This window comes from Triticum aestivum, chromosome 2D, assembly GCF_018294505.1.
Source record: "Triticum aestivum cultivar Chinese Spring chromosome 2D, IWGSC CS RefSeq v2.1, whole genome shotgun sequence".
Classification (NCBI taxonomy): domain Eukaryota; kingdom Viridiplantae; phylum Streptophyta; class Magnoliopsida; order Poales; family Poaceae; genus Triticum; species Triticum aestivum.
The window spans coordinates 247,363,012-247,435,100 of NC_057799.1; the positions used below are offsets into that span (position 1 = coordinate 247,363,012).

General features: G+C 45.1%; 1 protein-coding gene and 1 long non-coding RNA gene across 30 annotated transcripts; both read left to right on the forward strand.

The window, feature by feature from the left end:
• Positions 1–26,637: 26,637 nt before the first annotated feature.
• On the forward strand, positions 26,638–30,400 carry LOC123052681 (uncharacterized). Of its 29 annotated transcripts, none has more exons than XR_006424957.1 (7): positions 26,638–27,169; positions 27,647–27,938; positions 28,022–28,169; positions 28,428–28,512; positions 29,061–29,242; positions 29,734–29,910; positions 30,063–30,400. XR_006424957.1 is itself a non-coding variant. In XM_044475980.1 (6 exons), exons 2-6 carry the CDS (start codon positions 27,655–27,657, stop codon positions 30,262–30,264), a joined length of 732 nt encoding a protein of 243 aa, XP_044331915.1. In that variant the 5' UTR covers positions 26,638–27,169; positions 27,647–27,654; the 3' UTR covers positions 30,265–30,400. The 29 variants fall into 29 exon arrangements, 2 of the variants coding, with proteins under 2 accessions (XP_044331915.1, XP_044331918.1); XR_006424964.1 differs by having other exon boundaries at positions 29,071–29,242; XR_006424959.1 differs by having other exon boundaries at positions 28,022–28,116.
• A 5,305-nt stretch (positions 30,401–35,705) lies between these two features.
• Positions 35,706–36,442, forward strand: LOC123052683 (uncharacterized). Its single transcript, XR_006424972.1, has 3 exons — positions 35,706–35,870; positions 35,961–36,074; positions 36,152–36,442. It is a non-coding gene; the product is annotated as an uncharacterized lncRNA (long non-coding RNA).
• Positions 36,443–72,089: the final 35,647 nt, after the last annotated feature.

A 72,089-nucleotide genomic window follows, 5' to 3' on the forward strand; every position in this document is an offset into this window, starting at 1 on the left:
CATAGACTCGTTTCTTTTTTTGTTTTGTAGACATTGCTTGATCCAAATTGGAATAAAAGATCAATTGCCAAGGTTGTACTAAACCACATATTTGTTACTAGGAAGTAGTAGTATAGTCTCTTAATTATCCTTTTAAAATTAATTTTAATGTGTACCTATTATTAGAGAATTAGAAAAGCATAGGCTCTTCAAAAGCTTTCTTACCAAAAAAGAAGGCCCTTCAAAAACTAATACATGTATATATATATGATCACATTATATGCATGCTTTTCTTCTTTAATTTTCAAATGCTTATAAATCATCCGCAAAAGTAGTGTAGCTTGTAACTCTATAGGTGTTGAACTAAATACCAATCCAAGTCAGAGTGTAAAGAAAATAATATAGGTTTTGATCTGCCGAGAGGTCATGCGATGCTTCTCTATTTCCATTTCAGGTCGGATTTACCTCCAATAGATTGCATGGATTCTTGCACATATTATCTACTTTATTTTTGTAACTTTTAATTACTTGCAAGTTTTGTTCTCTATTAAATAAGTTATTTGTCTTCTAGATTGTACGAATGATTTCCGCTAATATGCTGCACACATCTTCACCATTGACTGTTATATACGTTTGATTTCCTGAAGCATAAGATGAATCATTTATTATATATACCTTTGATTTCCTGAAGCAAAAGAATAATCATGTATGGTTTTTTTCCATGTGGAAATTTTTATGATATCATTTGTCAGAGATGCACACATGCATGATTTTCTTCAACAGAAATTTAGATTTAGAACTTAGATTCAACAATTATTTGACATGCCATGTAGTGTGTACTACGCCACTCACAAAAAGTGTAGGATCCATCAAGCGGCTTTAGCAGAGTTAATCCGTACGTGGATGTTTAGTTGAATCCTGAAGTATAACTTTTACGGTTTCGTGCATATTATTGTTCAAGTTACTGCAATTAGTCCACTGATTGAAGGCTAGATGTTGCTTCTTGATCAACCCTATTAGCTTTTAGATGTTTTTTAAGTTATAGGGCGAGCTATTATGTCAATTTATTTTTTGACATTTTCATTTGAAAGTGGCCAAAGCTACAATTGGACATATAAATTGTATACATAACTTCTATGAAACAACTTTTGTTAGACTATTGTATCCTTTTTAATATTTTGTGATCCAATTATGTTTACCTTTTGTCTCCTTGCATTTATAGAAATTCCTATCATTTTATTGCCAAAATAGACGAGCACAGCAACGCCCGCCAATCATGATCTAGTTTATTGCTATTACTCCACACATCGACCGCTATCCAGCATGCATCTAGTGTATTAAGATCATGGAAAAACAGAGTAATGCAATAAGAACGATGACATGATGTAGACAAGATAAACTCATATATGAATAAACCCCATCTTGTTACCCTTAATAGCAATGATACATCTGTGTCATGTCTCTTTCTGTCACTGAGATTGAGCACCGCAAGATCAAACCCATCACAAAGCACCTCTTCCCATGGCAAGAAAAATCAATCTAGTTGACCAAACCAAACTAAAAATTCAGAGAAGAAATACGAGGCTACAACAATCATGCATAAAAGATTTCGCAAAGACTCAAATAATATTCATGGATAGAACTGATCATAAACTCACAATTCATCGGATCCCAACAAACATACCGCAAAAAAGAGTTACGTCAAATAGATCTCCAAGAACATCGAGGAGAACATTGTATTGAAGATCAAAAAGAGAGAAGAAGCCATCTAGCTACTAACTGCGGACCCATAGGTCTATGGTAAACTACTCACGCATCATCGGACGGGCAACAAGGATGATGAAGAACCCCTCCGTGATCATTGCCCCCTCTGGCAGAGTGCTAGAAAAGGTCTCTAGATTGGATCTCGTGGTTCTGGAACTTGCGGCGGCGGAAAAAGTATTTCCTCGACTCCCCTAGGGTTTTGGGTATTTTAGAGTATTTATAAAGGCGGAAGTAGGTCAAGAAGGCTCCCATGGGATCCACTACCCACCAGGGCGCGCTAGAGGCCCCTGGCACGCCCTGGTGTCTAGTGGCCCCACGGGCCTCCTCCCATGTGCTCCTTTAGCTCACAGAGTCTCTTATGGCCAGAAAAAAATCTCCAAAAAGTTTTATGGCATTTGAACTTCGTTTGGTATTGATATTCTGCAAAGTAAAAAACAAGCAAAAAATAGCAACTGGCACTGGGCACTATGTCAATAGGTTAGTCCCAAAAAATGATAGAAAGTTGCTAGTAAATGGATATAAAACATCCAAGATTGATAATATAACAGCATGGAACAATAAAAAATTATAGATACGTTGGAGACGTATCAGACACCTCTGCAAATCTTTGCTTCCCTTTGGGAATGGCCTATCTATTTACTTTTATTGTTGAGTCATCACCTTCTCAATTTAAGCACCAGTCTTGAGAGCACTATTGTCATTCTTTTGCATTGAGTATAGTTAATATTGTGTGCATCATGACTGGATCTCTTCTACCATGAATTACAATGTTTAGTCATTGCTTGAACTTTAGGGGTGCTTTACATTTATGTTCTACGGTCTCAGAAAGGGCTAGCGAGATACCATGTTATCATATTATATCATGATTGTTTTGACAAATTGTTGGCATTTGAGATATGTTATTATTGCTCGCTAGTTGACTATGCCATTGATATGAGTGAATGTGATTTCTAAGTGTTATCATTTGCATGGTTAGTTCATGATCTTTGTTGAAAACTTGGGTGCTATTTAACCTTATATACGGATACAAGAACAAAAGAGTTCGTAAAAGTTTTTTTATCACTTTCAGTTTGTCAACTGAATTGCTTGACGACAAGCAATGAGTTAAGCTTGGGGGAGTTGATACGTCTCCGTCGTATCTACTTTTCCAAACACTTTTGCTCTTGTTTTGGACTCTAATTTGCATGATTTGAATGAAACTAACCCGAATTGACGTTGTTTTCAGCAGAACTACCATGGTGTTGTTTTTTGTATAGAAATAAAATTTCTCAGAATTGGAAGAAACTTTCTGGAGATTTTTTATGGAATATATAAAAAATACTGGAGTGAAGATCCACCAGAGGGGGGCCACCAGTTGCCCACAAGGCAACAGAGTGCAGCCACCCCCCCCTCCAGGCGCACCCTAATGCCTTGTGGGGCCACGAGGCTCTACCGACCCTAATCTCAAGTCTATAAATTCCTTTCCCCTGAGAAAAAGTAGGAGAATAAGTTTCATCATGTTTTACGATACGGAGCCGCCGCCACCTCCTGTTCTTCATCGAGAGGGCTGACCTGGAGTTCGTTCGGGGCCCCAGAGAGGGGATTCGTTACCATCATCATCACCAACCCTTGTTCATCGCCAATTTCATGATGCTCACCACCGGGAGTTAGTAATTCCTTCATAGGCTTGCTGGACGGTGATGGGGTTGGATGAGATTTATCATGTAATCGAGTCAATTTGTTAGGGCTTGATCCCTAGTATCCACTATGTTCTGAGATTGATGTTGTTATGACTTTGCTATGCTTATTGCTTGTCAGTAGGGGCCGGGTGCCATGATTTCAGATCTGAACCCTCTATGTTTTCATGAATATAATTGATTTCTTGATCCTATCTGCTAGTCATATGCACTTGTTATTGTTCTTATCCATAGACCCCATAGTGGCAATTGTTTGGGATACTCTCCGGGGATGACTGTAATTCGAGGAGTTCATGTATTCACCATGTGTTAATTCTTTGTTCCGGTTCTCTATTAAAAGTAGGCCTTAATATCCCTTTGTTTCCTTATGGACCCCGTTATCACGGGCATGCAAGTTCTTCTTATAAGCATGTATGACTATATACGGAATACATGCCCACATTACACTGATGAATTGGAGCTATTGTGTATCGCTCTAGGTTGTGATTGTTATATGATGAATGTCATCCAACAAAAATGTCCATCACTGATCCAATGCCTACGTTTTTCATATATTGATCTTTCCTAAGTTACTTTTGTTGCTGCTACTATTACAATCACTACCAAAACTGCTAGTCTTACTATTACCATTGTTATTGCTACTGTTACTACTACTATCAAACTATCATACTACTGTGCTATTGATCACCTTGCTGCAGATATTTAGTTCTCCAGGTGTGTCTAATTGAAAACTCAATTGCTAATTCTTACAAATATTCTTTGGCTCCCCTTGTGTCGAATCAATAAATTTGGGTGAAATACTACCCTCGAAAACTATTGCGATCCCTATACTTGTGGGTTATCAAGACCTTTTTCTAGCGCTGTTGCCGAGGAGCATAGCTTTATTTGCTGAGTCACTTGGGAATTATATCTATTGATCACTATGAAGAGTCTGAAAGACACTAGAACCAAGATCGTACCCTCTAAGACGAGGGGAGGTAAGGAACTGCCATCACACTTTGCTCACCACCTTCTATTAATTCTGATATGTCGCAAGTAATTGATGATGCTACTTCTGCTGTGGATGATGCTAGTGATGATTCTAGTACTCTGCTTAATGAAACTGTGCCACTAGGTGAATTTCTTGATGAACAACTTGATAAAGCTAAAGAACTTGAAACTAGTGAATATTTGTGTTGGATGATATTCATCATGTAACAGTCAGAATCTAGAGCGATACAAAATAGCTCCAATTCATCAATTAAATGTAGGCATGTATTTCGTATATAGTCATACATGATTATAATAAGAACTTGCATGACATCTTTTATCCTACTCTCCCATGGCAGTGGGGTCCTAATGGAAATCTAAGGTTAATTAAGGCCTCCTTTTAATAGAGAACCAGAACAAAGCATTAGCACACAACATACATGAACTCCTCAAATTACAGTCATCCCCGGAGAGTATCCCAATTATAGTCACCTTGGGGTTTGCTGTTCAGAACAATAACAGTTGCATATAACTTGTATATAGGATCAAGAACTCAAATATATTCAAGAAAACATGAAGGGTTCAGATCTGAAATCATGGCACTCGGGCCCTAATGACAGGCATTAAGCATAGCAAAGTCATAGCAACATCAATCTCAGAACATAGTGGATATTAGGGATCAAGCCCTAACAAATTGACTCGATTAGATGATCAATCTCATCCACTTTCATCTACCTCCAATATGCCTACGATGGAATTACTCACTCCAAGTGGTGAGCACCATGAGGTTGTCGATGAAGACGGGTCGATGATGATGACGGCAATGAATTGCCCCCTCCGGAGCCCCGAACAAACTCCAAATCAGGCCTCCCAATGAAGAACGGGAGGTGGCGGCGCTCCTTATCGTAAAACACAATGAAACTTCTTCTCCTATTTTTCTCGGGAAGACGGTACTTATGGAGGTGGAATTAGGTCATACGGTGGTCGCTTGGCCCCACAAGGCAGTAGGGCGCGCCTTGGGGGATAGGCGCCCCTGCCTTCTGGGCAGCTGGTGGCCCCCCTCTGGCACGTGGTTGCTCCAGTATTCTTTATATATTCAATAAAAAATATCCGCTAAGTTTCATGCAATTTTGAGAACTTTTATTTTTGCACAAAAACACGAAGGTAGTTCTCCTGAAAACCGTGTTAGTCTGGGTTAGTTTCATTCAAATCATGCAAATTAGAGTCCAAAACAAGATCAAAAGTGTTTGGAAAAGTAGATACATTGGAGGCGTATCATTAGCATAGAGTGCATGGTCAACACTTATTTTATGTTTCCTTCCTCGGTACTTTTTTCATTTCAAAATAATCTTGTTCACTAACTCTGGGCAATATATGAAAAACAAATATTCAAGAGAAACTAATGAACCCGATGTTGAACCATGCAGATCCTTCAAGCCGACATATCTTACTGGAAAGTAATGTTGGCTTAAACTCATTTAATGCTTCCTTGGTAAGGCCAGTTATCAAATAGATAATCTAGAATTTGATTAGAATAGAGTTTCCTTTTTATAACTTTTTTCCTTTCTACATAATTGTAGGTAAAAATGGTTGCCTTCAAGGAAAAACAATGGATCTTAATTGGTGCTAACTTCACAACCAAATGCTTTGATCTTATGAACCTTATTATAGCGGTGATACATTTTTACCAACGATTGGTGCAGTAATTTACAACTTCAAGGATTTGTTTGTTGCTACATACCAAACATGTACTTCACGGAATATAAGAAACTTTGAAAAGATTTCTATAGTACCCAAGGTTAATTTTAGGTGCAATTTCATGCAACTCTTTCTTGTCCTCATATGCCTCACAACAGTTAAACACTCTGTAATTCACCCAGTCTGTTACCATTGTAAATTTCAGCTATGACCCAGGATTTTTGATTCTTCAATATATTAGCAGCTACAAAGGTCTTGGAATGGACGGTTCCTCCAATGTAAGTACCTAAAATTTGAAAGGAGGCACCTACTTCTTATGCATTGTCTCAAACATAACCAAGGAAGCAACAGCGAAAAAATCGCAATTATTAATTCTGAAGGACGATCTACAAGCTCTCCGCAAGAAATTTTTGTTTGGGATTGTCACTTGCAAGGACAATGAAATACATCCGTCATTGGTAACTTCAGTCCCCCAGAAACATGTGAGTAATTCTAGTTCTTACACTTGTTTTTATACTATTCATTCCTCCACATACATGTGGGAAATATTAGTTCTTTCACTTTGTTCTATGAATTAAAAGGTGCAAATAATTTCCTATAATTGCATTTCCACATCAGGGTTTTTGAATATTCATGTTGATGAGGACATGGCTACCACAGTTACACCCACAACCCGTTCCGTTATACCTACTGTACCAATTACTAGAGCACGCACACACCAATAAAATTATCAGATACTTTCGTTTCTTGGTAATGTTTCTAATGTTCATGAGAATGTGACGCTGCCTAAATTAGATACATTTGTGTTGCTTAAAGTTGAAGGGACTAGAATGACAAGAAGGATGAACATTGGAGCATGATCAAGCATGTAGATGATGGTGCGTGCTAAGGGAATAAGAACAGAGTTTTTAGTGGTGATTTCCGCACTTTGAAGTCACCCTGATGACATACAAGAAGATGAACAAAATATACAAGATGGCCTTTGATAAATTTCGTCCATAGTTTATTATTGGTTCTGCGCCACCTTATTTTTGTGTCAGACCCATGTAATTTTGAAATACTACTTTGTAGGCCATTTTTAGAGTCTATATTGTAGGGGAAACGACTTAGGAGGTGTTTTAATCCCACCTTGCCAAGGGTGGACGAAATCCCATCTCCTTTCCCCTATAAAAATAGCCCTCAATTCATCATTTAGACTTGGATTTTAATTAGTTAAAAGTTAGCCATTGCAACAACTTTGTGTACTTCGTTTGTGTCCAACGACCAGGCCAAGACCACTTTTCGATCCCCACTTTTATCAATAGTTCATCTATATTCACAATATTCACATTGTTTTATCAAATTCTTGCTTCTTGCTTGTTCTTTTATTGCATGCAAGGATAGACCTTCGTGGTTATGCTGATCGTGCTTCGGCATCGTAACCTCAGGAGATTGGTTTAGCGATTACTAAGGCGCAACGTCGTGCATGTTTATAGTGGGATTGTACAAGTCGTTCTCCATCAAATCGATAGTTATCATCTTGTTGAAAGATCGGGACCCTCGCCTCTATCAAGTGGTCCTTTCAGGGCTATTAGTCTGTACTTCATCAATGCATGAGTTCAGGTAACTTCTAGGTTTGCAGCCTTTCTACTAAATAACAACAGAGAGTGAACAATTATGATAAAAATGAGGATGATCTTTTGTGACACAAATAAGAACTATCTTTCCCAACTTACCCTCCTTTTCTTTTATTCTCCAGGCTTACATCGCTAATAATTTTTCAACTGTAAGCAAAACTCTACTACCAAGAAACAGTTTCAACTAGAAGAAAGAGTTCCATTGGAAAGTATTTCGTGAAGTTTTATCCATGTCAATGAGAAATCTGTTTTTATGTTGTTTCGTGGAGTTTCCCAATGGATTTTTTATGCTCGAGTGGTAGTTTCCTGCTTACTTACATGAACTCCAGAGATAGTTTCAGTTGTAAAGAAATTATTTTCCTTTTTTTTGCACTACATAGTTCAAGTCTATTTTTTTTGTTCAAGTAGAAGGAGCAACAATAATAGTTTACCAATAGCTTTTCCTCTACGAAGTGAAGCGAAACAACCTTGGAAATGTCTCCGGTCAACCAACGGATCGTTTGTGCGCGTCGACCTTGTATGCAACAATCCGACCAACACTTGATCTTGTCACACAACACCCTCCACACCGCACTTATGTTTTGCAACATTGACCGTGTTGCAAAATGGATGAGCGCAACACAGTACGTACCTACAAGCGTTGTGCCACGCGTCCCATGGACAACCACATACACAACCTTATCTCCTCGAGGCATCTGCCTTCCTCTCGACACATCCCCCCCCCCCAAATTGATTTTTCCTCTCCAAGTCCTCTCCCCGCCTCCCCGTATCCACTCGTGACCAGTGGCCATGGGTGCTCGAGCGCGCATGGCAGAGCTTCTCTCCGACCGCCGTCGCCTAGCTATGTTGCTCCAACCTCTTGCTCCATCGCCTCCACCACCTCATGCACTGTTGTGAGCTACAGTGGCTGCCCAAACTCCATCGCCCTCCCGTTGTTGGCCACCATCATCGCATACGCAACACCCCTCCTCCCTTTCCTAGCCAGCCCGAGCTTCTACTCGAGGCCATGACGCAACATGGTGAATTTCTGTTACAAATGTTGGAAAAAATTCAGCAACAAGACCTCTATTGAAAAATGGTGCGACCGTCGACAGAAAATCAATGGCGTGAATGCTTTTCCCAAATCGTCCACAGTACAAACTCAGCAACTCCAAGTCCAATCTCCAGTGTATACCAAACAACAGGAGAGAAAAACAGCACGCTTACAATCGTGTAGATGCAAACCAGCCAGAACTACACGTACATCCTCAGGCAGAAGAAGTGCGTGGGTGATTCAACAAGAATCGGCAGCAAATTAGAGGGTGGCCCGTCTAATCTCCCTGTCAAGAACACAAACCCTAGATGAATTCTCAACAAAAATACGCAGAACTTGGCCGCCGGAACATGGCGATTTTCTGGTTTAATTCACGCAATAAAAAATACCCTTCCCGATACACAGTCAGATGGCCTTATAAATAGTGCACGCCGGCGCAAAGTTGTACCAAACCTGAACTCCTACGACTTGAGAACTAATTGGACTCAAAAGCTTGCTAGACACGTACTGGTACATGCACGTATGGTACTAGTACTAACTGAAACAAACCGATTTGGACTAGAAAGAAAACTCTCTCTCTCCTATCTTAACAAACTAATCACTATTAACTAATTTAAAAATACGGCAAGCTGATCACAAAAGGCCAAAACAAGCTAGGACTGCTCCCTTGAATGCTCACGTAGATGTGTTTGCCTGGATGGAGTTCTGAAACGTGGCTGGACATCCTCCGGTGCAACAAGTTGGACAGGAACATGTCCAATGGAAATATGTGTTATGGTCTTGCTGCAATGTACATCAGTAGCTTGCTTCTTTTTCTCATAGCGTCTGGTAGGAACTATATACTTTTCGGTATTTCTCTGGTTCACCTTACTAACAATATTTTTAACGACGGCATTTGGGGTCACATCATCCTCCCTTCGTTGAAAGGAAACCGTCCTCAGTTTCAACCTATACCTTGCAGATTTTTTCTTGAACACCTCAACGGTACACTTTATATTCTTTGCATCCTTGGTAAGAACAGAATAGAATTCACCCTTATGCATAAAAGTGTACTCGTTTGTTCGTCCATGATGAAGAGTGTTAACATTATGCTGCCCCGGACGCCCCAAAATAAGGTGACAAACATGTAGTGGCATAACGTCGCATTTATCAACATAGCCATCAACAGAAAAAGGAACCTTCAACCCGTGAGTTACCTTCACTTTGCCAACATCATTTATCCACTTCATATAGTATGGTCTTGGGTGCTCCCATGTTGGCAACAGAAGAGACTCCACCACATCCTTGCTAATCATGTTGCTAGCACTGCCACCATCAATTATCAGTTTTCAAACTTCTCCCTTGATAGTACATGCAGTTTGAAAAATACTCTGCCATTGTCCTTGTTCAACAATGATCTTGTCATCTCGCTGGACCTTAGGTGCTCGCAAACTCTCCATATCAGGATCATCTTGAGGATAACATAATATAGTATCACCATGACCTCTTTCGATTCCATCCTCTAACTTAGGCGTCTCATCTTCAGATTCTCAAATATATTCCACATCAACAAGTAGAACCCTTCGTTGATTGGAACATTCATGCTTCATGTGTCCATGTCCTCCACACTTGTGGCAAATAATATTACGGTGATGTGATGACGTCGCACTAGATGAAACCTGAGAAACCTCCTTTGGCGCAGCCGCCACTTTGCTCTGTTCAATGCTTCCCGGCTTATAAGAAGGGGTCAGTTTAGCACTAAACCCACCATCAATAGGAGAAGAACCACGTCGCCCACTGTTGCAAGTTGAATGAGTCTCTGAAACTTGCTTCTCCAATACCCAACGTTCAGCATGATCCGCTTGATGAAGCAACTCATGAATATCATTATATTGCATTAAATCAACACGGTCGAGAATATTTTCTTCTAACCCCTCAAAGAAACGTACCATGGTCGCCTCCGCAGACTCACGCACAACTGTACGGATCATCAAAACTTGCATCTCCTTGTAGTACTCATCAACTGATTTCGTACCTTGCACTACATGATGCAGTCTACTATGAAGCTGGCGAGTGTAGTAAGCAGGCACAAAACGTTCCCTCATGATTCGCTTCATGTCATCCCATGTTGTTGGTCGCTCGTGAGTACGGTTCTTATTATCCCACCATACAAGAGCACACTCTGTAAATTTCATAGATGCAACACGAACCATCTTCTCTTCAGAGTAGTTGTGACAGTCAAAAATCTGATTTACGCGCATCTCCCACTCCAAATATTTCTTCGGGTCAGCACAACGTCTAGAGAATTCAGGTATGGTTATCTTGATTCGGCCCAAATCATCATCCTCCTGGGCACCATTGCCGCCATAGTCACGGCGCCGCCCAGCATGGCGGTGAGCCCCAATATCATGTCGTGGTCGGTGAGGTAAGCCTCCACGGGCATCAGAATCCTCAGAAAAATCACCTGTTGGGTAACGTAGTAATAATTCAAAATTTTCCTACGTGTCACCAAGATCAATCTAGGAATTCTTGCAACGAGAGAGAGGGAGTGCACCTTCATACCCTTGAAGATCGCTAAGCGGAAGCGTTACAAGAACGCGGTTGATGGAGTCGTACTCGCGGCGATTCAAATCGCGGAAGATCCGATCCAAGCGCCGAACGGACGGCGCCTCCGCATTCAACACACATACAGACCGGGACGTCTCCTCCTTCTTGATCCAGCAAGGGAAGAGGAGAAGTTGAGAGAGAACTCTGGCACCACGACAGCGTGGTGGTGGTGGAGCTCGTGGTTCTCCGGCAGGGCTTCGCCAAGCACTACGGAGGAGGAGGAGGTGTTAGAGAGGGGGAGGGTTGCGCAAGGGGAAGGGTGCGGCTGCCCTCCCACCCCCCCCTCTATTTATAGGGTTAAGGGGAGAGGGGGCCGGGCCCCCTAGATGCATCTAGAGGGAGGCGGCGGCCAGGAGGGGGAGACTTGCCCCCCAATCAGGTGGGAGGCGCCCACTCCCCCTAGGGTTTCCAACCCTAGGCGCCTTGTGCCCTTGGGGGCGCACCAGCCCACTAGGGGGTTGGTTCCCTCCCGTATTCAGCCCATTAAGTCCTCTGTAGCAGGTGGCCCCACCCGATGGACCCCCGGACACCTTTCGGTGGTCCCGGTACAATACCGATAACCCCCGAAACCATTCCGGTGGCTGAAACTGGACTTCCCATATATAAATCTTCACCTCCGGACCATTCCGGAACTCCTCGTAACGCCCGGGATATCATCCGGGACTCTGAACAACCTTCGGTAACCACATACAATTTCCCATAACAACTCTAGCGTCACTGAACCTTAAGTGTGTAGACCGTACGGGTTCGAGAACCATGCAGACATGACCGAGACATCTCTCCGGTCAATAACCAACATCGGGATCTGGATACCGATGTTGGCTCCCACATGTTCCACGATGATCTCATCGGATGAACCACGATGTCGGGGATTCAATCAATCCCGTAGACAATTCCCTTTGTCCATCGGTATGTTACTTGCCCGAGATTCGATCGTCGGTATCCCCATACCTCGTTCAATCTCGTTACCGGCAAGTCTCTTTACTCGTACCATAATGCATGATCTGGTGGCTAACTCCTTAGTCACATTGAGCTCATTATGATGATGCATTACTGAGTGGGCCCAGAGATACCTCTCCGTCATATGGAGTGACAAATCGCAGTCTTGATTCGTGCCAACCCAATAGATACTTTTGGAGATACATGTAGTGCACCTTTATAGCCACCCAGTTACGTTGTGACGTTTGACACACCCAAAGCATTCCTACGGCATCCGGGAGTTGCACAATCTCATGGTCTAAGGAAATGATACTTGACATTAGAAAAGCTCTAGCAAACGAACTACACGATCTTGTGCTATGCTTAGGATTGGGTCTTGTCCATCACATCATTCTCCTAATGATGTGATCCCGTTATCAACGACATCCAATGTCCATGGTTAGGAAACCACAACCATCTATAGATCAACGAGCTAGTCAACTAGAGGCTTACTAGGGACATGTTGTGGTCTATGTATTCACACATGTATTACGGTTTCCGATTAATATAATTATAGCATGAACAATAGACAATTATCATGAACAAGGAAATATAATAATAACCACTTTATTGTTGCCTCTAAGGCAAATTTCCATCAGTCTCCCACTTGCACTAGAGTCAATAATCTAGTTACATTGTGATGAATCGAACACCCATAGAGTTCTGGTGTTGATCATGTTTTGCTCGTGGAAGAGGTTTAGTCAACGGATCTGCGACATTCAGATCCGTATGTACTTTACAAATATCTATGTCTCCATCTTGAATATATTCACGAATGGAGTTAAAACGACGCTTGATGTGCCTGGTCTTCTTGTGAAACCTGGGCTCCTTAGCAAGGGCAATAGCTCCAGTATTGTCACAGAAGAGAGTCATCAGGCCCGACGCATTGGGAATCACTCCTAGGTCGGTGATAAACTCCTTCATCTATACTCCTTTCTGAGCTGCTTCTGAAGCAGTTATGTACTCCGCTTCACATGTAGATCCCGCCATGATGCTTTGCTTGCAACTGCACCAGCTGTCTGCCCCACCATTCAAAATGTACACGTATCCGGTTTGTGACTTGGAGTCATCCAGATCTGTGTCGAAGCTAGCATCGAAGTAATCCTTTACGACATGCTCTTCATCACCTCCAGAAACGAGAAACATATCCTTAGTCCTTTTCAGGTACTTCAGGATATTCTTGACCGCTGTCAGTGTTCCATTCCGGGATCACTTTGGTACCTCCCTACCAAACTTACGGCAAGGTTCACATCAGGTCTGGTACACAGCATGGCATACATAATAGAGCCTATGGCTGAGGCATAGGGGATGACACTCATCTTTTCTCTATCTTCTGCCGAGGTCGGGCATTGAGCTGTGCTCAATCTCATACCTTGCAATACAGGCAAGAACCCCTTCTTGGACTGATCCGTATTGAACTTCTTCAATATCTTGTCAAGGTATGTGCTTTGTGAAAGACCAATCAGGCGTCTCGATCTATCTCTATAGATCTTGATGCCTAATATGTAAGCAGCTTCTCCAAGGTCCTTCATTGAAAAACGCTTATTCGAGTAGGCCTTTACGTTTTCCAAAAGTTTTATATCATTTCCCATCAATAGTATGTCATCCACATATAATATGAGAAATGCTACAGAGCTCCCACTCACTTTCTTGTAAATACAGGCTTCTCCATAAGTCTGTATGAACCCAAACGCTTTGATCATTTCATCAAAGCGAATGTTCCAACTCCGAGATGCTTGCACCAGCCCATAGATGGAGCGCTGGAGCTTGCATACTTTGTCAGAATTCTTAGGATCGACAAAACCTTCCAACTGCATCATATACAACTCTTCCTTAAGGAAACCGTTAAGGAATGCCGTTTTGATGTCCATTCGCCAGATTTCATAATCATAGAATGTGGCAATTGCTAACATGATTCGGACGGACTTCAGCTTCGCTACGGGTGAGAAGGTCTCATCGTAGTCAACCCCTTGAACCTGTCGGTAACCCTTAGCGACAAGTCGAGCCTTATAGGCGGTCACATTACCATCTGCGTCAGTCTTCTTCTTAAAGATCTTATTATTCTCTATGGCTTGCCGATCATCGGGCAAGTCTGTCAAAGTCCATACTTTGCTTTCATACATGGATCCTATCTCGGATTTCATGGCTTCAAGCCATTTGTTGGAATCCGGGCCCGCCATCGCTTCTTCATAGTTCGAAGGTTCACCGTTATCTACCAACATGATTTCCAGGACAGGGTTGTCGTACCACTCTGGTGCGGAATGTGTCCCCGTGAACCTACGAAGTTCAGTAGCAACTTGATCCGAAGTTTCATGATCATCATCATTAACGTCCTCTCTAGTCGGTGCAGGCACCACAGAAACATTTTCTTGTGCTGCGCTACTCTCCGGTTCAAGAGGGGGTACCTCATCAAGTTCCACTTTCCTCCCTCTTACTTCTTTCGAGAGAAACTCTTTCTCCAGAAAGGATCCATTTTTGGCAACAAAGATCTTGCCTTCAGATCTGAGGTAGAAGGTATACGCAATAGTTTCCTTAGGGTATCCTATGAAGATGCATTTTTCCGATTTGGGTTCGAGCTTTTCAGGTTGAAGTTTCTTGACGTAAGCATCGCATCCCCAAACTTTCAGAAACGATAGCTTAGGTTTCTTCCCAAACCATAATTAATATGGTGTCGTCTCAACGGATTTCGATGGAGCCCTATTTAAAGTGAATGCGGCAGTCTCTAAAGCATAACCCCAAAATGATAGCGGTAAATCGGTAAGAGACATCATAGATCGCACCATATCCAATAGAGTGCGATTACGACATTCGGACACACCATTACGCTGAGGTGTTCCAGGCGGCATGAGTTGTGAAACAATTCCACATTTCCTTAAGTGTGTGCCAAACTCGTGACTCGAGTATTCTGCTCCACGATCTGATCGTAAGAACTTTATTTTCATGTCACGTTGATTCTCTACCTTGCTCTGAAATTCCTTAAACTTTTCAAAGGTCTCAGACTTGTGTTTCATTAAGTAGACATACTCATATCTACTTAAGTCATCAGTGAGGGTGAGAACATAACGATAGCCACCGCGAGCCTCAACGCTCATTGGACCACATACATCAATATGTATCATTTCCAACAAGTTGGTTGCTCGCTCCATTGTTCTAGAGAACGGAGCCTTAGTCATTTTGCCCATGAGGCATGGTTCGCACGTGTCAAATGATTCACAATCAAGAGACTCCAAAAGTCCATCTGCATGGAGTTTCTTCAAGCGTTTGACACCAATGTGACCAAGGCGGTAGTGCCACAAGTATGTGGGACTATCATTATCAACCTTACATCTTTTGGCATTCACACTATGAATATGTGTAACATCACATTCGAGATTCAATAAAAATGAACCATTGACCAGCGGGGCATGACCATAAAACATATCTCTCATATAAATAGAACAACCATTATTCTCGGATTTAAATGATTAGCCATCTCGCATTAAACGAGATCCTGATACAATGTTCATGCTCAAAGCTGGCACTAAATAACAATTATTGAGGATTAAAACTAATCCCGAAGGTAGATGTAGAGGTAGCGTGCCGACGGCAATCACATCGACCTTGGAACCATTCCCGACGCGCATCGTCACCTCGTCCTTCGCCAGTCTCTGCTTATTCCGCAGCTCCTGTTTTGAGTTAAAAATATGAGCAACCGCACCGGTATCAAATACCCAGGAGCTACTACGAGTGCTGGTAAGGTACACATCAATAACATGTATATCATACATACCTTTGGCATTGCCGGCCTTCTTATCCGCTAAGTACTTGGGGCAGTTCCGCTTCCAGTGACCATTTCCCTTGCAATAAAAGCACTGAGTCTCAGGCTTGGGTCCATTCTTTGGTTTCTTCCCGGCAACTCCCTTGTCGTCCTTCTTGAATTTCTTCTTACCCTTGCCTTTCTTGAAACTAGTGGTCTTATTTACCATCAACACTTGATGTTCCTTTTTGATCTCCACCTCCGCTGATTTCAGCATTGAATATAACTCAGGAATGGACTTCTCCATCTCTTGCATATTGTAGTTCATCACAGAGCTCTTGTAGCTAGGTGGAAGCAACTGGAGGATCCTGTCAATGACCGAGTCATCTGGAAGATTAACTCCCAGCTGAGACAAGCGGTTGTGCAACCCAGACATTTTGAGTATATGCTCACTGACAGAATTGTTTTCCTCCATCTTACAACTGTTGAACTTATCGGAGACTTCATATCCCTCAACCCGGGCATGAGCTTGGAAAACCATTTTCAGCTCTTGGAACATCGCATATGCTCCGTGTTGCTCAAAACGCTTTTGGAGCCCCGGTTCTAAGCTGTAAAGCATGCCGCACTGAACCAGGGAGTGATCATCACTACGCGACTGCTAGGCATTCATAACGTCTACAGTTGCTGGAAAAATTGGTGCGTCACCTAGCGGTGCTTCAAGGACATATGCTTTCTTGGCAGCTATGAGGACGATCCTCAAGTTACGGACCCAGTCCGTATAGTTGCTACCATCGTCTTTCAGCTTGGTTTTCTCTAGGAACGCGTTGAAGTTGAGGGCAACATTAGCGTGGGCCATTTGATCTACAAGATAGATTGTAAATACAACTTTTAGACTAAGTTCATGATAATTAAGTTCATCTAATCAAATTATTTAATGAACTCCCACTCAGATAGACATCCCTCTAGTCATCTAAGTGATACATGACCCGAATCGACTAGGCCGTGTCCGATCATCACGTGAGACGGACTAGTCATCAACGGTGAACATCTCCATGTTGATCGCATCTACTATACGACTCATGTTCGAACTTTCGGTCTCTCATGTTCCGAGGCCATGTTTGTGTTGGGGAACGTAGTAATTTCAAAAAAAAATCCTACGCACACGCAAGATCATGGTGATGCATAGCAACGAGAGGGGAGAGTGTTGTCCACGTACCCTCGTAGACCGTAAGCGGAAGCGTTATGACAACGTGGTTGATGTAGTCGTACGTCTTTACGATCGACCGATCCTAGTACCGAACGTACGACACCTCCGCGATCTGCACACGTTCAGCTCGGTGACGTCCCGCGAACTCACGATCCAGTAGAGCTTCGAGGGAGAGCTTCGTCAGCACGACGGCGTGATGACGGTGATGATGAAGCTACCGGCGCCAGGGCTTCGCCTAAGCACTATGACGATATGACCGAGGTGGATTATGGTGGAGGGGGGCACCGCACACGGCTTGAAACAATCAAATTGTGTGTCTCTATGGTGCCCCCCTGCCCCCGTATATAAAGGAGCAAGGGGGAGGCCGGCCGGCCTTGGGGCGTGCCAAGGAGGGGGAGGAGTCCTCCTCCTAGTAGGAGTAGGACTCCCCCTTTCCTAGTTCAACTAGGAGGAGGAAGGGGGAAGGAAAGAGACGGAGAGGGAGAGGGAAAGAGGGGCCGCGCCCCCCTCCCCTAGTCCAATTCGGACCCCCCTTGGGAGGGGGCGCGCCACCTCCTGGGCTGCTACCCTCTCTCTCCCCTAAGGCCCACTAAGGCCCAATACTTCCCCCGGGGGTTCCGATAACCCCCCGGCACTCCGATAAATATCCGGTGACCCCCAGAACTCATCCGGTGTCCGAATATAGTCGTCCAGTATATCAATCTTTATGTCTCGACCATTTCGAGACTCCTCGTCATGTCCGTGATCACATCCGGGACTCCGAACTATCTTCGGTATATCAAAACACATAAACTCATAATACCGATCGTCACCGAACGTTAAGCGTGCGGACCCTACGGGTTCGAGAACTATGTAGACATGACCGAGACACGTCTCCGGTCAATAACCAATAGCGGAACCTGGATGATCATATTGGCTCCTACATATTCTACGAAGATCTTTATCGGTCAAACCGCATAACAACATACGTTGTTCCCTTTGTCATCGGTATGTTACTTGCCCGAGATTCGATCGTCGGTATCTCAATACCTAGTTCAATATCGTTACCGGCAAGTCTCTTTACTCGTTCTGTAATGCATCATCCCGCAACTAACTCATTAGTCACATTGCTTGCAAGGCTTATAGTGATGTGCATTACCGAGAGGGCCCAGAGATACCTCTCCAACAATCGGAGTGACAAATCCTAATCTTGATCTATGCCAACTCAACAAGTACCATCGGAGACACCTATAGAGCACCTTTACAATCACCCAGTTACGTTGTGATGTTTGGTAGCACACAAAGTGTTCCTCCGGTATTCGGGAGTTGCATAATCTCATAGTCATAGGAACATGTATAAGTCATGGAGAAAGCAATAGCAACATACTAAACGATCAAATGCTAAGCTAACAAAATGGGTCAAGTCAATCACATCATTCTCTAATGATGTGATCCTGTTAATCAAATGACAACTCGTGTCCATGGTTATGAAACTTAACCATCTTTGATTCAACGAGCTAGTTAAGTAGAGGCATACTAGTCACACTCTGTTTGTCTATATATTCACACATGTACTAAGTTTCTGTTTAATACAATTCTAGCATGAATAATAAACATTTATCATGATATAAGGAAATATAAATAACAACTTTATTATTGCCTCTAGGGCATATTTCCTTCAGTCTGTACATGCTAGGCTCGTCAAGTCAACCAAGTGTTTCGCATGTGTAAATCTGGCTTACACCCGTTGTATGCGAACGTTAGAAACTATCACACCTGATCATCACGTGGTGCTTCAAAACAATGAACCTTCGCAACGGTGAATAGTTAGGGGGAACACATTTCTTGAAATTTTAGTGAGGGATCATCTTATTTATGCTACCATCGTTCTAATAAAATAAGATGTAAACATGACAAACATCACATGCAAATCATAAAGTAACATGATATGGCCAATATCATCTTGCGCTTTTGATCTCCATCTTTGAGCTGCAGCATGATCACCTTCGTCACCGGCATGACACCATGATCTCCATCATCGTGTCTTCATGAAGTTGTCTCGCCAACTATTATTCTGCTACTATGGCTATCAGTTAGCAATAAAGTAAAGTCATTACATGGCGTTTACATTGACTCGCAGGTCATACAATAAATTAAGACAACTCCTATGGCTCCTGCCGGTTGTCATACTCATCGACATCCAAGTTGTGATTCCTATCACAAGAACATGATCAATCTCATACATCACATATATCATTCATCACATCCTTTTGGCCACATCACATAGCATACCCTGCAAAAATAAGTTAGACGTCCTCTAATTGTTATTGCATGTTTTACGTGGCTGCTATGGGTTTCTAGCAAGAACGTTTCTTACCTATGCAAAAGCCACAACGGTGATATGCCAATTGCTATTTACCCTTCATAAGGACCCTCTTCATCGAATCTGATCCGACTAAAGTGGGAGAGACAGACACCCGCTAGCCACCTTATGCATCAAGTGCATGTCAATCGGTGGAACCTGTCTCACGTAAGCGTACGTGTAAGGTCGGTCCGGGCCGCTTCATCCCAAAATTCCGCCGAATCAAGATAAGACTAGTAACGGTAAGCAAATTGAACAAATCATCGCCCACAACTACTTGTGTTCTACTCGTGCATAGAATCTACGCATAGACCTAGCTCATGATGCCACTGTTGGGGAACGTAGTAATAATTCAAAATTTTCCTACGTGTCACCAAGATCAATCTAGGAAATGCTAGCAACGAGAGAGAGGGAGTGCATCTTCATACCCTTGAAGATCGCTAAGCGGAAGCGTTACAAGAATGCGGTTGATGGAGTCGTACTCGCAGCGATTCAAATTGCGGAAGTTCCGATCAAAGCGCCGAACGGACGGCGCCTCCGCGTTCAACACACGTACAGCCCGGGGACGTCTCCTCCTTCTTGATCCAGCAAGGGGAGAGGAGAAGTTGAGGGAGAACTCCGGCAGCACGACGACGTGGTGGTGGTGGAGCTCGTGGTTCTCCGGCAAGGCTTCGCCAAGCACTACGGAGGAGGAGGTGTTGGAGAGGGGGACGGCTGCGCCAGGGGAAGGGTGCGGCTGCCCTCCCACCCCCCTCTATTTATAGGGTGAAGGGGAGAGGGGGTCCGCCCCCTAGATACATCTAGAGGGGGGCGGTGTCCAAGAGGGGGAGACTTGCCCCCCAAGCAGGTGGGAGGCGCCCCCTCCCCCTAGGGTTTCCAACCCTAGGCACCTTGGGCCCTTGGGGGGCGCACCAACCCACTAGGGGGCTAGTTCCCTCCCGTATTCAGCCCATTAAGTCCTCCGGAACAGGTGGCCCCACGCGGTGGACCACCGGACACCTTTTGGTGGTCCCGGTACAATACCGATAACCCCCGAAACCATTCCGGCGACTGAAACTGGACTTCCCATATATAAATCTTCACCTCCGGACCAATCCGGAACTCCTCGTGATGTCCGGGATCTCATCCGGGACTCCGAACAACCTTCGGTAACCACATACAATTTCCCATAACAACTCTAGCGTCACTGAACCTTAAGTCTGTAGACCCTACGGGTTCGGGAACCATGCATACATGACCGAGACATCTCTCCGGTCAATAACCAACATCGGGATCTGGATACTGATGTTGGCTCCCACATGTTCCACGATGATCTCATCGGATGAACCACGATGTCGGGGATTCAATCAATCCCGTATACAATTCCCTTTGTCCATCAGTATGTTATTTGCCCGAGATTCGATCGTTGGTATCCCCATACCTCGTTCAATCTCGTTACCGGCAAGTCTATTTACTCGTTCTGTAACGCATGATCCCGTGGCTAACTCCTTGGTCACATTGAGCTCATTATGATGATGCATTTCCGAGTGGGCCCAGAGATACCTCTCCGTCATATGGAGTGACAAATCCCAGTCTCGATTCGTGCCAACCCAACAGACACTTTCGGAGATACCTGTAGTGCACCTTTATAGCCACCCAGTTACGTTGTGATGTTTGATACACCCAAAGAATTCCTACGGCATCTGGGAGTTGCACAATCTCATGGTCTAAGGAAATGATACTTGACATTAGAAAAGCTCTAGCAAACGAACTACACGATCTTGTGCTATGCTTAGGATTGGGTCTTGTCCATCATCATTCTCCTAATGATGTGATCCCATTATCAACAACATCCAATGTCCATGGTTAGGAAACCACAACCATCTATTGATCAACGAGCTAGTCAACTAGAGGCTTACTAGGGACATGATGTGGTCTATGTATTCACACATCTATTACGGTTTCCGATTAATACAATTATAGCATGAACAATAGACAATTATAATGAACAAGGAAATATAATAATAACCACTTTATTATTGCCTCTAGGGCATATTTCCAACATCACCATGATCGTCGTTGTCGTGGTGAGCGGGACTGTCGGGGTGCCACATCTCTCGTCTGAAGGCGCTGAACTGTTGCGGTGATTCGATTAAGACTCTCAGTCATCACCTGTAGACTATCAGTTCGCTGTTGGTCACTGGCAGTCGAATGCTCGTTCAACCTGTCCTCAACGCCTACAATATTTGCAGGCAATTCCTCAACCTTTGTCCCAAGCTTCTTGTTGGCTTCCTTGATCGCCATCAGATGGATACGCAAATCATCACTTATCTCCAAACCCTTTGGAAGCTCATCGACCTCCTCATGATCAGATTTGTCATGCTGCAAGTTCACCATCTTTCAAACAGTTGAATCAAATAGCAAGAAAAAATTGTATCGTGATCAACCTTGCTCTGAATACCACTTGATGCGACCGTCGACAGAAAATCGATGGCGCGAATGCTTGTCCCAAATCTTTCACAGTACAAACTTAGCAATTCCAAGTCCAATCTCCAGTGTACAACAAACAACAGGAGAAAAAAACAGCACGCTTACAATCGTGTAGATGCAAACCAGCCAGAATTACACGTACATCCATAGGAAGAAGAAGTGGATGGGCGATTCAACAAGAATCGGCAGCAAATTAGAGGGTGGCCCATCTAATCTCCTCGCCATGAACACAAACCCTAGATGGATTCTCAACAAAAATACACAGAACTTGGCCACCGAAACATCATGCAATAAATAATACCCTCCCCGATACATGGTCGGATGGCCTTATAAATAGTGCACACCGGCACAAAGTTGTATCAAACCTGGACTCCTACGACTTGAAGACTAATCTTTCCCTAATCTTTCCCTAATAATAAAGCACGGATTGACTTTGTCGGGTTCACCGTCACAATACGTTTTTTTCTCGTGAATTTACGCTTTCAGTTTAAATAAAAAACATATACGCGAGGTGGTACTAATTGGTTAGTCCTTAATTTTTGTCCGTCTTCGTTCGTCCGTCTATCCTATTTGGTCACGTACGGCTGGATCACCATATGTATGGGCCGTGCGTAACCAAAATTCCCCGCATGGGCCGCACATAGCTTATTTTGTGCATCCCCGCATGGGCCAAGGTGGGCCTGGTCGGATATTTTGGCAAAATAATAAATTTACTTGCCTCAGGAATTGAACTCGCGATCTCTCGGACCATACCATACACACCTACCAACTAAGCCATATCAACGGATGTGTAGTCAAGACGTTTACTTTTCTTATTCAATAGTACCACCTCGCCCCCTTACAACTGAAAGCACCAACATATATACGTCTTAGAATTACACCTTATCAACCACCTCAATAAGTCGGCTAAGGAAGGAAGGAAAATGAGTCTAGGGAAGGAAAGATATATACATCCATACTATTAAAATAGGCAGGAAGGTCTAGGTCAAGACGAGGTGGATGATTCATCTGCCTAAGTTGGGTAGGGTCCATCAACAACACGAAACTGCTCGGTGAAAGAATATTTCAGAGTTGCGCCTTAGAAAATCAAGCCATGAAAATACTGTCAATTTCTCTGTTTTTTCAAAGGCCTTTGAAAAATAATTATCTCTTTGTGGCACATATTTACCTCCTCTTCAACGGTTTTCATGTTAACTGGACCCCATTAAAGATTACATCACCTAGGCGCCAACTCAATATGAGGGCGCTCAAAAACAAGCCGACGAACTTCCGCACTCGAGAATTAAAAAAAATGTTTCATGTCTACCACATCTGCACAACCTGATTCTCATGCCTTGCGAGCTATGTTACTTTAGTTGAAGGAAGGATAATGTAGGGATGCTATTTTCTTCCGTTGCAACGCACGGGCAATTTTCTTAGTCTGTCCCTAATCTTTCCCTAATAATAAAGCACGGATTGACTTTTCGGGTTCACCGTCGCGCACTTTTTGTCAAAAAAAACCCTGACATTTTTTAAAATCAACCCGCAATACATGTGGCCTTCCATGATGCGCTGATGGGTTGCTGGACCTCGAACGCAAGAATCCTCGTTCCAAGAGCTAGACGTAAACCATCAGGACTCTCATCTGACTCATGACTGTGTAGGAATCTTTACCTAATAATTTATATATGCATACTGACCAGGTCTCTCTTACGTGGAGTCAAACTCTGAATCCCCTATTGCCTTGCCTAGCCTCTTCATAAATAAGCTGTGGAGAAGCACCAGATCAAGCGGTCGGATGAGGAGGCGTAAGACGAGGACGATCCCACAAAAGTCATCTGGGTACATGACCTCGCCGAGGCCGACGGCAGCAACGGCCGAAGCCAAGCCAACGAGGCCCATGTCGTCGGGATACCTTTTCCTCCACTGCGCCCGTACCACAGGCACCATCATCAGCGTCCACGCGCGCCTTCTATTGCTTTATTGCCGATCGTCTGTAGGAGATAATTTCAGTTCCCGCGGCGCCGCGGTCGAGTCAACGAAATGTCGCCAAAGCGTAGCCGGTGGCGAACGGCGCTCGCATAGCTTCTTCCCCACTTTCTTCCTTGATCACCACGCCTTGTCGCAATACCACAGGCGTCGACCATCTCCACCGGCCACGCAAGTCACGCTCGACTGTGTTGCTTCAGCCAGGCCTCAACATCTAAAACCGACCCCTGTTGTCTCATGAAACACGAACGCCTGCCGATTCCTCCTCCATGCGTACAGGCCAGCAACACGCCGTCGAAGGGTAGCGCTATATGTGTTGATCTTGGGGAGGAGCGAGCTCTCCTCAAATTTCTCTGGATCACAACTGGGTGCTATATGTGTTGATCTTGGGGAGGAGCGAGCTCTCCTCAAATTTCTCTGGATCACAACTGGGATTTCTCTGAAGAGGGCATTGTGCCGTCACCGGGCCGCACTCTGCAGCGCCAGGACATGACAACGTGGCGGCGCCTACTGGATCCACGGGAACATATTCCTCTCCACCCCCCCCCCACACACACTCTGCCTCGATTCCAATCTGACAGCCCTACCTCCTTGTCGTGCCATCCACTGCACCAAGACCGGCTGGGTTTGGTGGTGAGTGTCAAGTGTAGCGTGTAGCCCCCCACTGGTCACAAGTGCGTCGTCAGCCGCTTCCTCGGCCTCCTCCTCCCTGTTCTGCAACAAGGGTGAAGAGTAGCGGCATGACGTTCTCCTCCGTTCTACCATGCCCCGCCTCTGGGCTTGAAACACCGGCATCAAGTTTTTGTGTGCTCTGATGATTAATTAGATCGTAATTGCCATTGCCGGCTATGGCCGACGTAGTGGAAACAACCTCTGCTTATATGCATACTCCATGGTAAGCTCAAGTATTGTTTCTCTTACATATTACTCCATACTGTATATTGCTAATCTCCCTCTTCCCTTCCGTGAGTTCATCACTTCATCTCATAGAAAATGTTCTTTATTAGAACATCAGGTCACAATGGTTTATTATTTGATGGTGGCCATTTTCATGTGGGGAATAAACTGACATCAAAGTTACAGGTTTGTTCAGTACACCTGCCAATCACATGTTTGTTAAAATGCCTACCTATACTGACATCAAAGTTACAGGTTTGTTCAGTACACCTACCATTTTCGAAAAATATTAAAATAATTTGTATTATGAACTCCAGGTCAATAGAAGTCCCAGCGGGAACTTAAGTTAACATATGCACATGGTTAATCTGCCCATCTCATACAGAAGGCTTACATACCTGCATTCCCTGTAGCTTTACTGTTTAAGACAAGCAGATCAATTCACACTCAATGTTGAGTTGTCCATATGATCATTTAGTCCACTATCGAGATCACACATGCCATCATTTTTTTATTGTTAATGATATTTCGACAGTATGATTTCAAGAGGCCTCATCTGAAAGCAATAAGCTATTTTTTTCGGGGAGCAATAAGCTATTTCTTAGTGAACAACAACCCCTTGCTACTACTTGCACAGTAAGTGGAAAAGCAACAACTAAATATTGGTGGAGTCAGACCCGACTAGGGCCTGCATTAAAGCACAACATATGCCATTAACTAAAGCAGTTATTTTCTTGTACGTACTACGGACTTATCACATTTCGTTAACATTTAGCTGTAGTTTCCCCATCTCTAGATAAAGTTGGTGCATATAACTTTTTCCAAAATATAGATGAGTGCATTTTATCTACTCTGTTTGAAGGTCCAATGGTTTAGCTGTATTTTGTCATATGTCGTGTTTCATTTGTGTCAATTATCTAGCAACCATCATAGTGTAATGGCCTGTGGGCACCGTCAAGCCCTCAACTATTTAGTACATCGGTTTTTCATTCAAATGGTTTAGATAATTCTTTAAATTCCACCACTGGACTGCAAGGTGTTGTCAATAACTTATTTGTCCTTGCACACTATTCCTTCTTGGTTTGGCTGAACTTTCACATGTTTATATTTGGTTTGGGTGTCGTACCTTTAAAGTGAGATATAGAGAGCTGTAGAGCAGCAGTCACACACATGAATTTAACCTTTCATGTGATATCAAGCTTTAGATCCTCCTCCTTATCAAGAAAAATTCATAAATTAAACATTCTCTTTCAAAGGTCTTGTGAACTGAATTCCCTTTGTTGTGCTTCGCTCTATTAGACAACCTATTTATGCATGTTGAGTGCTTGATCATGTTTATAGATGACAGAGAAGTTTCCTAAAATGATACAATTGTTGTATTTCTGTTCACTCACTCTGCTTGATCATGTTACTGATTATTTATTGTTCTCCCGTTCCAACGCATGGGCATGTTTGCTATCGCAACACATAGACATATTTGAGAAAGATTATTGCTCCACGGAGAAGAATGTGCGGCGAATTTTCCTTTGCAAAAATATTTTTGGTGATAAGGATTTCTTTTCTCCCGTTGCAAAGCACGGGCCAGTTTGCCGGGTTCACCGTCGCGCATTTTTTTCAAAAAAGTCCCTGCAGTTTCTGCTATTCAACCCGCAGTCCTTTCGTAAGTGGATTTCTGAGAAAATGTTTCATTTTACAAAAAAAAAACTATGTTAAACCAAAACGACCAAACCAATCCTCTGCCTCCTCCCCTGCTCTCGCCTCGCCCGCACAACCCCACCCAATCCCTCGCTCACTCGACCAGATCCAAGACGGCAGCGGCGGCCGAGAGCGGACCGTGTGGGAGGAGGAGTTCGGCGAGCGCGAGCTGAAGGTGGTCGCTGTTCTCGCGGATCTGCCATCCATCATGCGGGTCAGCAGCCGCCAGCAGCAGCTGGCGCGGCCGGAGATCCCCTCGTGGGGCCGACGCCGGCCGAGGAAGGCCCTGGCGGCACCGCCGGCCGAGAAGCCCGCGGCCGATGACGATATGAGCGAGGGCATCGCCAGCCCGGACACCCCGCTCGCCTTCTCCGAGGGCGACGACCACGACGAGGCGGCGGCGGCGGAGGACGAGGCCAAGGCCAGCGCGCAGGACAAGGTGAGCCGCCAGGCCACGAGATCAGCGCCCGCCCGCCTCCCTCCGCCAATTAGGGCCGCGGGGAGGTGGCTGCTCTCACTCCTGCCTAACGCTCGCCTCACGCGCGAATATGGACAAGGTGCGCATGCTGCTACCCTGTAATGTTGTTACTTCCTTACTGTTTTCTGCATGACGTTCCTGCTTCCGTACTCTTTGCCGTGCCATGCTGCTGCGGCTACTTTGCTACTGCTGCCAATATGTTGTGCTGCAGTTTTGCTCAGTGTTTGGAGGATAATATATCTCTACTGCTCCCGTCCTGAACTCAGAAGCAATATATAAATTTGTGTGGCCACTAAATTCAGGAATGGACTGAAAGGGACAATGTGATTTGAAAAGAAAATCAATCTACATAAATCATGGCACAATTGTCTAACTTATCCAGAGCGGGTTGATTGTGTGGAGTTGGAAGGATAATTTGTTGTAGTGTAGTTTCAAAAATGATTTAGACAAAAAAACACCATCAAGCATTGCAAATGATGAGGTAGAAAAAAATTAAATTTGCTAGCGAATGAAAAAAATACATATTCAGATGGCTTACTGGAGGTTCTTGGTTCAGGTTGTTAGATGGAAGGACAAGGCGGCGGCGGTGGAGACGGGGAGTCGATTAGGAAGGAAAAAAGAGTTTGTGCAACTGCTGCTCAGTGCGAAAAACAGAGGTAAATAAATTTATTGTTCAGGTGGCGAGATTTAGTCTCCCTTCTTTGTATTCAACGGTGAACTACTGAATGGTGTTGATAAATTCATGGCATGACCGCATGAGTTGTCGAGGAGGACGTCAAAGTGTGGGAGGTTGCAGCCTTGCAGGAGATTAGCCTTACCTTGGCAAATTAGTTTGCGGCCCTAAAGCTGTATGTTTGCTTAATCTGAAGTGTGCACAAATATTTGTGTTTAATGAGTGAAATGTATCCGTTTGACTGACATGAACCTTCAGGAAAGACAGATCCTAGGTTGGCTTCACTTGGTAGTAACTATGGAAACCTCAAGAATGTTGTTGACGTCCTGAAGGCTTTTGAGTTGTATTGTCAGGTCCCTCCGTTACTTAAAACCAACAAGGAACTTTATCATTTTTCCCTGACACTGTAAGCTTGATAGAATACACTGTATGCCACCACATGTTGTGTTATTACTTTCATCTGCTTTTCTTAAAATGTGTGTGACGATTGTCGCTAACAATGTCGGAAAGATTCCAACAGAAAATAAATTTCTCTATAGTGAACCCTCTAATCAAAAAGAAAAGAGAATCACTTATTCATCATTGATTAAATCTATTTACGAGTTATAATTTTTTTGTTGATAATCTTCAGTGTAAACTCTATTATCTTTTGCTTCATTGCCAGGTTTATGCACTTTTCCCATGGTATAATATACGAAACAAAATCAATTTATTGGATCACAATCATATCTGGAAGTATCTGCACCACTGTAAGCGATCTTGTATAGTTCGAATGTTACATTTCACTTTAATTGCTTTGATGAATGTGTGGACTAAGAAAATTTTAGTTTCTCCTGTCATCAATAAATGTTATAAGATTTAGATTATTGAATTCAGTAAAAATTCAAAACATATGAGAGCACTAACCATGTTTCGGCTCCTTGACTGAGGATGTACGAACTTGCAAAAAGCATGAGCGTAGAAGCGAAAGAAGGAGATTAATGAAGGGGATTAAGCTTCCAAGTGCGGCAACTAGGAACATCTCGATCGGTGATTTGAAGTGTGTTCTTCAATAGCACGGTGCATGGATACTTGCATGTGTTCTCCCGATGCAACACACGCTACTTAATTAGTCATAGAACTACATACAAGCCTCTGATGCCAAAAAGTTGTTATTTAAGCACATATTTTACTGGATTTTATTCTGTATGAAAAAACGTAAAAAATGCCTCTACACACCATGGCTGTCGGCATTACGGCACTCCAATCAGCATCTCTTGGTAATCTTTTAGGATCACCAATGTATGTTTTATGATAGGTTTTATCAGGCATGAAGGTGGCATGGGCCAGCAAGGAGTCTGGGGGTTCAGCAGGACATCCTTGCCGGAGTAGTCGAGCAGAGGCTGACACTGGCCAATATGAGCAGCATTGCCGCAGATCGCCTCCATGTGGGCTGCTGTTGCAAAGTCACTGTGCTGCACCTCAGCAAATTCAGTAGGAGTAATTCATTCCCCACCAGATTGTTTATTATTGATCATTGCTACTTCATCTGTTTATTCTCATCTAACTATTATATTTACGGACTTTTTGAATGTTTGGCTAATTCTTCTTTACCTTTTGGGGCTTTGCTATGAAAGAAAGATGAAGTTCAAAGAGTTCAATTTAGAGTTAGTGTAGTTTCTTCCCCGGAATAAAAGAGAGAGAATTGCTGCGGTGTTTCATGCCTATTGGACTCAGTCTATTACGCTCACTAAATATATACATGTATGCTGCATAGACATGGTCACATGGATGATTAACATCTTTTTAGCAAAGGCATGCTAATTCAATGAAAAATTCTACTACACGTATGACTATGAACGTAGATGTCCACTATTGATTTTTGAGGACTACTTTAGGATGTGATCATTGGTGTTGCTTCACACCTTCTAGACAACATAACATTTGATTGTTACTAATGTGAAAATCAACTTACCATTTTTTTATCACAGTGTGTTCAGCCACTATCAGACTTTGGTGGTATGCTCTGGCTGCAAAACTATGCTCTTCCAACCTACCGGTGGAAAGGGGAGGCTCACCAAGGGATGCCTTATTATGGAAAAAATGAAGCCCTTCTTAAGATTGTTTACTACTACTTATCCTCGATGTGGGGAGACCAACCAAAAGAGGTATCCATGAACACTATATGTCCTTACATTCTAATTTCAGTTGCTTTGGAGTTTTAGTTTTTTTTCTTCTAGCATCGTAATTTGCTGGGACCTATGAGTCTTGATTTTAATATTGCTGGGTAATCAATTTTATGTCGCATTTATCTTCCAAGGAGTCAGGACTCAGGAGCAAGCAAATTACAGTTTGTACACAACGATTTGACATTCAGCATATATGCACTAGAGTTTCAGAAGGTCAATAATACCCAATGCATTGCCTTCCATGACCTACCTTGGTCTGTTCTCATGGATGATCTGCTAACTCATTTTAATTCGGTGCCTAGGTACTATTTCCTTTGGCATTGTGTTTTATAATATTTAGTACCATTGGTGCAGCTTAATATGCAAAGCCTGAGATTTGTTCAAGTTGCCAAGCAAATGTCTGTGCTAATTCTCACAAGAAACTTATGTTTCCACTGTTTTCGAATACAAGTACACAATAAAGTTTTCACTTCGGAAGCGCCAAAACCTTTTATAGCTGCATGTAAATATTTTCTTAGACATACAGTAATGCTTCATTTTTATCTTATCAGAGAAATAACAGAACATTTATCGTAATGATGTATAACTTCATTTTATATGGAAAATACTGCTTGAACTAACCCATTGAGACCGAATGAAAATTAAGCTACAACTACCTGTTGTTGAATTAGTAAACAAGATCAACTAGGTAGATTTGGGCAGCTAGGTTTCAGAGATTGAATCAACCACTGTTGCGTAGTGTTCTTTTAGTACAAGGGTGCACAATGCTCTTTTAGTAGGAAGACGTTGAGATATGTTTCGCCCTGTGCAACGCACGAGCATTTGTACGGCGGCGACAGCGGTGGAGATGACGTGCTGCCCGTGCAAGAGGATGAGAGGGAAGTGGCACAGCGACGCTCGCCTGCGCCGAGGCTTTCGCCGCTGGGAGGAGACAGTGGGCGGTGGCGGCACACAAGGGAGTAGTGGAAAGTGGGGAAAGATAAGGAAGAGCCCTCATGGTGCAGCAGTAAGAAGAGTTTTTTTTAGGGGTCGCAGCGGTACGAAGATGAGTTCATGGGTCCTTCTGTGTACGTTAACTATTTTGTTTAGGCAAGCCCAAATAGTAAAAAAACACTTCCCAACAAAACAACCAACTATCTGTAAAAATTACCAAGCAAAAATGCCCAAAAAACTAACACAAAAATACTTTAAAAATATTTCAAAAGAATATGTTCATTTTTCAAAACACTTAAAAATTACCAAAAAACACTTCTCACTACAAAAACCATTTCGAAATATACGACAGAAATACATTCTTTAATTTCTTTTTTTATTTTATAGAGTATGTTCCAATTTTCATAAAAGTGTTAACTATTCTTCAAATGGTGTTACATTTTATATGAAATATTAAAGTTTTATTAAAAAAGGAAATTTCCACGTTCAACATTTATTAAAATTGGATATTAAATATGGTAAAAAAAATGAACCATCAAGCAGGTTCTACCACTTTTATCGCCCGGTGCAACGCACGGACATTTGTACTAGTTAGACTCAAAAGCTAGCTAGACACGTACTGGTACATGCACGTATGGTACTAGTACTAACTGAAACAAACCGGTTTGGACTAGAAAGAAAACTCTCTCTCCTATCTTAACAAACTAATCACTATTAACTAATTTAAAAATACGGCAAGCTGATCACAAAAGGCCAAAACAAGCTAGTACTGCTCCCTCGAATGCTTACGTAGATGTGTTTGCCTGCATGGAGTTCTGAAAGTGGCTGGACATCCTTCGGTGCAACAAGTTGGACAGGAACATGTCCAATGGAAATACTCCCTCTGTCCTAAAATTCTTGTCTTAGATTTGTCTAAATACGGATGTATCAAGTCATCTTTTAGTATTAGATACATCTGTATCTAGACTAATGTAAGACAAGAATTTTGGGACGGAGGGAGTATGTGTTATGGTCTTGCTGCAATGTACATCAATAGCTTGTTTCTTTTTCTCATAGCATCTGGCAGGAATTGTTGGAACAAACCCGATACCAGCTCTTTTTCGCACTCGCACAAACGAAGGTGGAAGATGGAGTATATAATTTTTTCCGACGCACAAATGCCTGTGCCGCACGAACGGCGCCTCGGCTGCACGAACGGCCTCACTTTACTAGGCACATATCTGGACGTGGCAACACACCGCAGCCTATCCAGAGGAGCTCTCTCACAGCCGACCGGGCGCATACCATGGTCCCGGCGGAGACTACCTCATCTCTGGCTCCTAGGCTCGGCTCATACTGGTGCACCGCAAACAGTACATCAGGGGCCTTTTTATACCCGACTGCACACACACGCACAGCCAAGACCCGGCCACCACCAGCACGTACACAGCCGGCTCACCCGCTAACTAAGTCACCACGCACGCACTAACTCCATCTCTTAGAATCTCTCCAGCAGGACATGCATGGCCAGTGGCTGCACAACTCATGCGACCAACTAACTCATCCATGCAAACAACCTACCTGCTAACAGAAACATAGTTCACGGAGCCTCCCTGGCCCTTCGGTCTCCCGATGGTGAGCACGCCCGCTCATCCTCACGACCTGGACGCCGTCTCCCCGGTCACCACCGTTGGGCATGGCTTATTCGCGCCAACACTCACCTCCTTAGCCATGCATCGCCACCGCCGGAGTTGTTGCAACTCTCGTCGTTGCCGTCGTCGTCATGGCCATCTCCGCCCGACGCCACCACGCGCCTCCGTGCGCGTAGCGCTGTACTGTCTGCTCACCGCGCCTGAGCCGCGGTTGCTGCGTTGCTCGATGTCGAAGCCGCATGCCACCACCATGCCTGGACTCGCCGCGAGTCGCCGTCGCCACGTGCTCGCAACGCAGCCGCATCACCGAGGACTCCCCGTTCGCCATGCTCGACACGGACTCACCGCGCGCCGCCTCCGTGTCCGCCATGACAGCCGCAGCACCGCGCACCTCCAGAGGCCGACACATGGCCCAGAGCTTCGCGCAACCGCCAACGAACGATGTCACCACCGGCACGCCTCCGGCACGGCGAACCCCGCCCAAGATGAACCAGCTCATGATACCAAATGTTGTTGCCGCTCTCTTTCTCTCACTCGCACAAACTAAGGTGACAGATGGAGCACATAATTTTTTCGGCGCACAAACGCCTCGGCCGCACGAACGGCGCCTCGGCCGCACGAATGGCCTCACTTTACTAGGCACATACCCGGGCATGGGAACACACCGCAGCCTACCCAGAGGAGCTCTCTCACAGCCAACCGGGCGCATACCACAGTCCAGGTGGAGACTACCTCATCTCTGGCTCCTAGGCTCGGCTCATACCAGCGCACCGCAAACAGTACATCAGGGGCCTTTTTATACCCGACTACACACGCACAGCCAAGACCCGGCCATCACACCGACCACCACTAGCACGTACACAGCCGGCTCATCCGCTAACTAAGTCACCACGCATGCACTAACTCCATATCCTAGAATCTCTCCACCAGGACATGCATGGCCAGTGGCTGCACAACTCAGGCGACCAACTAACTTATCCATGCAAACAACCTACTAGCTAACAGAAACATAGTTCACGGAGCCTCCCTGGCCCTCCGGTCTCGCCGGTCACCGCCGTTGGGCATGGCTTATTCGCGCCAACAGGAACTATATACTTTTCGGTATTTTTCTGGTTCACCTTTCTAACAATATTTTTAACGATGGCATTTGGGGTCACATTAAAAAAAATCTCAAAAAAATGTTGGAGTACTTTTTTTTAAAGAAAAAAGAAAAACACCTACTTGATGCAAAGTATAGGACCTCCGTTCTGTTCTTTTTCCTGTTTGTGAAAGGCAAAATGTGTCCGGCGAAGGGGATTCGAACACACGCCACCTTGTTGCAAGTGCACGGTTATAGCCACCAGGGCACATGCCCGCGAGTGAATAGTTAGCTCGTTCTTCACATGTTTTTACTGCTCTTCAGTTCGGTTTCTTTTCTTTTTTTTTCTTTTTTTTTTCACTTCTTCCTTTGTTTTCTTTAGTGCGCCTTTTAAAAAAAAATCGATGAACTTTTTTATTTTCAAATAGGATGAACTTCCTTTAAATTGGGTGAACTTTTTGTTGAAATTTGATGAATTTTTTCAAATTCGATGTATTTTTTCCAATCGATGAACTTTTTTCAAAATCCATGAACTTTTTTCAGAATCAACGAACTTTTCCAAATTCGATGAACTTTTTTAAAATCTGATGAACTTTTTTCAAACACAATGAACTTTTTTTCAATATGATGAACTTTCCTAAAACATTGATGAAATTGTTTTCAAATTGGTGAACTTTATTCAATTTTCTTGAACTTGTTTTGTTTCACATGAACTTCTTCAAATCAGTGAACTTTTTTCAAACTCACTAATTTTTCTTAAATTAGTGGTATTTTTGACATTTCGTGAACATTTTTCATTATTTGTGAACTTTTTTGAATACGTGAGCCTTTTCTTTTTTGAAAAAAATTCGTGAATTTTTTTTCACCTGTGAACTTTCATTTTTTGGAACCGCGCAGCCCATATTGTCCTTAATCACTATCAAGGTATAACAATAGGAGAAGTAGTTAGCTCTAGTGGTTAGTCGAGCTGCTTTAGAAAGCAAACGGCGTGAGTTCGAATCCTTGGCGCTGCAGCTTTTTAAGGATTTTTTCCGCTGGCACTATGCGTTCGTTAGATGGCGCTGAAGGTGCGGACGCTGCAATTTTTTGGACGCCGATATCCACCGCACGTGTGGCATCTAGGGGGTATCCCCGTGTGGCATCGACACAGGCCCGCCCGCACGAGCACTTCCGGCCACACCCCGTCGCAGCCCGCACGTCTGGTGTGCAGCGCGATCGCCCACACGCCCGGGCGAGTGACCCCGCGGCCCGCACGACCAAAAACCATCTCTCGGCCGTCGTCCCTACCCGCCCGCGAGCCAGAGTAGCCACCGTCGGTCATCTCCAACCTCTGGATCGGCAAATCTTCCCCTACCTCCATCCTCTTCCTTCTCTACTTGCCATGGTAACCAGATCAGGTCACTAGCGCCCCCACCCCCCTCGACAGAAAACACGGCAACGAACTCACACAAAAGGTGAGAAAACATCCTGCATCTAGTCGTTCTCCTGTCTCCTCCCCCCAATAATTTCACGTCTAGATTGCCCATGTAGAAGGCGACTGGATCCATAAGGTCATGGCAAAACAGACCACAGATGTACTAGATTTGTGCCGCATGGATCTACAAATCACATGAATCTGGCCGTTCATGTGCATTCTCCTCCCCCCTCCAAAATACACAAAGTTGCCATCTTGTATCCTAGATCTGATCTTTCATAAATACGGGTGATCAGAAGTTCGAACTAAGCTTTTAGGTTGGCGTTGCTACTAGAAGGTGCTCGAAAATATGTTTAGGATTCACTAAGAGTTAGACAAAAACGATGGGGGAAAATGTTGCAAACCGTGGGGAAGCAGGGCAGAACAGAGAATTTTGGCCGGTACATATGAAGGGAAAAATAGTTGCCACCTAACTTTGCTGGTAGTTGCCATCATGTTATGTTGTTAGTTGCCACGAGTTCTACATGGTAGTTGCCATCTAGATTGTAGAAAGAGAATGAATATGCATGCCCTCTCAACAGAGATGCACGGCTACGATGTTTTCTACTTGCCATGTTGTAATAGTTGTTTATGTCAGTCATGTGATAAGATTGTCGTGTTTCTTTTTATGTGGAAACAACAAAATGGAATTGGAATAATAATGCGTTCTCATTCATGCAGTGATTAAAAAATAGTGGGAGAAGCAGAAAAATGAATCATGAAGACGGGACTGATCCTTGGTTTTCTGGAAGGCCACAAGCGCCCCCTTGGGATGCAATAGAGTACAATCAACTCATTTCTGCATGACCATTGTTGCCACTACTAGAGCAGTACACGAGCATAGGTATGATGCGTGATGAAAAAGTGACAGTTGACATGTTTGTGGACTTGGAAATGGCATTCTACTTATGTACTACAATGACATTATTCACAGGTTCTTATGACACAACCACACATGCAGGGATACCATGGCAAGTTGCAACAAAGGGGGCTATCGGTGATAGATATGCGAGAGACCAACTTCAAGTAGCAAATGTGGAAAATCAAGGTAATGCAAAAGCATGTTGATGTGGCAAAAAAAACATGCAAGGATGGCAAGACTTACGAGTATTTTGAAAAACACAGGACCATCATGCAACACGTGGCAACAGGTGGCAACCGGATACCTGCCATCAACGTCTTACACAGTTGAGATGTAAGAAATGGTCTTGCGCACAGGCTATCAGAAAAGGAAACTGGATAACATTGGTGTTTACGTGGTGTGACGAAAATGAAAAATAGATGACATTGGCGTTTGTAGCTGATATAAATCAAAAAAATGATGAAAAGTGCACCTGCCAAGCCTGGTCAACTGTATTTGCCATCCGTGGACAACTGCATGTGCCAAATTAAATGTATGACTACCATTTTCCATGCGTGATTACACGTAGTTGCCATGACTGCTCAACTGCAGTTGCCATGTCTGAACAATTGCAGTTTCCATGACTAAACAACTACATATGCCATGTTTTAACAACTACAATTGCCATGACTGACCAACCGTAGTTGTTAACTGTGGTTGCCATGACTGAACAACTGCTGCTGCAATGACTGCTCAACTACATATGCCATGTTTGAACAACTGCAGTTGTCATGCCTGACCAACTGCAGTTGGTCAATGCTTGTCAAATGTAGTTTCCTTGCATGGTGGACTATGTTTGCCATGGTTTCAAAACTAAACTTCCACATGATGCGACAAGGAAAAATGAGGTTTAACATGTTTTCATACAAATAAAAATATGGCATCCCATCTTATGATATACGTTGACATGATCGCAGGTTCTTATGGTACAACCACACCACCAGAGGTCTCGTGGCAAGCTGCACCATTGCAGGCCATCAGTAATGCAGATACAGCACACCAACTTGAAGTGGCACACCAACTGCAAGTAGCACATGTGGCAAGACGAGGTAATTTGTGAACCAGAAAAAACCATGCATTTGCTTTGTGGAAAGCATTGGGAAAAGTGCACTTGTCACGGTGGTCGTGACAACTGCACTAGCCACCAAGTGAATGCGTCCATTAGTCATCTATGCACCATTGCAGGCCATCAGTAATGCAGATACAGCACACCAACTTGAAGTGGCACACCAACTGCAAGTAGCACATGTGGCAAGACGAGGTAATTTGTGAACCAGAAAAAACCATGCATTTGCTTTGTGGAAAGCATTGGGAAAAGTGCACTTGTCACGGTGGTCGTGACAACTGCACTAGCCACCAAGTGAATGCGTCCATTAGTCATCTATGATCATCTGGATTTGTCAATTACTGTCTGTGTGTATTTTCCATTTGTGATTATCTGCATTTGCCTTGTGTGCTCATACTTAGAATGCATTTGATGTTAAGATGTTGATTGCCATGACTTGGCAACTGCAGATGCCATATTAGGTTAACTATAGCTGCCATGGCTGGACAACTGCAGTTGCCATACATGGCCAAATGCAGATGCTCAAGACTTGCATATATGCATGGTGTCATGCCAAAAAAATATGGGTTACAGTTGCCATGATTTCAAAGTTGCACATCCCAACAATTTATACATGTAACTTATACACCTGGTTATGTACCTATGCAAAAATGGGAACAATAATAAATTGCAGATGCCTCAATCCAATGCGTCATCAATGCATTGGCACCTATGAAAAAATGCCTTGTAGAATAAGCTGTAGTTGCCATGAACAATCAGATGCAGCTGCCATATTTCATTTCAATGAAGATGCCATTCAAGCAATACTGCTTACACACGTACCTGATTTTGCAGGAGTTTCGACTACAATCAACAGTGGTGCACAGACATCTACTGCGGGTACCTCAGAGCACACGGAAGGGGTGTTCCACGAGCTAGTCACCTATACTACCACAAACAATGCAGAATCAGTGTCAGAACTGGCAATCGTTGCAGCAATGATGACAAGCACGCCTGTGCGCACCAGCACAACCAACACTCGAACAGATGAAACAGCCGCCAATACTGAAGTGAATGATGAAACTGATGATAAAACACAAGGGGAAGAAGAAGAGGGACAATCAGAAATCATGCCACCTCAACCACCTTATGTTGGACAGAGATTTGGTTCATTTGAAGATGCCAAGCAATACTATCAGAGATATGCGTTGTTCCACGGATTTGAGGTGAACACGGAATACCATAGGAAATAAAAAAACTAACGAGTACAACAGAGGTGAGGTAAGGTGTTGCAGGGCATGAAAGGACAAGAAGAGTAAAGGTGTTGTGCATGTCGTGCCGGAACGAAAGAGAGGCATCATTCTCAAGACGGGATTGCCTGTCAGGATGAAGCTAAACACAGATGGAGCTTGGTGGGTGGTCACCGAATATGTCGAAGAACACAACCACGATCTGATAAAGAAGTTTGACCTAGTAAGATTTCTGAGCGCCCACAGAGGATTCAGTCCTCACGAGAAGGAATTCATAAAGTTGCTACATGATTGTAACGTCAGTCCATCAAGAATGGTCCAGATACTTTCCATGATCCACAAAAAAAATGGAAGTCTGAGTAGCATGCCCTACATACCATCAGACGTCACAAACCTAAAGGCAGAGTACCGCAGAGAGAGCAGATTGGCTGACTTAGAAGACACGATCGCCTACTTCGAAGAGAAAGCAAAAGTAGATCCCGATTTCTTCTATAGGATATGATTGGACGATGAGGACCCGTGTCAGAAACATGTATTGGGTGGATGGTGCGGCAAGAAGAGCCTACAAACATTTCCGTGATTGCATTTCTTTCGATGTGACATATCTCACGAATATGTACAAGATGCCATGTGCTCCATTCATAGGAATAAATAACCACAATCAGTCCTTGCAGTTTGGTTGCGGTCTCATGCGGAACAAAGATACTGATGGTTACACTTGGCTGTTCAAAACCTTCTTAGAGTGCATGGATGGACTTGCTCCGATGAACATAATAACAGAACAGGACTTTAGCATGCGTGCAGGCATAGAGGAGGTCTTTCCATTGGCAGTGCATAGGCGCTGCAGGTGGCATATTATTAAGAAGGCTAAAGAGAGGCTAGGACCATTCTTTGCTGACCGTCCAGAACTACACAAGGCATTCGAGTTGTGTGTGGACCACAGCTTGACAGTGGAAGAGTTTGAATGGAGCTAGACGGCTATCATTGAAAAATACCAAGTCCAAGACAACGAGACACTTAATAACCTATGGGACGAGCGGATGTACTGGGTGCCGGCCTTCTTCATGCAGTGCTTCTATCCATTTTTGCAGACTACGCAACACAGCGAGGGTTTCAATGCTGTTATGAAGCGTTACGTGAGCCCTGTCAACTCATTGCTGCAGTTTGCCAAGCAATATTCAGCTTTGCAACAGAAAACACGGGGATCTGAGCTATAGTAAGAAGCAAACACCGCACTCAAGCAGCCTAAATTGCTAACATATTTACCGATGGAGAGGCAGATGAGCAAGATATACACCAACAAGATATTTAACAAGTAAGTGAGTGATCGTATGGTCTTATTTGCCATGTATGACACGGCACATTCAACATTGAAAATTGCTAAAAAGAAACATAAAATGTTGTTTGATAAAACAAAGAACAAACTCTGCATGCTTGTTTTAAAAAGGAAGCAAACCAAAAATATCTATAAATATGTTTGCCATGTGTACTGGTTTGAAGCTGTCATCTATAGTGAACACATGAATGCAAAAGATGAAAATGGAATAAAAACTGAGTAGTTGGAAAACAAATAATAGTTGTCGTGTGTTGTGAAAGAAAGTGTAGTTGCCATTTTGAATGTGGTGTGGTTGCCATGTGGGATGTAGTGTAATTGCCATGTATAGTGCAATGGTATTTCACATGTAAGATGACCTAATTTGCCATGAGAACAATATGATGCAGTTACAGTACCAGAAAGATAGTAGTTGCCATATAGAATGCAATGTACTTGCCATATTTTGACATACTAGTCATTTCAAAAAATAGCACATGATTACACTGTACAACATATTGATTTTCGTGCTCGTTACACTTTAACTCCATGTGAAATAAACTACAGTTGCAATATGGAAACAATCAATACAAAGAAATGTGGAAAAATGCTTTCTTTGCCATCGTTGATTTTAATACACTTGCTATGGTGTGCCCTACCTCAACAAAAGTTGCTAAAAATAATATGAGAATTTAACGAGCACAAAACATGCAAATTCCAGGAAGAAATAAAGCTGTCCAGCATGTACGCAGCTTACTAGGTTGACGAATGTACATTCAAGGTGTGTACTCTCAGGGGAATGTCTGATTCAGAACCTGAAGACCCGGACAAGGGAAGAAACTACTTTGTGAAGGCCTTGGTAAACGAAGGTGAATACTATTGCGAATGCTGCAAATACGAATGGGACGGGATTGTGTGCTGCCACATACTCAAAATAATGGAGATGCACGCGGTCACGCGTTTGCCCCGCCATTTCATACGAAGGCGATGGACTTGGGATGCTGATGATGCGTTGGGGCCACAAACATCAAATGCAGTTTTGGTTGTACATGATGACAGACCGGAGGCAACCATGGACTCCGTGAGGCACGTCGTATTGACCAAGAACTATGCTGAACTAATAGGTGAAGCATGCAAGAGCGATGAGACAGCAAGGGTGGCAGAAAAGCACAGTGTCACGCCCAATATGCGACCCTATCTGAGAGAAACTCGAAGGTCCCACCAAGGATAGACCCGCATATTGAAACGCTTTTGCAAGGTGGATATCATTACATCAACATTACATAAAAGATGGGGATACATACAAGGCATACAAATGCCGCAAGAATACATCAATATACATGAGAACAACATCCGACTACGGATGAAACATAAACAGAAGCTCAAACGACATCCACCCTGCTAGCCCAGGCTGCCGACCTGGAACCTATCCCCTGATCAAAGAAGAAGCAGAAGAAGAACTCCAAAACAAGCAAAATCGCTCTCACGTCATGATCATCACATAACCTATACCTGCAACTATTGTTGTAGTAATCTGTGAGCCACGAGGACTCAGGAATCCCATTACCATGGGTATCAAGACTAGCAAAGCTTAATGGGTATGGAAAGGATAAGTGGTGAGGTTGCAGCAGCGACTAAGCAATGTATGGTGGCTAACATACGCAAATAAGAGCGAGAAGAGAAGCAACGGAACGGTCGTGAAACTAGCAATGATCAAGAAGTGATCCTGAACTCCTACTTACGGCAAACATAATCCAAAACCCGTGTTCACTTTCCGAACTCCGCCGAAAAGAGACCATCATGGTTACACACACGGTTGATGCGTTTTAATTAAGTCAAGTGTCAAGTTCTCTACAACCGGACATTAACAAATTCCCATCTGCCACATAACCGCGGGCACGGCTCTCGAAAGTTTATACCCTGCAGGGGTGTCCCAACTTAGCCCATTATAAGCTCTCACGGTCAATGAAGGATATTCCTTCTCCCGGGAAGACCCGATCGGTCTCGGAATCCCGGTTACAAGACATTTCGACATTGATAAAACAAGACCAGCAAGACCGTCCGGATGTGCCGACAAATCCCGATAGGAGCTGCACATATCTTGTTCTCAGGGCACACCGGATGAGCCAGACGTCGGGTTGGCATAGACCCTGGTTGCCAGGGGGCGCCGGACATCGCTCGGTTTGGACCAGCCCTCAGAGGAGCACTGGCCCGGGGGGCTAAAATAAAGATGACCCTCGGGCTCCGGAAACCCGAGGGAAAAAGGCTTAGGTTGTTAGGCAAATGTAAAACCAATGTTGGGCCTTGCTGGAAGAGTTTTATTCAAGGCGAACTGTCAAAGGGGTCCCATAAATCACCCAACCGCGTAAGGAACACAAAATCAAGGAACATAACACCGGTATGACGGAAACTAGGGCGGCAAGAGTGGAACAAAACACCAGGCATAAGGCCGAGCCTTCCACCCTTTACCAAGTATATAGATGCATTAATTAAAATAAGATATATTGTGATATTCCAACAATATCCATGTCCCAACATGGAACAAACTTCATCTTCACCTGCAACTAGCAACGCTATAAGAGGGGCTGAGCAAAAGCGGTAACATAGCCAAACAATGGTTTGCTAGGAAGGGTGATAAAGGTTAGAGGTGGTTTCATGGCAATTCGGGAGGCTTGAAAAGCAAGTGATAGGTAGCGCAGCATAGCGATAGAACGAAGCAACTAACATAGCAATGATAGTAGTGAGATCCAGGGTAACCGTCATCTTGCCTGAAATCCCGCTAGGAAGAAGAACGTGTCCATGAAGAAGATGAAGCCACGAAGACGAACCAAGCGTAGACGAACGAATCCTCACGATCGCAACGAAACAGGAACTATCGAGAAGAAGCACACAACAAGGTAAACACACCACACATGAACAAGGCATGATGCTCAATCAAGTATGATGCATGACAAGGCTACATGAAGCTACTCATGGAAAGAGATGATGCATACAAGAACAACACATCAAAGCAAGTTTAAATGAGGCCGAAAACAACATATAACAATTCCGGTAAGTCCTCATATGCAAGTTTCGAAATTGGTCCAGATCTGAATAAACCTTATGTTCAAGTTGTTAAACAGCAATTTAAGATGCACCATGATGATCTACACGAAATTCTAGTCAAGTTACATATAAAGATCATTTAGTTCGGAGCTATGGCCTAGAAGATATGAGCAAAACAAGTTAAACATGGCATTGATGCAAAATGCATTCAATCATCAAGCAAACACCTCAAAACAAAGATGCAACAAGGTAATATGAAACTACATGCAAAACTAAGCAAGTTTCATATAGAGCATGCTCAAAACGGAGCAACGGTTCAACACATACACATGAAACAAGGTTAAAGGACAAGCTGTTCAAAACAGCAACTAGACAACTTGCAAGTATCAAAACAACATGCTACAGCACCTTAACATGAAAACAAATGACATGGACGTGATGTACAGGTAAAGCATTACAAAACATGAACACTGATCTATCTTCAGAAAACACTATAACATGCTCAAAAGGAGATGGCAAGATTGCAAATAATAACAGTTTCACAGACTTAGCAGAATTCACTGGACATGGCAGAAATAACATCAGGTTGCAAAGTTTAGAGCTATCAAACAATATGCTACAGGAACAGATCATAGCAAAAAAAGGCATGGTATGAATCTACTAATTGCATAAAACAAAAGTCCCTTACTGATCACGAGCCAAAAAGGCACAGAAGATATGATGGCACCCATGTAAACATAGCAAGTTCCATAAACAGATTCAGACTTGGCAGAAAAACTGAGCATGGCATAAACAGAATTATGAAGGCATCTTTGCGAGCTCAAATCACTCATCACAAAGCATTTCAAGGCATGTGAAGGAATCCAGCAGTAAGATGGCATAATTATGAAGCTAAGCATGGCAAGATCAAGTTCATAGGGTGCATAGATCACTAGCAAAACACATGTCAAAACTGAACTTCATGTTAACAGGCTGACAGCAATATTATTTAGCAAATTGAGAGCAAGATAACAACAAGCTAAAGCAGGCTATAAATGCAAACAAGGGCATGGATGGTTAGACCATAATATGTATAACAAAACATCCTTAGTGAACATCTCCAGATTATGCATAAAACTCATGGTGACAGCAGGTTTACATGGCATCACAAAGATACAGCTACATACTTAGCAGAAATGACTGTCACAGAAATCAGCAACATCACGGAGGCTACTTGGCATGCTTGTGCTAGTCACCACATAGATCACAAAAATATAAGACAAGCACCCCTGTAAATATGGCATGATGTAGTACAAAACACATGTAGAGCTCATGCTCATAGGATGCACACACAAGATGCAATGAAAAAGACAAATCACCAAGTTCTGATAGCAGACAGAAGTTAACATCATATAACACTCTTGCAACGATGATTATGACATCAAGATTAACTCAAACAAGCATGGCACAAAGGAACAAAACGGAAAGCATCTCATGATGAACATTTTGACATATTATATGCACAAATCGGATCACCGAGCATAAATATATGACTGGTCAAAGGAGGCAACATAACATGACAGAAAAAGGACAGTGGGATTTTCACCTCCGAAATCCCAGATCTAGGGTTTGGGCGCGCGAACCGAGGCATGCGACGGCTCGCCGGAGACGGCGCCCGAGAGGACGAGGGAGGGCCGGAGACGGGGCGGCGGTGCCGGATCCGGGCGGCGCCGGCCCGGATCTGGCCGGAGACGGAGCCAACGGCGACAGGCGGGGCACTCGGGCGGCGAGGCGGCGGCCGACGGGAGAGGCGCGGCGACCGGCGGGCGGGGGCGCGGGCGGCGGCGGGCGGGGACGCGGGCGGCGACCGGCTGACGGGCCCGCGGGGAGGCGCTCGGCGGAGGCGACGGGCCGCGGGGGCCGGCCTCGGGCCCGGGCGGGCCGGCGGCGCGGGAGGCGGCGGCGCCCACGTGGCAGCGCGGGATTGGCTCGGGGCAGCGGCGGCGATTTGTCCGGCGTGGACCGGACGTGTCCGGCGCGCGGAGGGAGCGGGGCTAGGGTTAGGGGTGGATTTTTCCTCAGATTTGGACGGGGGAGGCTAATATATAGGTAGAGTGAGCTAGGAGTGTCCAAATGGGGTGCGATTTTCGCCCACACGATCGTGATCGAATGACCGAGAGCATGGAGGGGTTTTTGCTGGGTTAGTGGGCTGTGGTGGAGGGGTTTTGGGCTGCAAAGAGAGAGGGGTTTCGGGCTACGCGGATAACCGTGGGGGCGTCAAACGACCTCCAAATGGAACGAAATTTGACGGGCGGTCTACCGGTGATATACCAAGGCCACTCGGCAAATCTCGGCCCATTCTGAGAGCATTTTTCTCCCGCTCACGAAACAAGGTCTGAGAGGGGCGATGGGCGCGCGCGAGTGTGTCGGGGCTCAGAACGGACAACGGAGAGAACCGGCGGAACCCGAACGGATGCAAGTTTTGAAAAACATGATGATGCAATGCAGATGATGACATGGCAAAATGCAACACGCAAGCAAATGACATGGAAACAACGACGAATAACTGGAAGACACCTGGCGCATCGGATCCGGGGCGTTACACACAGGAAGGCCCTAAAAAGAGAGCTTGATGAGATCAAGAAGAGGAAGGCTGAAGAAGACATACATAGATTCCTCCGCACTTCAAGTGTGCCTTCATCCACGGGTCCGTCCTCTGCAAACTCGGAGGTAGGGTCTAGAACAGCAAGCACGCAAATTCAGGTAAGGAACCCGCCCCGTTCCATCACAAAAGGGCGTCTAAAAGAGGTGAGATACAAATCAGGGTTGGAAAAATTCAAGCAAAGCACAAGAAACCAAGGAAAGGAACTGGCAATTTGTAAGCAACCGTGGGGGATTCTAACTTTGATGTTGGTGAAAATTTTGTAACATAGATGATGAAGGTTTAGAAATGCGAGAATGACTGTTGGTGGATAACAGAAATTGAAGAAAATGCCATGTATCCAGTACTAAAAATGCCATGTAGTTGCTACTAAAAAAGGCCATGTAGCTGCTACTAAATCCGCCATGTACTTGCTACTAAATATGCCATCGGGTAGCTTTCCGTTTTCAGACCACGCATTTTTGGAGATAGTAAAAAATAGTTGCCACACGTATAGTATTGTATACACACTATGTTGGAACTACTTGAATTGACCACGTGTGAATTGCGAGAAAGAACATCTGCCATCTAAGTTGTATTGAAATTGACGTGGGATAGCTGCCGCATATGCGAATCTATAAACTAGTATGCTACCCAATACTGTTAGCACTGCAAAATCCCAAAGAAATGAAAATGATTAGTTGCACTAGCCGTGCGTGATCAACTATATTTGCCATGCGTCAGACATCGTAAACACCATGTCAGGGAAACTAAAGTTACCACAAGGAAAAATAGAAAAAGAATCAAACTATAAATTCCCAGTGGAAAATAACTAGACATACTGGGTCGTCCGCAGTTTTACAAATTCTGAATGTAGTAAAGATGACAAATGAAAACACAAATTATTTCAAAAAAAGAGTTTCAAACCATCTGCCACGTCCCCTCGGGAAGAAAAAAACATAAGACAAAAATCAAGCATATGACAGAAGTATTTCACAACCACATTTCAGACAAGCACACAAAATTGCCCATTCCAACTGCCAATTCGTACGCACATTCACAAACACATAATAGTGAACATAAAAGTAGTTCTTGTCACACCTAAAAAGATTCAGGTCCACACTTATATTACAAAAGCTTAGACGGCACGTACACGCCATCGCTATAGACTACAGCTACGGAGAATGAAGTAATAACCTAGCACACGGACATAGTTTCGAAGAGCGAGATGATACCTTACATTCATCAGCCACAGAATGTAAGGTAGGCATGTGTATTGAGCACCACGTCATCACTTGTACTTCTTGTTCGCAGTTTTAATAGCTCCGCGTGTTGAAGTCTTCATTCATCAACCAGTTCCATGTATAGATTGTAAGGAGCTCGACGACCATTGCATCTGTGATCACAGGAACCTGTCGACCTTCCAGCTTTGCAAGGTATTCCAACGTGTAAAACCCGCAGTCATGCCTAGAGTGAAAGAAACAGGTGAACACATGCCAACAGAAACATAATAAACTTCGAGGAAGAGATGAAAAAGTCAAAATTGAGGTAGAAAACACATGAAAAGATGGTAATTACCCGTTTCCTTGCTTCTCAGTTGTGACGTACTCGACTGGAAAGTGACTGATCTTGACCTTCAAGTTTTCGTAATGACGGTTCCATGTCTCTTTCAGGTTGTTGATAAAGAATTCAGCATGAGTAGTAAGGCTGTCGTCATCTCCTGAACGGATTGAATCAAGCACCTCGAAACCTTGGTTCTTCAGGTCAAGGCAAACGACGTAGTGGTGACCACACTTGTCATCAGGGTTATCTGGTGCAAGCAGCTGGAACATGGGGAACATGATCTGCAAGTAAAAAAGAGAAAAGAAAAAAAGAGTTGACATCAAAATAGATTGATGTAGTTGCCATATGATATGTAGTAATATTGCCATTTGTAATAATGGATATATGAAGCAAGCATCAAATGGCCAAGTGGACACATGAAAAATAGGGGTTCGGTTGCCATGTGCAATTGTCAGAAGTTGCCATGCATGCTTAAAGAAAGTTGCCACAATATTTTCAATTAAGTTGCCACAGGAGTTCCATTAAAGTTGACACTTCCTTACCATGGCAACTGTTGCCATATGAAATAGTTGGCATGAAAAGTATGTAACCCACATATGGAATATAACTAACATAGCATGGAAAAAAATAAACATCTAGAACGAGAAGAAACACTGACAAAGTTTCAGTGGGGGCTTAAAATCACCATGCGCGGCAAAATGTTTCCTCGGGATGCGATGGTGGAAGTCACCATCCCATATTTTGCTGGTCACGCTATAGGGCATGATCGTCTTGTCGGGACAAATGTCCACATGCCTGTTGATGTAGTCTATCCCACACACAACTACATTCTGCGACATTTTACCAGTAGGCCTCACAGACTCGGCTAGATCACCCAGGTCGACATATGTCGCATCACATTATATGATTTTCGTTCTGTCCAACATGAGCTGTATGAAAATGATATAACATAAAAGAATCATATCTACTAAGAAAACAACACATGGCAAAAAGGGTAAAAAATTGGCAAAAGGCAAGTAAGGGGTTATGTGGTGTGGACATTACTTTTTCAGGGCCTTCATGTGTTTGCTGTTCGACCTCGCATTTCCGAAATGCTTGGCAATATCGTAGAGAAGGGACTGGTCCTTTGTAGCCTTAATATTAGGCTCAAAGTCATCCGCTGATGGTGGGTGAACTACCCTCGTCTACCTCGCAAAACCAGGGGTTGCACTGCTGACAATATCCTCAGATACTAGCTCAGCACGCACATCAGAACTTGATTGGCCCTGATTCCGTGATGACCTCCTGTTTAATGCTTCCTGCTCAATCCTATGGTAAGCTTGATCAAGGGACGGCGAAATCTCCTCAGGGGTTACTGAAAGAAACGAACACGGGAATAAGAAAATTGGACACAACAAGTTATTGTGCAAAAGTTCAAACTGTGAACTGTAGTGCTGATAGGAAAATGTTGATTTCAAATGTCAATTCAAAACAAAGTTTGCCATGTGCAATGCACTACAGTTGCCATGTGACAACAACTGTAGTTGCCATATGCAATGCACTTCAGTTGCCATGTGATAACAACTACAGTTGCCATGTACAATGTGTCGTGGTTCTAAGTCTGACAGTAGAATAGGGGGTACGTAGGAGGAGGCAAGATCCTAGCTACGATGAGGTTGTGCACGCAAGATTTACGAGTTCAGGCCCTTCTCGGAGGAAGTAACAACCCTACGTCTCGGTGCCCGGAGGCTTTGTCGATTGGAATATGCGTGAAGTTACAGGGGGTGTGAACCCTTGTGCCAGTGGAGGGGGGTGGCTTATATAGAGTGCACCAGGACCCCAGCCAGCCCACGTTACAAGGGGTTCAATGTACATAAAGATGAGATGTTACTGGTAACGCCAGCAATAAAGCTATATAAATGATCATTAAGATTATGGAGTGAACACCTGACCGTTGCCATCCTGAGTGACTTTAGATCTTCTGTATTCCGAGTGATTCCTGATGTGGTCGAGTGAGTATATCCTGGTCGAATGGAATGGGGTTATCCGAGTGAAATGCTTATGGTCGAGTGGGTTGCACTCTGAGGTGTTTACAGTCGGTTGATGCTGTGCGCTTTGAATGCCTTTGACTTTAGGACAGTGTCCTTGGGAAGGGTGTCTAGGTCAGGCCCATTACCCTACCCTAGGTACATGTCATCGTCATTAGCCCCCGAATGGATCGGGGTCCGAGTGGAGAAGGTCTTGAAGTTGATTCCAACCCAAATTTTATGCTCCAGGGGCATTTTTATCTAGGTCGATGAATCATGCTAAAACTTTTGACTCCATTTTCAATCGCCTTGATCCATTCAGAGTTTGTCGAGTGAACTTATGCAGACGTGCTTCGAGTGTTGGAGTGGTATGAAATCTTTGGCGCGATTGGTTGCGCTGCCGTTCCCGGATCTCACGGGATTCGAAATTTGGAGAAGCGCGCGGGGCGGAGGGCACCACAGTAAACGGAACAGATTAGGAAGGGACGCCTCGATCCTCGTGCCGCCTTTTTCGCCACGTACTAGGCGCGCTACTCTTGCGGGATTTGACAGGATCGCTTGGCCCCACCTGTCAGCCACTCGGAAATAGGCCTATATAGGGCGTCCGGGCCAATGTGTTTTGCACAGTGCGCTTCGTCCCCTTCTTCCTCCTCTACTTCTCCACCACATTCGCCCTCACTCTCGACGCCACCGCCCCGTCCATGCGCAGCCTGCTGCGATGGGGAAGGAGAAGACAGTGGCTCTGGAGCGCGCGAAGAAGGCGACGGCGGCGGCGAAGGGCAAGAAGACGAGTCGGGGCGGATGGTCATCGAGGTCTGGCCTGCCGTGCGGCTCGATCCAGGGCGACTGGATCCGATCTACGATTCAGACGGAAGACATGGAGGATCTGGTCGAAGGGGGTTTGATTGCCCACGGGTCCTGGCGTTTGCCGGGGAACGAGACCGAGCCGCGACCACAAGAGGCTGAGTGTGTCCTCCTTGCGACTCATGTTGACCGTGGTTTCTCTCTGCCTCCTCATCCCTTTTTCCGGGGTTTCCTGAACTTCTTTGGAGCCCAACTCCATCACTTTTCCCCCAACACCATCACGTATCTCGCTGTGTTTGTTTCTCTATGTGAGAATTTCTTGGGCTGTCGACCGCACTGGGGTCTCTTTAAACATATCTTTACTTGCCGTTCCCAGTCTGTTAAAAAGGCTAATCCGAGTGACGAGAGGACGCACGTGATCCAGATGTGCGGAGGTCTAGGCATTCAGACGAGGGGTAGGAGCACTTTTCCAGCTATGACGCTTCCCGATTCAGTTAGAGGGTGGCAGTCAACTTGGTTTTACTGTAAATACCAACCGACCCCTGTTCAGTCGACTCGACTTCCTCCCTTCTCCATGGACCGAGTCCTGCCGCCCTTTCCTTTGAAAGTGACCCCAGCGGAGAAAGCAAAGGTGAATATGCTAGTCGAGCGAGTAGTCCAGTTAGTCCGTGAAGGCGTGACCGGCATGGACTTGCTTGAAGTGTTTCTCAGTTGACGCGTCCAGCCACTCCAGTATGATAGAGGCAAAGGTGTCCCGTCTTTCGATGAGATGATGGCTATCATTTTGGAGGAAGTCGACTTTGACGATCCGACTACGAACGTGCGAGGACGTCGCGCCTTAGCAATCGCTAAACCAACTCCGAGAGGTTATTGACCATGCCGGAGCACGATCAACCTGACCACGAAGGTCTGTTTCCTGCAGGCAAACGAAGAACAAGCAAGAAACTAAGATTGCAATCTGGATATTGCAAATATAAGAGGAAAGCTTTATTGATCAAGGTGGGGTTCTGTGACGCCTTTGTCTGGTCGTTGAACACAAACGAAGTACGCGAAGTTGCAGCTATGGCGAACTTTAATCTAAACAAAACCCAAAGTCTAAACGACGCCCTAGGGGCTGTATATATGGAGGAAGAGGGGGGAATTTCGTGGCCCTTGGAGGAGGGGTCCGAAACCAACCCTAACTCTTGTTTCCCCACACATACGGACTCTAAAAATACCCTATACTTATGTATTTCGAAATTACATGGGTCCGGCCCAATAATAAGGTGACGCAACACCTAGAATAGCCTCTAGAAGAAATTTATGAAGTGGCATCTTGTATATTTCGCCCAAGGCTTCATGCACTCATTATGGTGGCTTCAAAGTCCTGAAATCATCACGTGTAACTCCGTTCTTGTTCCCCTTGCGCATGCCATCATCTCCATGGTTGGTCTTGCTCCAGTGTTCATCCCTCTTATCCATGCCAGGCCCTTCATTTGTAAGCAAAACAAATGTATCCAATTTAGGCAGCATCATATTCTCATGAACATTAGAATCATTACCAAGAAACGAACGTACCTGATAATTTAATTGGCGTGCGCGAGCTCTAGTAATTGGTCCAGTATATGTAGTAGTAGGGGCTGTGGATTTAACAATGGTATTGATGTCCTCATCATCCTCCCCTTCTTGAAATGAAGTCGTCCTCGACGAAAGCTCATCTTCCTCACCCAAATAAGGCTTCAAATCTGCAATGTTAAAAGTGGGACTAACCCCAAAATCTGCAGGCAACTCAAGTTTATATGCATTATCATTTATTTTACCTAACACCTTAAAAGGACCATCAGCACATGGCATTAGCTTAGATTTGCGCAAATTAGGAAACCTATCCTTACGCAAATGTAACCAAACAAGATCTCCTGGTGCAAAGACAGCATGTTTTCTACCCTTATCTCCAGCAAGTTTATATTTAGCATCCATACCCTCAATGTTTTCCTTAGTTAACTCATGCATTTTTAAGATCAAATCAGCACGTTGTTTGGCATCAAAATTTACCTTCTCCGAAGATGGAAGAGGCAACAAATCAATAGGTGCACGAGGTAGAAAACCAGACACAATTTCAAAAGGGTACATCTTAGTAGTAGAATGCAATGGACGATTATAAGCAAATTCAATATGAGGCAAGCATTCTTCCCACATTTTATTATTATTCTTCAAAACATCCCTAAGCATAGTAGACAAAGTTCTATTGACTACTTCAGTTTGTCCATCAGTTTGGGGGTGACAAGTAGTACGAAAAGCAGTTTAGTCCCCAACTTAGCCTATAAACATCTCCAAAAGTGGCTAAGAAATTTAGTATCATGATCTGAAACAATAGTATTTGGCACACCATGCAAACGAATAATTTCACGAAAGAATAAATCAACAACATTAACAGCATCATCGCTTTTATGACATGGTATAAAGTGTGCCATTTTCGAAAATCTATCCACAACAACAAATATGCTATCCCTCCCCTTCTTTGTTCAAGGTAAACCTAAAACAAAGTCCATAGATATATCCTCCCAAGGAACACTAGGTACAGGCAAAGGCATATATAAACCATGAGGATTGAGTCGTGACTTAGCTTTTTGACATGTAGTGCAGCGAGCAACAAAATGCTCAACATCCCATCTCATCTTTGGCCAAAAGAAATGTGTAGCAAGTATATCCTCCGTCTTCTTCATGCCAAAATATCCCATTAACCCTCCTCCATGCGCCTCCTGCAACAACAAAACACGAACGGAGCTAGCTGGAATGCATAGCTTGTTAGCACGAAACACAAATCCATCGTTAACGACGAACTTGTTCCATGTTCTCCCTTCTTTACAATTCTGCAATACATCTTTAAATTCAGCATCATGCACATATTGATCTTTGATGGTCTCCAAACAAAATATTTTGAAGTCAAGTTGTGAAAGCATAGTGTAACGACGAGACAATGCATCAGCAATAACATTTTCTTTACCCTTCTTGTGTTTAATGACATAAGGGAAAGTCTCAATGAAGTCAACCCATTTAGCATGTCTACGGTTCAGTTTTGCTTGACTTTTAATGTGTTTCAAAGATTCATGATCAGAATGTATAACAAATTGTTTGGGCCATAAATAATGTTGCCATGTTTCTAAAGTCCGAACAAGAGCATATAATTCTTTATCATAAGTAGAATAGTTCAGACTAGGCCCACTCAATTTTTCGGAAAAGTATGCAACAGGTTTGCCATCTTGTAATAACACACCTCCTAATCCAATTCCACTAGCATCACATTCAAGCTCAAAAGTCTTATTAAAATCAGGAAGTTGGAGTAAAGGAGCATGTGTCAACTTATCTTTCAACATCGTGAAGGCTTCTTCCTGTGTGGTACCCCAAACAAAAGGCACATCCTTCTTTGTAAGCTCATTGAGAGGTGCAGCAATGGTGCTAAAATTTCTCACAAAACGCCTACAGAAACCAGCGAGTCCAAGAAAACTCCTCACTTGTGTGACCGTTTTGGGCTGCGGCCAACTCTCAATAGCTTCAATCTTGGCTTTATCAACTTCAATTCCCTGTGGAGTAACAACATAGCCAAGAAAAGATACTCGGTCGGTGCAAAAGGTGCACTTCCCAAGGTTACCAAACAAACGTGCATCACGTAGAGCAATAAAAACAACACGTAAATGTTCCAATTGTTCTTCAAAAGATTTGTTATAAATCAGTATATCATCAGAATAGACTACCACAAATCGTCCAATGAAAGCACGTAAAAACTTCGTTCATTAGTCTCATGAAAGTACTAGGTGCATTAGTTAACCCAAAAGGCATGACTAACCACTCATATAAACCAAACTTAGTTTTAAATGCTATTTTCCATTCATCTCCCAATTTCATACGAATTTGATGGTATCCACTACGCAAATCAACTTTGGAGAATATTGTAGAACCACTCAATTCATCAAGCATATCATCCAGCCTAGGAATAGGATGACGATAACAAATAGTATATTATTAATGCCTCTACAATCAACACACATACGTGATGTACCATCCTTTTTAGGCACTAGTATAATAGGAACAGCACAAGGACTAAGAGATTCGCGTATATAACCTTTGTCGAGCAGCTCCTGTACTTGACGCATAATCTCCTTCGTCTCCTCTGGATTGGTACGGTACGGTGCACGGTTGGGTAGCGATGCACCAGGAATTAAGTCAATTTGATGCTCAATCCCTCGAATAGGTGGTAATCCCGGTGGCACATCCTGTGGGAAGACGTCAGCGAACTCCTGCAAAATGTTAGTGACAGCAGGGGGCAAAGAGGAAGGCACGCCCTCGAATGAAAATAATGCCTCTTTGCACACAAAAGCATAGCAAACAGATTTGCTAAAATCTAGCTCATCAATATCAGATTTGGTGGCAAGTAAACATGCACTTTTCAAATTAATTTCAGAAGCAACACTAGATGGTTTATTATTAGGCTTCATTTGTTGCTCAAATTCTTTTGCCACAATCTGATTTTCACTCTTATTTTTCTCCTATTTTGCTTTATTAGCTCTATTAATATCATATTTCAAAATGGAATCATGAGTCATAGGAAGCAAAGTAATATTTTTATCCTTATGAACAAGAGTATACTGATTGTTTCTACCATGGTGTACAGAATTTTTATCAAATTGCCATGGTCTACCAAGTAATAAGGAACATGCTTGCATAGGTACCACATCACAATCGACATAATCAGCATATGTAGAGATACTAAAATGCACATGAACAGTACGTGTTACCTTAACCTTGCCGCTGTTGTTGAACCATTGGATGTAGTAAGGATGTGGATGTGTTCTTGTGGTGAGAGATAGCTTCTCCAGCATCTCCATGCTAGCCAAGTTGTTGCAGCTCCCTCCATCTATGATGACGCGAATAGAATGTTCCTTCGCAACTCCCTTTGTATGGAACAAATTATCCCTCTGATTTTTCTCAGCTTGTGTAACCTGCACACTCAAAACACGTTGAGCAACTAAACATTCATACCTGTCAGCATCTTCAGGAGCCATGTATTGTGTCTCATGATTAGAATCATCTCCACCGTGTTCTTCACGTGTAATAAGAACCAAAGTCTCCTCATCATAGTCACTAGCGGACTCATACCCACCATCCTCAGTAGCAATCATCACACGCTGAGATTTGCATTCTCTCGCATAATGACCTCTTCCCTTACAATGACGACAAATAATATCACTTGTGTGCCCTGTTGATGCCATGGAAGAAGAAGAGCTCGGTGCAGGCCCGGCAGGTGTGCTCTTGGCAGATAGTGGTGGTTGTGCCTGCTTTCTTGTATCACGGTTGGAGGTGGCACCTGATGGAGGTGATGGTGCAGTGGAAGTAGAGGATGCATGTGGTGTCCATGAAGAAGGTCGACCTGCAGAAAAGTTAGTTCGCGCCAATGCCTGTCGATCCTGCACTTCACGTTCAGCTTTAAAAGCAAGATGGAATAAACAAGTGATATTATTATACTCCTTATACTCTAGAATGGTCTGAATCTCTCTATTTAATCCACCCATAAAACGTGCAAGCATAGCTTCATTATCCTCAACAATACCACATCTAATCATGCCAGTTTGTAATTCCTGATAATATTCCTCTGCATAATTTTTCCTTGTCTTAAACGCTACAATTTTTGAAGTAATTCACGTTGATAATATGGTGGAACCCAACGAGTACGCATAGCAGTTTTCAAAGCAGCCCAAGTAGTTGGAATATTATTCAGATATAATCTACGATGTTCAGACCACCACACACAAGCAAAACTAGTGAAAGCACAAAGTGCAGCAGCAACACGTCTCTCCTCGGGATATTCTAAACATGTAAAACGTTGTTTGGTTTCTAACTCCCAAGTAAGATATATATCAGGAACATATCTACCCTCAAATGGTGGAATATTCAATTTCAGTTTAGGAAGATGGTCATGATCTCGCACGTGAGGGAGAGCCCTACCATTGTGATTATTTGCATGTGGACGACCTGGTGGTTGTGGTGCTGGTGGTTGCACGTAGTTCTGATTTTGATCAACCTCATCCTCGTAATCTCCCGCATAATCGTCCTCCTCCTCATCAGCAGTAGGAGCCACAGAAGTATCAATAGCAGCACCAACAGTTTGGCCAGGCTGAAGAGGAACACGGCTCGCTCGGCGGAGGGCTGTTTCGCGACGTGGAGGTAGTCGTTGTTGTTGTTGTTGTTGTTGTTGTTGTTGTTGTTGTTGTTGTTGCAGAGGTGCGGCAGGTGCAGACGGTGGTGGAAGACATGCAAGCAGTTCATTAAATCTGTTATCGAGCTTTGCTTTGAACGTCTTCTCAAGGCCAGTGATCTTCTCCATGGCCTCTTCAAAATTGTTCAGCACATCTTGCACCTGTTCAGTCATCATTTGCTGAAACTTATCATGAAGATCCTTGTTCGTTAAGTTCTCCTAGTCAATCTCGTCGTCTTGTGATCCTGGCATGGTTAGCAGCAACAGAAACACATAAGAATATGATCCTACAGATTACTAGCAAGTGGTGGTGGTGGTGGGTGTCACAAATCCGTCAAGCAAATATCAAATTCTTACCAGTTCTTACCTAGCAGCAGGCGGTGATCGGCAACCGATGTAGTCAAAACTCTCAAAGCACTGTCCATGGACCGATTCCGACACCGAGCAGTTTCCGACTAAGGATGGCAGTGCAGATGACCCTGCCAGGATGTGATGAGAGAGCTCCTCAGTTTGCTTTCACCTGGAGCCGTAGCGTCGCTCTTTGCCCTTTTGGTGTCTCGATGCCAAAGGGGGAGAGAGCTTAGGGATTTGTGCTTTATGGTGTGCTTTATGGTGTCGTCGTTTCATCGTTTTCTTTGTAGTGTCGTTGTGTTTTCTCGCCATTTGCTTTGTTTGGTTTTGTGCCAGTGAGACCTAAGTTCCAGACATATGGCATAAGACATGCTACCTTATCTTTATCTATGTCTTTCTAGTACTTTGGTATCTTATGAGTTGCTCGTCTATCCTGTTATATTACCTGCTCTCATGTATCCTATGCTTAGGTTGTTGGACTATAAAATATAGGGGGAGTGTTGATCCTAATGTGTGTGTCCTACATTCCAAAGGCACTACTAACTAGGTGCACACATTCAGGGGGAGCCCGTCTATATTTTGTAGTTCTTAGTATCTTTACTTTCATGATATATCCTTGTGCAAATCCCTGGTTGTCATCAATCCACCAAAAAGGGGGAGATTGTTAAGGCATATCTCTCTAGATGTAGTTTTGGTGATTGATGACAACATGTTTGCGGACTAATCGTGTGCTTTGAGCATTTCAGAGATTCATCCTTTGGCACGAGACGATTACTTTCCCCTCGGAGTGTCATTCAAGACGGTGTAACTCTTTCGCTTCTTTTTGGTGGACTAGTTTCGTAGGAGTCACCGTACTATCAAGAGGGGGTCCGCTTTGGTAAGGCTAGGGTGGAATCAACACGTACACATCCTTTTACACCCTCTGAGCCTTTCCGCTTCAATGGAGATGTCTTTCCCCTTTATTTGGGTTGTGTCTGGTCTCAGCGGTAGTACCGCGGTACCTAGCGGTAGTACCGCTTAGGGGTCACAGGCGGCAGTACCGCTCCGCAGCGGTAGTACCGCCGGTGGGTCCTCAGCAGTAGTACCGCTGCGGTACCAGGCCCCTACCGCGTCGACCCGAGGGGTCATTTCTCATGTCGGATTGTGCGGTACTTTGCAGCGGCAGTAGAGCAGAAGTGTCGCTCATGAGCGGTAGTACCGCCCTACTACCGCGGCAGTACCGCTCGGGTCCGTCTCTCTCCTGCCCTCCAAACTTCACGGTAGTACCGCCCAGGGGAGCGGTAGTACCGCTGTGCTCAGCGGTAGTGCCGCTGCCTCCTGCGGTAGTACCGCCCTCTGCGGGGCTGTTTTGGGGGTAACGGTTGGATTGTTACCCCCACTATATAAGGAGGTCTTCTTCCCAAAGTTGACTCACCTCTTCCCCCAAAAAGCTCCATTGTTGCTCCAAGCTCCATTTTCGCCCGATCTCTCTCCCTAGCCAATCAAACTTGTTGATTTGCTCGGGATTGGTTGAGAAGGCCCCGATCTACACTTCCACCAAGAGAAATTTGATTCCCCCCACTAATCCCTAGCGGATCTTGTTACTCTTGGGTGCTTGAGCACCCTAGACGGTTGAGGTCACCACGGAGCCATAGTCCATTGTGGTGAAGCTTTGTGGTGTCGTTGGGAGCCTCCAATTAAGTTGTGGAGATTGCCCCAACCTTGTTTGTAAAGGTCCGGTCGCCGCCTTCAAGGGCACCAATAGTGGAATCACGGCATCTCGCATTGTGTGAGGGCATGAGGAGAATACGGTGGCCCTAGTGGCTTCTTGGGGAGCATTATGCCTCCACACCGCTCCAACGGAGACGTACTTCCCCTCAAAAGGAAGGAACTTCGGTAACACATCCTCGTCTTCACCGGCTCCACTCTTGGTTATCTCGTCCCTTTACTTTCGCAAGCGTACTTGTGTTAAATCCCTTGCTTGCTTGTGTGCTTGTTATCATTGCATCATATAGGTTGCTCACTTAGTTGCATATCTAGACAACCTACTTTGATGCAAAGTTTAAATTGGTAAAGAAAAGCTAAAATTGTTAGTTGCCTATTCACCCCCCTCTAGTCAACTATATCGATCCTTTCAGAGGGTACCAGCTAGCAAGATGCCCCAGTCGACGCCGGTGACAGAATCAACGATCCAGCAGTCCGGAGACCTCAACCGAGCTTCTGTTACTTTTGCGATTCCCTTGTCGAGTGAACATCCTTCAGCGTCGACTGCACATGCCCCTGTTTCATCTGTGCAACTCCATGCCTCAGACTCTCAAGCTGCTGCAGCTGATCCACCGTCTCCACTTTTCACCGCCCATCATGTCCCAGAGGACCAAGTGAGCGCTGTCAAGGAAGCCATACGCCAGGCAGGCCTTATGATGGAGCAGATGAAAGTGGTGCGCGAGGCCAGTCAGGCTGCTTATGACGCCAGCTCAACACTCCAGACCAATGTCCAGGTTAGCTGATTTCCGACTGATCTTCTAGCTTGACGCTTGTTCTGTTAGGATATGCTACCTGAAAACCTTTATTGTGCATCTATTTGTCAGTCCGCACTTTGCATGTGTACACCCACTGGGTGTTTTAATTTTCGCTCAGTAGTTTTTCCACTTGAATCGACTAGGTCATGTCAATTGTATCTTTGAACTAGTGGGGGCACGCAGAGTGCACCCACTGGGTGTAGTCCCCGAGGCTGCCGTCGAATGTATGATTCGGCCGGGATATTGATAAAAAATGTCACTTTTTCAGTTCTTCCACTCGGTCTAGACAGGTCTAGTCGAGTGAAATCCGGACCAATGGGGGCACGCAGAGTGCACCCACTGGGTCTGGTCCCCGAGACCACAGTCGACTACGGGCAGTCGGCTGTGGTCTGAGAATAACTGTTGCTTCTCTTTTTTTTACTGGACGGACCAAGTCGATTGGAAAGCGAGCCAGTGGGGGCACGCTAAGTGCACCGACTGGGTGTAGTCCCCGAGACTACTATTGAATGTTTGATTCGGCAGTAGTCTTAGAACTCTTTGAACTTGAACTTTATTGCTCGGAAGCAACCAAACTTTGTTTCTGTCGACTAACTGTCCTCTGACCACAGAGATCTTGTGAACTTGGAGCTCGGTTTGCTAACTTGGAGCAGAAGCAGATCCAGCTCAATCTTGATCTGGAGTTGGCCAAGGAAAACTTGCAGAAGGCTAAGGATGAAACTGCTGGTATGGGAGGTTTAACTTGTCGACTGATTCTCGTGCCACCCTTTCTCTCCTTTTTTGACCCGAGTGTTATTCTTTTTTGAAAAAATGAAGCATGCCTTGGAGAAGAAGGATCTTGATCTTGCGGCTGCACAGAAAACGGCAAAAGAGAAAACAACACTCGTCGACCAGAAGCTGGCTTCAGTCGGAAAGTTAGAAGAAGAAAATGCCAAGCTGAAGACTACTCTTGACGAGGCCAACAAGGAGGTGACTCGGCTGAAGAAGGACAAGGGAGCTTTGACTAACAAGGTTGAAGATCTCACTCGGAAGAGGAACGAGCTGGAAGTTTATCTGGGAGGACTCGCCAAGAAGTTGTTCCTTATGCTTGAAGGTACCTTTCCTTGTTCAATTGATTTGCTATCGTCGATTTGTCATAAAACCGTCGACTCATTATTTCTCTGTGAGTGCAGAATTCTGTCAAAACTTCGAGGAAGAGACTGGGCGAATCGAGACAAGCTTGGACCCCATCAACTCCCCTGTTAAAGATGAAGCCACCATGAACGTGCTTCGACTAGAATCTCGTCTTGCTAGCATCACGGATTACCTCGCTCGACTGAAGGTTGCGGTGTCGCGGATCGACACGGCGCTCTGTCCAAGGGAGATGCTCCAAAATGACCTCGAGTCTCTGATGACTCGACTCAATGAGATCCCTGGTCGAGTGCAGGAATGGAAGAAATCGTCTGCTCGGTGTGGTGCTGATGTGGCTCTGTCTCTGGTTCGTGTCCACTGCAAAGAAGCCAAATAAGAGAAACTAGCAGCGATCAAGGTTGCCAACATCAAGAGGCTTGACTTATAGTCCTTCATGGAGACCTTTATTGCTGCTGCTACTCGTATTGCAGACGGAATCGACCTGGATGAGTTCGTCGAGCCTGCCAGCCCTCCTCCCGCAGAGTGAACAAACTTTTAAGCCTCAATTAAATTTGCCTCGATATGCCGAGTTATTTTGTAACCGTTAAACTCCTTCGGGCCTGATGCCCGAGTACTTTTATCTGTGGTTCGGAACCTCGTGGGATTTATCTGGACTTGGTTTTTCCTCGAATATGCTTGTCTTTGTCTTCGAGCGGAACTTGTTTCTTCACTCGGAACAGACTCTTGTATTTGTGATGCAGCTCTGAAGAGTAGGTCGCGAACGACCTGCACCTCGTTGTCCTTGCGAATCGAGATGGAGCGTACGTTGTATTTGTGGCGCAGCTCCGAGGAGAGTGTTGCTCTTTACTCAGAGATTTTTGAACTTAGGCGAGTATGGAACTACAGCTAAGCCCCCGAGTGAGAGGATTGCTCTAGTAGGATTTTTAAAACTTATGCGAGTACAGAACTGCAGCTAAGCCTCCGAGTGAGAGGTTGCTCCTCATTCAGTAGGATTTTTCAAACTTAGGCGAGTACAAAACTGTAGCTAAGCCTCCGAGTGAGAGGGTTGCTCCTCACTTAGTAGGATTTTTCAAATTTAGGCGAGTACGAGACTGCAGCTAAGCCCCCGAGTGAGAGGATTGCTCCTCACTCAGTAGGATTTTTCAAACTTAGGCGAGTACGAGACTGCAGCTAAGCCCCCGAGTGAGAGGATTGCTCTTCACTCAGTAGGATTTTTAAAACTTAGGCGAATCAGGTTCGCAGCTAAGCCTCGAGTGAGAGGGTTGCTCTTCACTCGGTAGGATTTTTCAAACTTAGGCGAGTACGAGACTGAGCTAAGCCCCTGAGTGAGAGGATTGCTCTTCCCTCAGTAGGATTTTTAAAACTTAGGCGAATCAGGTTCGCGGCTAAGCCTCCAAGTGAGAGGGTTGCTCTTCACTCGGTAGGATTTTTCAAACTTAGGCGAGTACAGAACTACAGCTAAGCCCTTGAGTGAGAGGGTTGCTCTTCACTCGGTAGGATTTTTCAAAACTTAGGCGAATCGGGTTCGCGGCTAAGCCTCCGAGTGAGAGGGTTGCTCTTCACTCAGTAGGATTTTTCAAACTTAGGTGAGTACGAGGCTGCAGCTAAGCCCCCGAGTGAGAGGATTGCTCTTCACTCGGTAGGATTTTTTAAAACTTAGGCGAGTACGGAACTACAGCTAAGCCTCCGAGTGAGAGGGTTGCTCTTCACTCGGTAGGATTTTTTAAAACTTAGGCGAATCAGGTTCGCAGCTAAGCCTCCGAGTGAGAGGGTTGCTCTTCACTCGGAGTTTGTTTTTGAAACTTAGGCGAATCAGGTTCGCAGCTAAGCCACCCATTGGGTTTTTTTTTGAACACATGCGTATGTAACAACAATCATTTAAGAGACTGAAAAACTGCATCTTTGATAAACAAACTGGAAGGTACTTCTTATTACATCTCAATAGTCTGAATGTTTAAGTATAAAAATGGCGGAGCAGCTCCGCATTCCAAGCGCATGGCTCGTCTTTCTTGTGTTCCACATTGTACAGGTGGTACGCTCCATTGTGGAGCACCTTGGTGATGATGAAGGGGCCTTCCCAAGCGGGAGCAAGCTTGTGAGGCCGTTGCTGATCCACTCGGAGCATGAGGTCTCCTTCCTGAAATGCTCGACCTCTCATGTTTCTGGCATGGAATCGACGGAGGTCTTGCTGATAAATGGTAGACCTGATCAAGGCCATCTCTCTTTCCTCTTCCAGAAGATCAACAGCATCTTGCCGGGCTTGTTCTGCTTCGGCTTCTGAGAAAAGTTCTACTCGGGGGGCATTGTGGAGTAAATCAGTCGGCAGCACAGCTTCGGCCCCATAGACCATGAAGAAGGGAGTCCGACCAGTCGGCCGATTCGGTGTTGTTCTTAAACCCCATAGTACTGATGGTAACTCGTCTACCCAGGCACCTGCCGCGTTCTTGAGGTCACGCATCAACCTGGACTTCAACCCTTGGGGGATCAAACCATTTGCTCTTTCTGCTTGTCCATTCGACTACGGGTGAGCGACTGAAGCATAGCCGACCCGAGTGCCTTGGGAAGCACAGAAAGCCCTGAACTCATCTGAATCAAAGTTTGAACCGTTCTCCGTGATGATGTTGTGCGGGACCCCATATCTGAATGTTAACTCTCTGATGAAGCTAACGGCGGTACTTGAGTCGAGGTTTTTGATGGGTTTGGCTTCAATCCATTTAGTGAACTTGTCGACTGCAACAAGCAGATGGGTGAAGCCACTCCTGCCAGTCCTCAGAGGTCCAACCATATCCAATCCCCAAACAGCAAAGGGCCAGACGAGTGGAATGGTCTTCAGGGCTGACGCAGGCTTGTGAGACATGTTGGAGTAGAATTGACAGCCTTCACACTTGTCGACTATGTCTTTTGCCATTTCATTTGCTCGCGGCCAACAGAATCCCGCTCGGTATGCTTTGGCCACAATGGTCCGAGAGGACGCATGGTGACCACAGGTCCCTGAGTGGATATCATTGAGGATCATTCGACCTTCTTATGGCGTGATGCACCGCTGAGCAACTCCAGTAACACTTTCTCTGTAAAGTTGTCCACCTATCACGGTGAAGTCTTTGGATCGACGAACAATCTGACGGGCCTCATCTTCATCTTCTGGAAGTTCTTTCCTGAGGAGATATGCAATATACGGAAGCGTCCAATCGGGGATGACGACCAAAACCTCCATGATCAGGTTAACCACGGCTGGGATCTCGACTTCAGTCGGATCGGTAGAACTTTTTGGTTGCGGGGGCTCTTCTGTGAAAGGATCTTCTTGAACTGATGGTGTGTGAAGATGCTCCAAGAACACATTACTGGGAATAGGCTCCCGCTTGGAACCTATCTTTGCCAGGTCATCAGCTGCTTGATTCTTTAGTCGGGGTATATGGTGGAGCTCTAACCATTCAAACTTCTTTTCTAACTTTCTCACAGCATTGCAATATCCAGTCATAGCTGGGCTCCTGATGTCCCACTCCTTCATCACTTGATTGACCACTAAATCTGAGTCGCCGTAAACCATTAGGCGACGGACGCCGACTGAAATGGCCATACGCAACCCATACAGAAGTGCCTCATATTCAGCTTCATTGTTGGAGGAATCAAAGTGAATCTGGAGAACGTAACTGAGCTTGTCGCCTCGCGGGGATACCAGGACTACCCCAGCACCAGAACCATTCAACATTTTGGATCCATCAAAGAACATAGTCTAATGCTCCGAGTGAATCTGGGTCGGTTGTTGCTGCTCAATCCACTCGGCGAGGAAATCTGCTATTGCTTGGGACTTGATTCCTTTATTTGCCTCAAACTTGATATCCAACGGAAGGAGTTCAATCGCCCATTTTGCCACTCGACCAGTTGCATCTCTGTTGTTCAGAATTTCTAACAATGGAGCGTCGCTGAAGACTGTAATCGAATGATCTGAGAAATAATGTGCAACCTTCTTCGTGGTCAAGTAAATCCCATAAACAAGCTTCTGATAATGCGGATATCTCTGCTTGGAAGGAGTCAAGACTTCAGAAATATAGTACACTGGTCGTTGAACCTTGTAGGCTTTACCTTCTTCTTCCCACTCGACCGTGAGTACTGTGCTGACAACTTGTCCAGTGGCTGCAATATAAAGCAGTAAAGGCTCTTTGCTGATTGGGGCAGCGAGCACCGGCTGGGTGGAAAGCAGGGCTTTGAGCTCTGCAAACGCTGCGTCAGCTTCAGGAGTCCACTCGAACTTGTCAGATTTCTTCATCAATCGGTAAAGAGGCAATGCCTTTTCACCGAGACGAGAAATGAATCGACTCAAAGCGGCCAAGCAACCAGTAAGCTTCTGAATGTCGTGTACACGCACAGGGCGTTTCATTCGGAGGATTGCACCAACTTTCTCTGGGTTTGCGTCGATCCCTCGTTTGGTAACGGGGAAACCGAGTAACTTTCCACCTGGAACTCCGAATGTACACTTCGACGGATTAAGCTTGATATCATATCTCCTCAGGTTGGCAAAGGTTTCAGCTAGGTCAGTCAATAGGTCGAAACCTTTACGTGACTTAACCACGATGTCATCCATGTATGCTTCCACATTTCGATCGATTTGAGTGAGCAGGTACTTCTGAATCATGCGCATGAATGTGGCACCAGCATTCTTGAGACCAAAGGGCATGGTAACATAACAAAAGCATCCGAATGGGGTGATGAAAGCTATTTTTATTTCACCAGGTCCATACAGTCGGATCTGATGATACCCGGAATAAGCGTCCAAAAAGGACAAACGCTCACATCCCGCAGTTGAGTCGACAATTTTGTCGATGCGGGGCAGAGGAAAATGATCTTTCGGGCAGGCCCGATTGATATGTTTGAAGTCAATGCAGATGCAAAGTGAATCATCCTTCTTGGGGACCATGACAACATTGGCGAGCCACTCGGAGTGGTATATCTCACGGATGAACTCAGCTACTAAAAGTCGAGCTACCTCTTCACCAATTGCTTTTCTCTTCTCCGTGGCGGACCGTCGGAGATGCTCTTTGACAGGTTTTACCTTCGGGTCGACTCGCAAATGGTGCTCAGCCAGTTCCCTGGGTACACCTGGCATGTCAGAAGGCTTCCATGCAAAGATGTTCCAGTTCTCACGGAGGAACTGGATGAGCGCTTCTTCCTATTTGCTGTCGAGTGATGTTGAAATATGAGTCAGAGCAGCATCGGTCAGGTGAATGTGGACTTGCTTGGTTTTACCAGACGACTGAAATGCAGACTCTGAAGCAGGCTTCTTGGCACGTAACAAATCACTCAGATCTGCATTCTTCTGATATTCTTGCATTTCCACTGCTGCCATCTGCTCATCGGCAATCTTTGAACCCTTCTGGAGGCACTCTTCCGCTCTCTACCGATTACCAGTGATTGTGATCACGCCCTTGGGACCAGGCATCTTCAGCTTGAGGTACACGTAACATGGTCGAGCCATGAAACGGGCGTACGCAGGTCTGCCCAAAATGGCATGATAAGCACTGTGAAAATCCACAACTTCGAATGTCAACTTTTCTTTGCGGTAATTCTTTGAATCACCGAAAACTACGTCAAGAGTGATCTGGCCGAGTGAATCGGCTTTCTTCCCTGGGATGACACCATGGAATCGCATATTGCTTTCACTGAGCTTGGACATTGGAACGCCCATCTCCCTGAGAGTCTCAGCGTATAAAATGTTCAAACCACTGCCGCCATCCATCAGAACTTTGGTCAGTCGAGTGCCCCCCACGACCGGGTCGACCACCAACGTTTGCCGCCCTGGGGTTGCAACGTGCGCGGGATGGTCATACTGGTCGAATGTGATAGGAGTCTTTAACCACTTCAAATATGTTGTCGTTGCCGGAGCAACCATGTTTACTTCTCTGTTGATGACCTTCAGTCGACTTTTGCTCTCAACGTCAGCAAAAATCACCAAAGTGGCATTGACATTGGGATAGCCATCATCTTCTTCCTTGTCCTCATCCTTATCATATTCCTTCTCTTTCTCACTGGGTTGTTTCTCTCGGAACTGCTGGATAAGGACCCGACATTGTCGAGTGATATGCTTGGGATAATCAAATTACCCTCTTCATCCTTCTTAGTGTGAATGTGACACGGCAAATCCAACACATCATTTCCTGCTTGATCTTTTACTTTCTTGGGGATCCAGGGCCCCTTAGGCTTTCCCTTGAATTTTCCTTGGGTCGCAACCGCAACCTCTCCAAGACCCGCGAGTTCGGCTTTGCACTTCTGCTTCCGATTGGAATTTCCTCCTCCAGTGTCCTGGCCGACTGGTTTGCTCTTTCCACTGCGGAGTTGGTCTTCTTCTTTGCTGTTTGCGTACCGAGTGGCTATTTCCATCATTCGGGTCAGGATCATGTCGCCTGTCCGACCCGAACTTCAGGTTAAGCACTCGATATTGAACGCCCTCCTTGAAGGCGCAAACTGCTTGATGCTGAGACACATTCTCCACTGTGTGATGCAAAGTGGTCCACTTCTGGATGTAATCCCTCAAAGTTTCATTCGGTTTTTGTACACAATGCTGTAATTCTGCCAATCCTACAGGTCGTTTGCATGTGCCCTCGAACGTCCTGACAAACACTCGGGCCAACTCTTCCCAACTGAATATACTGCCTAGAGTCAACTGATTCAGCCATGCTCTGGCCGAACCCTCTAACATCAAGGGAAGATGCTTCATGGCTACTTCATCATTACCACCACCGATCTGTACAGCCACTCGGTAATCCTCCAGCCAAGTATCAGGCTTGGACTCATCGGTGAACTTGCTCACTCCCGTTGCAAATCTGAAATTGGGAGGAATCTCAGCTGCTCTGATAGCCCTGCTGAAACACTCAGGTCTGGAGACATGAACTCTGCTGCTAGTCGTACGGTCTCTGTCGAGTCCTTCTATGTGTGCTTTGTTCCTGTCGACCAGACCTTGAACGAGGATCGACCTCGCATCAAACCCTGGCTCTCTTGGGTCGACTGGGACCCTCCACTCATCACTGTATGGATGCCTGTCATCATATTGCCGGGGCACATACGATCCGCCCCTCGGAGGGGGCGTAGGCACTCGACAGCGGTCATCACGGCCGAGTCGATGATCATATTGCTCATGATTCCGACCCAGATACTGCTCCTGGCGGTGCCCATGTCCCTCACACCGCAAAGGCGATCTCAGGCTGTGGGCTGACTAGATTGTATCCGCCACCACAGATCTGCTGTGGATCCTGTTGCGGGACTGAGAAACTGTTGTGTTCTGCTCACCTGCCGCCGGGAGCAGTGCTCGGATCTACATCAGGCCTCTGCCAGCCTCTGATTGGGACGGCTGAATTGATTCTGCTATACGGGCGGCAACTGTAAGATTCTGAATCGGAGTGCGGTATACCTGAGGTTCAGGCGGGAACAGTTGTCGTTGCCGTCGACTGGACTCAGAGATCTTCCGTCGAGCGCGTTCGTCGGGTGCATGTTGAAGGTTCTCCAGTGGAGTGCGCTCAGCCAAAGTGGCCAGGCGCGCAACCTCCAAGGCCCGAGCCTCACAGGTTTCTCCTACGATGGGAGTGTGGAGCGCCTCAACGTTGCGGTGGTGCAGTTCCTCCCTCTTTTGCGAAGAGAGGGCTTCGGGGTGGTATTCCTCGTGAACACGCGACAGATCACTGTCGTCACCGCGATGGAAACCAGGCGGGCTGCACGGCATGTCGACCATCAGAACTTCTGCCGCAGGGTCGCTGCTATCGCACTCGGACAGGGTCTTGACGAAGCCACTCGACAGGTCGAATAGCCCGTAGAGAGATTTGTCGGGCTCGATCGCCGCGACTTGGGGGGTGGCCGTCTGACGAGCCACCGCATGCCTCACCCACCGCTGAAGCCGCGATTGACAAGATCGCTTGCAACGACGAACAGCGGGGAGCGAAGATGCCGCGGGAGCCGATCGATACTAAGTCAACGGCTACCGCAGAAGGACGTCGCGGACGCATGCGCGAAAGTGCGTCGCCCCGCGGACGGGGAGCGCCTCGACGTCGAGGGGGCCTCCTGGAGCCAGGCAGAGTCATCGGTGACGAAGACGAGCGCGTCGAGACGGATCTCGTAGCCCTCAGCGAATCCACCGCCGGAAACCATGATGATGAAGCTCAAGAAAATCGCAACCTCACCGGAAGTCGCTAAGACACCTGCCCCACGATGGGCGCCAACTGTCGTGGTTCTAAGTCTGACAGTAGAATAGGGGGTACGTAGGAGGAGGCAAGATCCTAGCTACGATGAGGTTGTGCACACAAGATTTACGAGTTCAGGCCCTTCTCGGAGGAAGTAACAGCCATGCGTCTCGGTACCCGGAGGCTTGGTCGATTGGATTATGTGTGAAGTTACAGGGGGTGCGAACCCTTGTGCTAGTGGATGGGGGTGGCTTATATAGAGTGCGCCAGGACCCCAGCCAGCCCACATCACAAGGGGTTCAATGTACATAAAGATGAGACGTTACTGGTAACGCGGGCAATAAAGCTATATAAATGATCATTAAGATTACGGAGTGAACGCCTGACCGTTGCCATCCTGAGTGACTTTAGATCTTCTGTATTCCGAGTGATTCCTGATGTGGTCGAGTGAGTATATCCTGGTCGTATGGAATGGGGTTATCCGAGTGAAATGCTTATGGTCGAGTGGGTTGCACTCTGAGGTGTTTATAGTCGGTTGATGCTGTTGCGCTTTGAATGCCTTTGAATTTAGGACAGTGTCCTTGGGAAGGGTGTCTAAGTCAGGCCCATTGCCCTACCCTAGGTACATGTCATCGTCACAATGCACTGCAGATTCCATGCGACAACAACTACAGAAAACATATGTGATCGAAAGTGTTTTGGTCGTGCAAAGATAAACAACGGTTGTCATGTCAGAATAAATATCAGTTGCCATGTTATACGAACATCAATATTCAAATTAGGCCAGCTGCAAATGCCATCTACATACTGTGCAAGCAGCGAGGGTTGCATCAATGAAAAAATGCCATGACAGTCGAGGTTGAGGCATGCAAAAAAAGTAAACAACAAAATATAGAATTTGCCATGATGTCTCAACTGAGAAGTACATGTGCATCACATAAGATTTGCCATCACAAATTCAAAAACCAAACTTGCGACGAAGATCAGAAAATATGTAGAACGAATGAGAAACAAAAAATAGTTTATCTTGCACTATAGGCTCTGCAAACTTCAGAGCCTTCCTGCCATCAGCCATGGGCTGCGCCATCATCGGGACCATGCCTGCCGAAAAGTAAAAGCAACAGGCATAGGATCGATGACTGGTTCATCCAGTGCGATCAATCCCAAGGCTGCAACTTGGTGGGGTGAAAGCCATGGGGTGCCTCTCCTGCTGATCAGCCGGGTTGCGAACAAATTGTTTAGCAGAATCTAGAGGTGACAGATCAACAAACATGTCAGTCTCGTCTGCTGTAGAATCATCACGCTTATTAGTAGGGCGGGGCGTGTTGTCAGCGATCTCAATCACAACCTTCTTGCCTATCTTCTTGTTTGGGTTGTACGGGACATCGATGTTGACAGGGAGCTTAGAAGTGCGCAGATATAAACTGGTGTTCTCCACAGCAGTAAAGGACGCCGTCTGCTCTGAACATCCACCTCCTTTAGTGGTACACTGCTTACCACCTTGTTGTATTGCGGACTTCCATCTTCTCGACTGCAGTGCTTTTGGCAGAAGGTGGGAAAAGTGTGGAAGCAGACACATAACCGGAGTCACCTCTGCTGCTCTTAAGTACCTTTGATGCATTCGATAATTGTGCAGGATTCTTGCGGGGGCTACACATAGATGGCAGGCCAGCTCGCAAACTAGTTGCAGTAGTAGCCTGTGCGCCAGCAGCCGCTGAAGCTGTTGTGCGGTGAGAGTCATCTGTGGATGTCCTGCCATACTGAAATATGGCCGCAGCCACTTCTTTCCTGGCCACATAAGTGCCATCAGCCGCACGCTTGGAATCCGTATCAGATGACGGGAATCTTCCTTGTTTAGGTTGAGCTCGGGAGCGTCCACGTCAACACTTGCTGATCGGGTGGCATGGGTCACAACAGCTTCTCTCATTGCCACCAGGGTAGGCACTATCTCAGCAGTCCTGGCAGATACTGACTCGTCGCTGCGAGATGTACGGATGCCTGCGGTTGTAGTTTGCGCAGCTGTGACCAGCGGAGATGGGCGGTCACGTGCATCAGAACTAGCGGCAATACTGGACGGTGCAGCAACAGATTTGTCAACTAACGGTTCATGAATATCTGCATTATCGAATGTCGATAGCTTGGAGTGAATGCGTTCAAGTGGGTCTTTAGTAGTGCGATTGGTCGAGCGTGCAGTAGTCTTCTTTACCCTACAGAATATGTCGAACGAGAAGAGAACCATTTAAGAAAGTACATGAAGAGAACAAAAGGTAAGGGGCACAGTACTAGGAGAAAGCCTACTAGTAGCGCTTCAAATACATATAGCAGTAGCGCTGGGTCAGCGCTACTGCTAATGCACTACAGCTAAATTGTGGCAGTAGCGTTGCTCTGACCAATGCTACTGGTAAGTATGGTTAACAGTAGCGCTGCCTTGACCAGCGCTATTGCTAACTATCTGTAGCGCTGCAACAAAGCAAGCGTTGCTGCTAATCCAACGCTTTTTCTGTTTACAGCGCTACTGCTAAAGCATTACTTGTAGCGTTGCCCCAGACCAGCGCTACTGCTAATTAGTAGCAGCGCGTGCTATTTTCCAGCGCTACTACTGATGTCCTACCTATAAGCATTTCCCTAGTAGTGGCAGGAACAAGTAATTGCCATGTTAGTCATCATAAAATGCCATGTGTGATATGCCAGAGTTGCCATTTGAAAACAAAGTAGGGATTAACACACATGCTGTACAAGTGGTTGCCATGAGTGAAAGCTACCAGTTGCCATGGGGGGAGACAAGAGTTGCCATGTGGTGTAGTTAGCAGTTGCCATGCCGAAGAAACAAGAGTTGCCATGTGTCAAATTTAGCATTTGTCATGTGGGACAGATAACAGTTGCCATGTGGTAAGTTTAGCAGTTGCCATGAGGGGCAGACAAGAGTTGCCACGTTGGGTATAGTAAAAGTTGCATATGATTGAGGAATGCATCAAACAAATTTAGCGTTAGGACTATGAATAACTTGTCATACTCAACATGTTGCAATTGCCATGAAAATTTCAAAGAGATTGCATTTCCGTATCGCGACACAATGAAAATAGCTCAGTCACAAAAAAAGGTGAGAACCCACCTCTTGCTTGTTTTCCTCAAGTTTTCCAGCACAACAGGAACCCCGGTGTTGGACGCCGATGTGCGAGGAGACGACCGAGCGGAAGTGGTGGCAGCAGCAGTGGGTGCCCCCTTGTTCAGCCGGGCAGAAGCGCGGGATGGCGTGGGTGCTTGTTTCTGCTTAACTGATCGGCCACCAGCTGTCGCCTCACTGCACACAACAAAATGGGAAAAAGAGCAAAAAAACAAGTGTGAGACACAAAAATCATGGCGTGTGTAGCACGAAAAAGCTGGGTGTTAAAAAAAGAAGAACAAATGTCACAATAAACAAACATCGAACCTCCTCCTAGCAGCAACGGGATTAGTCCTACACCTCTTGCCAACAGGGCCCGGGGCAGCATCCTCTTGAGCCCTACCCCTCTTTGAGAGAGGAACCCCCATGTCTCTCGCAACAATTGGGGCAATGCGTCCCTCTGGTGGAGGAACATTCGGTGCAGCCTTATCGTTGTTACCTCCTACACGAACTTCCCGAGGTTCATCATGGTCAGTGTCATGTCGCACATTCTCCATGTCATCGTCACCATCCTTATCGAGACCAGCATCCACGCCACCGAAACCATCCCCGACTAGCTCCTCTTGCGTGTCAGGGAGCTCCTGAGAGTTGTTGTAGTCGTACCGGCCATGGCAGCCAGTTGGACGATGTGTGCGTTCTCTGACAAAAGATGTGAACTGCCTCGCAACCACGTCACTGTCATAACCATTCAATGTTGTCCAACCCTCGACCAACTTCCCGAGCAAGATGGTCATGCCAGAAGCAAACTGCCCTACTAGGTGCTCAACAGGTGCCCTGGCCTGATCAGAAAACAAAAAATTAACAAATTTCAAACACATTAGAACGCGTGCATAAGAAAGAGGGCAAAAAACCCGTAAAAGAAGTCAAATGCAAGAAAAGATCATTTAGAAAACAAAAAAAAGCTTGATTACCTCGGCGAGACAAGATGGAGCTGAATGCGCATCCATCCACTTGTCAAAATTTTGTGGCCCACCAAACACACT

Excerpts from the sequence above, each read along its gene's own strand:
- LOC123052681 (XM_044475980.1), top strand. The coding sequence starts at position 27,655 with ATGGAAGGACAAGGCGGCGGCGGTGGAGACGGGGAGTCGATTAGGAAG. Across the intron at positions 28,513-29,060 it reads CTGGAAGTATCTGCACCACT|GTTTTATCAGGCATGAAGGT; the intron begins GTAAGCGATCTT and ends GTTTTATGATAG. Across the intron at positions 29,237-29,733 it reads GCTGCACCTCAGCAAATTCA|TGTGTTCAGCCACTATCAGA; the intron begins GTAGGAGTAATT and ends TTTTTATCACAG.